This window comes from Salminus brasiliensis, chromosome 17 (assembly GCF_030463535.1).
Source record: "Salminus brasiliensis chromosome 17, fSalBra1.hap2, whole genome shotgun sequence".
Taxonomy (NCBI): Eukaryota; Metazoa; Chordata; class Actinopteri; order Characiformes; family Bryconidae; genus Salminus; species Salminus brasiliensis.
The window spans coordinates 9,912,499-9,984,587 of record NC_132894.1 but is presented as its reverse complement, the minus strand read 5'-3'; the positions used below and the strand labels follow the sequence as shown (position 1 = coordinate 9,984,587).

General features: G+C 37.6%; 1 protein-coding gene across 10 annotated transcripts; it reads right to left on the bottom strand.

The window, feature by feature from the left end:
- Positions 1-27,927: 27,927 nt before the first annotated feature.
- ptprc (protein tyrosine phosphatase receptor type C) lies at positions 27,928-66,496 on the bottom strand. 10 transcript variants are annotated; one of them, XM_072660499.1, is made up of 45 exons: positions 66,376-66,496; positions 66,185-66,281; positions 62,889-62,906; positions 62,691-62,756; positions 62,172-62,189; positions 57,935-58,000; positions 54,380-54,448; positions 52,593-52,736; positions 51,779-51,847; positions 49,992-50,135; positions 49,178-49,246; positions 47,466-47,609; positions 46,615-46,683; positions 44,829-44,972; positions 43,978-44,046; positions 42,191-42,334; positions 41,345-41,413; positions 40,509-40,586; positions 40,392-40,406; positions 40,054-40,308; positions 39,643-39,810; positions 39,199-39,300; positions 38,901-39,038; positions 38,221-38,346; positions 37,859-38,002; positions 36,576-36,793; positions 36,363-36,426; positions 36,100-36,208; positions 35,955-35,989; positions 35,732-35,832; positions 35,513-35,603; positions 35,336-35,403; positions 35,181-35,217; positions 34,990-35,087; positions 34,576-34,701; positions 33,638-33,795; positions 32,902-33,037; positions 32,652-32,798; positions 32,252-32,339; positions 31,859-31,992; positions 31,537-31,671; positions 31,309-31,431; positions 30,225-30,391; positions 29,769-29,904; positions 27,928-29,583 (listed from the first exon to the last, which is right to left on the bottom strand). In XM_072660499.1, the coding sequence occupies exons 2-45, from the start codon at positions 66,240-66,242 to the stop codon at positions 29,203-29,205; spliced, it is 4,938 nt and encodes a 1,645-aa protein (XP_072516600.1). In that variant the 5' UTR covers positions 66,243-66,281; positions 66,376-66,496; the 3' UTR covers positions 27,928-29,202. The 10 variants fall into 10 exon arrangements, with proteins under 10 accessions (XP_072516600.1, XP_072516604.1, XP_072516608.1 ...); XM_072660503.1 differs by lacking the exon at positions 40,509-40,586; XM_072660507.1 differs by lacking the exon at positions 42,191-42,334.
- Between the last annotated feature and the right edge of the window lie 5,593 nt (positions 66,497-72,089).

Here is a 72,089-nt window from a genome sequence, read left to right as displayed (position 1 = left end):
CACGGAGGACTCCAAGGCCGCCACCTGGCCAACACCTCCCTTTGTGCCGGCCTGACGATATTATCTGACCCTGGGAACGGGAGGCCCTCCAGAGTGACCTCTGCCACTGACCGAGCTCATGTCTACACACTGAGGTCACCGCTCAACACGATTATTTCAATCAAAGAGACAAAGAGTGCATGTGAATCTAGGAGGAAAAATGAAAAATAAAAATAAAAAGAATAAATAAATAAATAAAAGCAAAATGGACCAAATAAATAAAGAAATAATTTTGACTGCTGGAAGTTAGTATTTATTTATTTATTTATTTATTTATTTTTTTTTTTTTTTTACAGTGCTACAACCTATGGTCTTAATAAAATGCACAATTATGCATAAAGTGATATAAGCTGCTGTAGTTGTTTTGAATGTAAATAATACAACTTTATAATATAATTTTCCTGCTACTATAAAGACATTTAAAATAAATAACACTAAAATAAATAACAATAAATAACACAACAAGAACTTGACTATATGATAACAGTCCCAGCAAATGTCCAGTAGTTGTCCAAAACACTGAAAATATCATTCTCATATCAGCTGTTCTTACTAACTGACCACAGTAATATAACACTGAGGCCTGCTCAGAATATTAATAATTAAGCAGAACAGATATTTCTGCATGGTGTTTGGCACTGGTATACAAGCACACAGATGTGTATTGATGTGTACTTCTGTGTGTGTGTGTGTGTCTGTGTGTTTGCATACCTGCATGTGTGTGAGGGTGTGTGTAAGGACGTCTGCAGGGCAGCTGTGTCGGAGCTGTCCCCATTCTTACAGGATGTGACATGGCTGTCAGAGTGTGTCTTCATCACTCACACACTGCAGAGCCCACAGGATCTGGTATTGTATGTGGGCATGGAAATGTTTCATTGATTTCAGTGTAATGTTGCATTTGATTGCATGTATGTGTGTATAATTATAAGAATATTTTTACTTCTAATTTACCATCATAAATGTCATATCAAATAATACATATACACATGAATGTTTAAGTGTGTGTGTGTGTGTGTGTGTGTGTACGTACGTAACACGTAACAAGTAACACACATACCGATGGAAATGCTCCAAAATTACAATTGTTTCCCTACTTTTTCTTTAATGGCAGTGGCCACTTGAGCTGCATGGATTCCACCAGTTGGTGCAGAACCTTCTAATGAGCAAATCAGGTCCAATCATCTGAGAATCATCAGAAGAGATAAGAATAACAAAAACTGACCTTTTTGATGTTGAAAAAAAAACATAAATTTTCTTACATTTTAGAATTGCACTACAAATAATAATAATAATAATAATAATAATAATAATAATAATAATTTTGGCATTTAAATTTTTATTATGTTTATTATATATAGTTTTTTATATATTATATATAATATATACATAAAATATCTATTTTTAGTGTGAATATAGGCTTTTACACCTCCATGTACATTTAATCATTTTCATTCCTAAACTATGTAATCTTTCCAATCACTGCAATTTTGGTTAACATGTTTTTGCACATCAATCTAACAAAAGAAAGATGAAATTGGAAGATAAAATGGTTTGAAAATGTAAATGACCGTATTATATTTTACAGCTACAAACTTCATATACAAACACACACCCACACACACACACATTCACTCATTATTTAATATACGAGTATATATTGTACTTCATAACTGCACACAAATGTAAATATTTATAATAAAAGAATACAGACACACACTGCTCATCTTTGTGTCTGTGTATGATGCATATGTTTCATATATATGTTTTCTAGATTTATTTTAATAAATTCTTTCTTTTTGTAAGAATGTTTGAACACCTGCAATATAAGGAATGTCTTGCACAGGTTGTTCCTCTCATATAAAGGTTGCTATTTTCATTCTGAAATATTTTGTGTTTCAGACGTCTAGGTGCTCCCACGTGCTCGACTGCATGAAATATGAAGCCCCCTTCGCCATTTTCCTAACGCTACATGCTATCCGGAGTGTTGAATCCCCCCACTCTCACTAGGAGTGTGTGTTAGCTTAAAGAGTGGATGAGCTGGGAGAGGTCCTGGGCTCCGGAGTGTGTGTGTGTGTGTGTGTGTGTGTGTGTGTGTGTGTGTGTGCTCTGGGTTAAATATAACCAAGTAGGGTCTCTAAAGCAAATCCGTTGTGAAAGGCAGGCAAAGTCGAGAGCGCGCAGCTGTCGGCAGAAGCATGTATTTTTTAAAGGCTGCCCCTAATGACTGGAGACAGTTGGCCATTACGTAAGACGCACATTTTTAAGGCCACTCTGGCGTGGTGTGGCAGTCCCAGAAGCTCCCAGGCATGTAATGTGTGTTAGCGGAAGCTCGCCTTTAACCATCACAGGAAAGGCAAAACACACGACCATGGTGAGGGGGACAGAAAGAGAGGGAGAGACAGACATATGGACAGACTGATGAAGGTGAAGCACATAGAAACAAAAGGGGGGAAGGTGAGGGAAGGAAAGCAAACAGAGGGGTATGGCGTCTTGCCACGTGCAAACCACAGCTCTAGCAGCTCGGGGCACATTTACTCAGTCCGGTGATGCATCTCTGTGTGATATTTAAACATGTGAACACACACACACACACACACACACACTGAACACATCACTTTGTTTCATATCTATGCAAATCCACTGATCCGTGCTAATCATTCTAGCCTGTAACGTTCATAGTTTCTGTAAAATGTGTTTTATGTAGTTCTTCAAACGATGAAGTGTAAACCAGAGAGCTCAGGACCATTCAACTCTGATTCTTACATTTCAACACAATTTGATGCAATTTCATTATTTTGCTACAGATATTTCATAAATGGCTCTAAACAGTTGGATGACACCACTAGTGTCTAGTCCATGTAGACTCCCTGCCCAAGCACATCCATGTATTAGCCTGCTGTAAGTATTATCAGACTTTGGTCAAAACTTGTAATGCTTCACCCATCAACTCACGTCTAGAGTTTCTAGAGTTTCTGCCAAATGCTGTAAAATTCTGTAAAAACAGTGGTGGAGTACACTTGTGTTGTTGAACCCAACACAAGGTGTTTTCTTTTATACGACTATGTTTGAAGATATTATTCACCACCTTCAGATGGATGTTTTTTTCCCAGGTTTTGTGAACATATCTATGCTAACCTAAGACATCTATACCCAAATAGCAAAGTGGCGTTGAATCAACATAGATTTTTGTTGGGTTTTGTTCGATGAGCAAACATCATCTATAAATCAATGTTGTTATAGGTTAAAGTTTTAAATGTTGTTTAACTATAAATAGAAGACATGGAATCAACGTTGTGATTGGTTAGGATCAATACCGCAACCCATAAAGGACATTTACCTAAATACATACAGCTGGTATGTAAAACTGGTATAATTACTTTATGTATTTTTCACTTGATTGCATTGCATTTTATCTTCAAATGTCAAAAAATGACTTCAAATTCAAATTCAGGTTCACTTTATAAGTTCATTACTTTTAATGTTGGTGTTAATATTAATGTATTTAAAATTGTGAATCTGTCCATTCATCATGAGAGGTTCCCACCACATAAAATGCAGCTAGCATTTTTAAATGATGCAGAAGCATGAAAAGTTGTGAGGTTTTGACATGACAGTGTCCATTAGTTGACACACAAAGTACTGAGTAAAGGGTTGAGGCATCTACATAAATTGTCAGATGCAAAGCACCCAATGGACCTGGCTTGAAGCTCACATACTCACATTTAGCAGGCTGAAGGTTTTCCACAAGAGGCACTATTAGTACTCAAGTAGCTTTCAGTGCTTTGTATTAGTGACACTGCGTGTCCTTGTTTAAAACCATTTACCTGCCATGTCAGTCAGTGTATTCATAATATTAATAATATCCACAGACGGTATCATATTTCATTCTGAATTATACTAAACAGGGGTCTAAACATATTATAATTAATATCAATATTACTCTTTAGAAATACTCCACATTCACACATATGGCTCTAACCGTTTTTATAGAGTAGTAACTAACACAGCTGTCCTCTATGGGGGACATTTACCATGTGGTAAATGCTATAAATGTGAGTGACTGGAGGAACTGCTCTAATCTATAAACTCTAATCAGTTTGGCTTTGATGATCTTTTATATGGCTGGTCTAAAGCACCCCTGGCGAAAAAACACACCTGTACAGATGTTCTTTTCTTTTCTGTAAATATATTTTTCAGCTCTTTATTACCTTTATTACCTTTAGTACTTTCTACTTTTTTAAATTTATCCCCTACCCTATTTATTGTTTAGTGTCATTTTTCTTTAGTTTAAGACTGTGTTCTGTGTTTCTTTGTTACTTGTCATACGTGTTGCTCTCACCAAGACAAATTCCTTGTATGGGTAACATACTTGGTGAAATAAAGAGATTCTGATTCTGATTCTGAAAACATGATAGAGTGTATCCTAATAAAAAAAATTGTTATTCATAATTGCTCGTTTGATCTAATCTTTTTTTGGAGTATCTCTGTGGATTAAATCAATAACTCCTACACTCCTAAACATCACTGTTCTACATATGTATTCCATTTTACTAATAGTATAGCTTAGTTTGGGCCTTAATCACCCTGTCTTACCTATTCTACCTGTAGAGTTTACAGTGTTTGGTTGTGCTGTACAAGCCTGTATTAGTATTATGACCATAAAATTGAATTGAATAATCATATTCCTGCAATTAACCTTTACAGGTCCAGGTATTCTGTCACTGAGCCTTCCAGGGTAGGCATAGGCAGAACACACTACATACCACAGAGGCCACAGGATTTGATTTTGTAAGTCTACATAAAAAAAATATTTCATTGATTTTATTGGCACATTTTTCTACAGTGTAAGATAATTGAGGAAGTTTTCTATTTCATATATTTTACTGAAACCTTGCTTCAGTACAATCTTGATGAGGTCAGCACATTAATACTTAAGAAAGAGGAAGAGGAGGAGAAATGTGTTTACTGTGAGTTGAGTGAAAAAGAGTCTTTTTAATTAACCAGCGAGTTGACAGCAGAGCATGGCGTGTAACATTTGGGGTCATGTGAAGTAGCCTGGCACATTTAAGAGGTTTGTTGAGCAGCCAGAAAGATTGCGGGCGGTCAGCACCGCAGGCTAGATGGCACCACTCGGTCATCTCATCTGTTGCCTTTAAACCTAAAATATTCATAAATGTCACGCCATTGTTTGCGTTACTTAATCTGCACATTCTCCGGGACAGTCGAACTAATGAGCAGAATGATCAGACTGGACTGTGCCCTCGGCCCTGTGTTCCTGCCTAATTGGCAAAGTTGAAAAAGGATGAAAAGTACAGGGGGGAAATTACGCCAATTAACAATTCTGCTCAGGATTTTCCCCAGGATAAAGAGCAGAAACCTCTCTGGATCCGATGAGCTGGACGGGGTTAAAGTGACTAATTGGTTTGAGCATAGGTGCTGACATTTCAGCGTCTAAACAATTTAGTGCTTCATTTGCTTGACTTTTTGATTTGATTGCAAAAATGAGATTAATGCTGATTTTACTGCAGAATAACAGTAAATTGATCGTGCATTCGCTCGCTTAATACAGTACAGTAAAAGAACAGTCTTTACAGGCCATGCATGTGCATTTTTCCCCTGAATTATCCAAAACACAACATTATGTTTCGTCATTTTCATTTCCATACTGTTTTGTTGATATTTACCCGGCCATAAATAACAGTATCTGTGCTTTAAATGTTGATGAGCCTCAGGCAGAGCAGCCTTAGGCAATTCAGCCTCAACAATGGAAAAATATGGCAATCGTCTGCACAATGGCTCAAACGCTGCCCTCATTTGCATTTCAGTTCGCAAATTATCGGTAATATGGAAATATTTCCTTGGAAACACCCGGCACACAGCGTGTCTCTAGCCCTGCTCCGAATCATTTGTAAATTCCAAATGGATTACCTCCTTCTCCGTGGCATAAAAAGCCCTCAGATATCACGAGCAGTGAAAGGCTTGTCAAACCGGTTCCTAATCTACGAGGGGGATTTAAATAAGTCTTGAATCGCACCACCGTCCCCACCCCACCCCATCCACCCTCCCGGCTGCTTTTCATAAGGAGGGCTTCTTCAGGAGCCCGCCGCCTTTGCTAAGTGAGATTAATTCTCGCAATCATAAATAACCCTGAATGGGTCTCTAGAGAACCCTGAAGCACATACAGTGTTATTTTCTATTGTCAGACCACTTATTGTCTGAAAAAAAACCTGGCAGACGCAGAGGCTAATATTCAGATCTAACCTTTCTTTCTCTTTTTTTCTAAATCGTCAATTACTCATTCACCTAAATACAGTGAGGACAACGCAGGATCCATTCACAGCCAGCATCCAGAAAACCCAGGCACCTAACTGCCACCCTAAAAAGGTGTTAAAATGCAGTGAACAGTCTTTAAAATAAAGATACCATTGAAGGTTCTCTAGAAAAATGCCTTTTTTGAGATGTGAGAGTGTGAAGTAGTCTCTGTCTGGAGGCCAGCTGGTGGCCATTTTCCAGGCAGAATGAAAACACCCAGTTTTTTATTGATATAATTTAATAGATTTTCTCTAGCTCTCTGGTTTCTAGGCTTGATGTACTAAGCTATGTGCGACAGTTTCAGGCGCAGTTCAGTTTCATTCTGTCCACATTTTAAGTACAAAATTGATGCACAAGTGTAAAAGTACAGAAATTGTGGGTTTTTTTTGGGCTGGAGTGAAATTACATCCCTGCAGAATATTTTGGCAGAATATAATTCATTTATTATTATTATTTTATTATTATTAAATGAAATGATTAAGCTCTTTGTTGAGCTGCTAGTGAGCAATGTGGGCCATATTCGATGCGGAAGGTGATAATGGCCTACTATTAAAACAATCCACAATAAAAAAAAAATACAGAAAAAATAACAGAACAAAAACACCATGTTCTTTATTAGTTCAAATCATGAAATCTTTCTTTTATTTATTCTTTTTTGATGTATTGGTGCCATCACATCTCCAAATTCATAATTACTGGGATGTGAGAGGCTGCTGGAGCTCCTGTCTGACACTTTAACAAAAGCTGTGACCGAATGTAGGCTAAAAACCTAAATAGGATAAAGCTTAGTATTCATTTAAAAGGCATACTGTGTTGTACAGAGTGAAACAGCAGGTAGTTTGAGAGTAAATACACCTAGCTACACCTACAGTGTGCGTCTGTTTGTAGAAATTTCAATATTTATAATTAATATCAGTAGCTATTACACAGTTGTTAAATGCTTGCTAGCTAGATAACTTTAGGTTTACATTTTTGGAAGCATTGGTAGATATGCCATGAATATTTCCTTGAGCATAACACAGTTCCACTGCTTCACAGCTTAATATACCCCTCTAGCCCACACCTGGCATTAGGCTAACTTTTCCTAGAACCATGTGTCCTAGTCAAGAACAATGAAGGAGTACATTACAGATCCAAACCCAACCATCAACTTCTTCAGACAGCCTTAAATTCAGCAGATTCTGTTCTGGACCAGGCATGCTTAAGAGTTATGCATTCGAATGGTGAGTATTCATGGTGAGCTGGTCTATGGAGATCTGAGGTAATCAGCTTGTTCCTCTGGGGTTCCTTCTGGCCAGCAGTTATCAGAAGACTGAAGACTCTACTGGACTCTCCAGCCTTCTCATGTCCAAAAATGTTATCTGTTCTGCCAAGAGTCACGAAAAGAGATGCTGGTGTGAGAAATGAAGGACTTTTGCTGCCAGATATGATGAGAAAACTCATAGTGGAAGAAATGCTGCCAGCAATTAGGAAACACAGCTCAGGGATTTCAGGTTACAAAGGAGAGAAGCCAGTGAATAAAACCCTTCTATTACAAGCTGACAAGGGGGCGCATGTATGTACAGGATATTGGTAGGATTATCCTTGTATGCTCCATAAAAAAAATTTCTTGTGTTTGGGAACATATGATCATATAATTCTGTGTGAATTCTGCATAAGTCTCACTTTCGGTGTTAATTTGTTGGCTGTCGAAATTACACTAAATCCATGCTGCAGCAATGGTACATCCCCTGCCTGTTTGGCCACGATATGTCCTAAATAAAACAACCACAGCATCTGAGTTTTACGTTCGTACGTATTAACATGTGATTTAAATATATATTTATTGCATGTCTTTAGAAATGGGGCGAAGCTTAACTCATGTGACCTCAGCATCAGCTCGGCTTTGGATTGCTTTTCGGTAACAGGGCCTGCTGTGTCTTGTGTTTGCTCCCGAGAGAAGCAAAAAATATATTTCCTAAACAGCATCCCTTTATAAAGCTGTGTGTGCTTGTTAATACTTGTCTCACAAGCGTTCCAGACGGCAGCCAGTGGGCTTGCATTTGTTCCCAAGACGAAGGTCTGTGACGCTGCATGAGTTGTGAAAATATGTTTATTTGTTCACTCTGTTTGCTGTAGCTCAGTAAAGCTCAGGTAGATTTGCATCTGTTTAGCCACCAATTACACGAAACCTCCGACCTTCTCTTTAAAAAGACTTGGACACCTCGTCCAACTTCTGTAACAGCAGCGAAAGACTGACTGACTATTGGATCTGATGGGGTCAAGCAAACTACTGCATACAGTAACTTCAGCTACATTTGCTATTGTGCATCTGGATAAAAGGCCTTGTTCTCTTAAATTCAGTAAACGAGCGAATAAACAGAAGACTTTCTCTCTGGTTTAGCACTCTCACAACATTGTGAACTTATGTCCCTACACATTCAGCACTGGGGATTTAGGCTCATTCACACTAGCTCTCTGGTCACAAGCTACAATTACCTGTCAGTACATTATGGTGACCAATTCCTCATTTATTTTCCCTTTACAGGTTTAGAGATGCTGGATGCTGGATGCTGGCTGCCACTAATAGTGCAATAAACAGTGTAATACTATATAGTGGACATATAGTGTAAACAGTGTATGTAAACACTGTCCAAATGTCCAAATGTTTATGGCCACTGCTTCTAATGATTGCATTCAGCTACTTTATATCACACCCATTTCTGACACAGATGTGCAAATGCGTGGGGTAGAGGGGTATAAAACCCCTCAGCACTGAGCTGTGAAGCAGTGAAACTGTGCTCTCTGGAATGATGGCGCCAGATCCAATACAATTTTTTAGATGAGTTGGGAAGTTGGGGATAAGGTGGGGTGGTGATCATTCAACATCCCGACCTCACTAACACTCTTGTTGCTGAATGGATCAACTCTTTTTTAATACCCTTGATTATAGAAGAAATTGAATGAGCAGGTGAAGCCTAATGCATTCCCTAGAAAGGGTATCCACAAACATTTGGATATATATCGATACTTAGAAAAGATCATAAAAAAGATAAACCCTACTGACACTGGAATGTGGAATGTAACTACAGCTGCATGTCTATACCTTCGTGATTTCCTTTTTCTCATGTGGGTCACTGGCTTTGGTTCAGCTTCTATGAACACTGGGGCAGATTGTGGTCGAGCCCGAATTCTAGCACTCCTGAGGAAAAGGTAAACCCTTGGCCTCACACAAAGCTAAGATTTATTGTGAGTGCAGTTGCAGAGCGCGTTAAACAGCTGTGTTTACTCTGGCCGCTGCTGGGAGTATTGGGTAGCACAGTGCAGAGCAGCTGATATTATCAACCAGTCGCTAATTCTGCACCTACGGCCCCTGCCACGAAAAAAAGCTGTAATTCTGTCAAATGAGTCCATTAATCCTTTCCTTAACTGTGTTTTCCTTCTGGTCATAACTCATTTGAGTTCAGCTATTCTTTTCAGAGGTAATGCCTATGGGTGTCCAGTACCGATGGCTGGCCATGCTGATGTCTGGTGGACTGTATTACTGTGAATGACTCTGGGAGCATTTCCAAGAACTGTTAGGAATTATGACATGCAGGAAGTTTACAGTCAAGGAAGGTTTAGGCCGCAGCTCAGTCATCTAGTGTTGTCTGTTTTAAAGGTCTAATGATTTCAGTACAGTACGGAAAAATGTACGTTTTAAGTGGCGTTTGGGAATTTGTGTATGAAATGTCTGTTACTGTGAATAGTGAAGCGAGTAGAAGATGACCTGATCTCCAATCATTCTGTACAACATTTTAAACAGGATTAGTGTGTTATGTTTGTTTTGTTTAATACTTTCTAAGCAGCTGCCTAAAAAAAACTGAAAATTAAAATAATTGATGCCCACAAAGCAGGGGAAAGCTATGAGAAGAGCTTTAAGTAGTCATTTCCTCAGTTCCTACTGTAATTAAGAACTGGCAGTTAACAGGAACAGTGGAGGTCAGGTTAAGGTCTGGAAGAAAACTGGAAGAACTGCTCACATGGTTTCTAGAAATGCATCAGAATCTCTGTTTCTCTGCAAAATCCTGTCAGGCAGATTTAGCTGACAGATTTATACTCTGGACTAGGGGTGCACTGTTCTACTGTGCAGCATCACCTGCAAATATGACCTTCATTGAAGAGTCATCAGAGGGAAACCTTTTCTGCATTTTCGCTATAAAATTCGGTAGTTTTCAGTGGAACACGTTTTGCCATGATCCTCACCATCACTGTCACCCCAACTTAGAGTGTTTTCACACCTGTAGTGTGTTTTCTGTGTAAAAATGTACCTTTCCTTCCTGGCACCAAAGTGGTGGGATGAACTTCCCCTGAGTGTCTGAACAGCAGAGTTCGCTTGCTTTGTTCAAACGCAGACTGAAGATCCTCCTCTTCCAAGAGTATATAGTGTAGTGTAGAGTGTAGTGTAGTGAAGAGTATTGTGGTCTCCATACTGATCTCTGTATTTAGTAGTGTCTAAGCTTAGAGGTATCTTTTGGATCCTAATCTATACAAACTAGCTAAGGATATCTTCTAAACAGTGAAGTACTTTTGTAAGTCGCTCTGGAGAAGAGCACCTGCTAAACGCCTTCAATGTAAATGTAAACACAAAATCCAGGCCCACCAAAATGCGAGACAACAAACCATCTGTGAAGGCTTGTCTGGGACGAGAGCAAGAAAAAAAATACAGGAAGAAGGTCCTGAAATCTGGACTAGTGCAGATTTCGGTGCAGTTTAACACGGAGCAGCAGTAGAGATGGAATTCGGGTGTAATTACTGGATTCACACCTACCCAAACCAATCACATCAGGGGTGGGAACTTTTGTAAGAAAACGAACGAGGAATCCATTTCACCAGACTGGAAAGTGCAAGGTGTGACATTGTCCTTAAAATTCATCTGTTAATAGACCTCAAAAGGTTCTCTTATTTGCTGTCTTTAGTGAAAATCACTGACAGTGTTCAGATCTAGTCATGTGAGTGCATACTGTTATGATGAAGTGGAAGAGGAGTGGTAAGGACACCAAATGGGAATTATTGTTGATATTTGTTAGAGGGCTGGCACGGCAGGCCTTGAAAGAACTTCATTTGAGGACATGAGAATTTATCTAAGCCAAACCAATCTGCAAATTATTGGATAATCTAGAACTTTAAATATGGACGCACCATAATGGGAGCTGTGGGTTGATGCAGATATCTGATTATTTTCATGTAGATATCTGGTGATGCTGATATCATAACATTTGAAAATGTTGGTTCCAAAGCGCAGTGCATTTCTGATTGATTTGACAGAAGAAATATTAGTGCTTGTAATAATTCTGCATTATTCATTCTTGTTAAAGACAGCAAATTGTGGTTTTAAATTGTGTGTTTAATTGCTCTGTTTGTTTTTTACACACTACAATATATGTAACGTTATAATGTAATTTGAAATTAAACTTGTTAATTTAAAAAAAGTAAAAACTGGGACCAAATCTGGCTTTATTATGATTAGCATTATGTATAAATACAAAATTTAATTCTGTAGAGTTACAAATGTAGTGAAAATAATAAAACAGACATTTTACCTTAGTATGCAAAACATTACAATAAATACTTCATCAAATGTTGGTTTAAAATATCAGTCAGGTCTAAATATCTGTCTGTACCAATACATTTCCAATAATATAGTGCCCCAGTACTGTTAGCATAATTAACATTGAAAGTTAAATGAAATTTTGACCTCAGAATTGAATATATTACCAAATATGAAAATATTATACTCCTGCTATTTATACTTAATGGTGTATCAGCCTGCAGTCTAGTTTTGCACTTGCCTTCAAACTATTCAAATGTGATACTATGGAGAGACTTCCTCACAATTAACTGTGAATGAGTGAGCGGACAGTTCTTTCCTTTGTAAGAAATCCTCAATCACGCATCCCTGTCCAACACAGCGGCCTTTTCCTGGCCTATAAAACGTTTGACGGAGTTAATGTAACTGCCTTTTTCATTATGTTCAAAAAGGCACTTCATTTGGCTGAATTGCAGGCACCGAGCACTTGAGTTATTTCACATAATGTCTTGGATATGTCCCAACACACACATTACTGCCTTTTTATTCAAAATAGTCCATACACAAGCAGGTAAATGGAGCTAAACCCTCACCGGATTCCATCAATAGAGTGCGTAAATTTAAACCATTAGTCGGTTCTCGCTCACCCCTTCCAAGAGAAAATATTTATACAACAAGCATACATCTGCGGCACGTCCAATTTTGATCTCATCTAGCATATGGATCATCAGGAGCGTAATGGGTTAGAAATAGATACACGAATCTGGAGAACTGTGTATAACTGGCGACATGAACTTTGCGTGCATTTCGCCTCGTTTTCAGTTAGCATGTCAGAAATTACATGTGTTAAAGACCATCATGCCATGCCCTGGTGCGGTTCACGTGCTGGCGTTACAGGTCAGTGCTCATTAATTTATGGAAATCACATGCCAGTTGAAACGCACTGGCATTTTGCTCACATATGGATGCATTTTTGCATGTAAATTAGGTCACTTCCTATGGATGGTAAAGAAGCATGCGTTATTGCTCAGCAGTATAATGACTGACCAACTGTGGTAAGAAGACCTAGGCTACTGCAAATAATCTGAAATCCAAGTTAGCATGACATCAAATAGCCTACTGTGATATGCTAACACACAGTGTTGTCCCAAATACATCCGTATGTTAGAATTATGGGAAGGGTTAATTGTTAATCTTCACTTTGAGAAGATTTCTCATTTCTCAGGTATTCTGATCTTTTGCTGGATGGTTCAGTCCTCTAGAACGATTTCATAAAGCTTACAGAGGGCGTAGTGCGAAAGCTGCGGTGTGGCACTCTTTTCCATCCGCACTGTCGCTCCCCACCAGCGTATCTCTTCATCAGCCTCCTTCATGCCTGCGAATGAGCACGAGTGATTTTATGCGGCACAGTGAGAACAGGGAAATGTCTGCTCCAATATACTGCATGCGTCTCTCACCACAGCTCCTATCAGTGAACATCTCTTCACACTGAGACTCACTGCCATTGCACACGTGTGAGCCTCCAAGGCCATTAAAATCTAACCGCTGTGGCACGTCCTCAGAAAAAGAAGAAGAAAAAAAAGTGTTATCACATGTTCCCATCATAACCATTTCCAAATGTTGAGGAACCAACAGTGTGACCCAGTCTCTTATTGCTTAGATCAGTGCTCCATATAAAGTTTTCACAAAGACTTTAACCTCAACTTCGCAGATAAAGGGCTTTTTTTAGTCATTATCTGATCTGATAGACCTAGTTTGTCATAGCCTACTTGTTTTAGCTAGCGTCATTTTTTTAGACATAATCAGTGTTTTATTAGCATATAGTGCTTTCAAGTATTAGTTAATGCTACTGTAAATATAACATGAATATATTACATAATATATACACAACATATAAAATGCTAGCCAATACAAACACTTCAGCATCAAGGCTCCCTACATAAAGTTGTGTGTTGCTTTGTCATAGCAAGTGCTGAATGACATGCATTAGAGGTTGTAACTGTGAAAATGAAAACAAGCAAAACAGCAATAGCTGTTGGCCACACTGGAAGTGAAAGCATGATTGGCTGATTCCACTGTCAGTTCTTATTATGTTGAGGTTAATCTGGACACGTTAAACCAGTTCAGTTAAGCTCCTGAAGACCTGGTGGAAGAGCTAGTTTGGCTGTAAATAAACATTAAAGAGAGAAAAAAACTTTATTGGACCATTTCTATTTCCAGTCTTAAACTCTTAATTTCCAAATAAAAGCATAAGCATCAGTGTATCCACAAGAAGCATGAATATTCCTTTGATGAAATGACAGAATTAATAAATTACTTTACATTATTGTTAATGAAAACAACAATAATGATTCATTATAATTAATTTATCTTTTTTATATATAGATTTTCTTTATTTCTGTCTAATATTCCATGCATGGCAAGTATATTGTCAGTGTCATGTAAAAACCTTGTTTCTCCAAAATGGCAGCTTTACAGGAGAAGGAAAAACTAGAGCTACAAGCATGTATCTTGCATGACAGCAATGATATGTGAACAACACCAAACTGCCTGGATGTGTGTGCTTGTCGACCACTGGCATAGATCAACCGTGCTTGTTTATTGGTGCCTTCAGCAGAGGTTGGACAGGAGGCCGTTGTCAAAGCCCACTGAGAACTAAGCATGATGTAAAGAGGTCAAGCGTGGGGGGGTGGGGGGTTGCAACTGAACATGAATACATTATTCAGAAGGAACAGATAATGCCCGCTAAACAGATAGGAAAACAGATATGAATAGGCGGCCCTGTCACTTCCCTGCTCCATGTAGCTTACGCAGAACATTCCCTATGAGTAGGACACCACATTCCTGTCAGGGTCTTTTTGGAGCCTGAAATTGAAATCCTGAAGCTTTCCCAAGTTTGGCTTTCTTGTCCACATTAGAAAGTAGTTCTTGTTTGCATAAGAATATAAGACTTTATAAGAATATATCTAGAGCTTATACAAAACTTTCAGGATGCTCATTGTTTTCCTCATAGTTCTTTGGCAAGAAGACCTTTATGGGAATCTCAATTTAACATATACACAAACAAACAAACACACAAAAATGTGCTGATCTACAGGTAAACCACATTTACTGTGTCCTGATCCAGGTGCAAACTTACAGACACAGATACTCTGAGCCCTGATACACGGACAGATAGTGGCGTGTCGTTGGGCCTCAGAGTGGGACTGCAGAAGGCCCATCTGTGTGGGAGGGAGTTTTCAGATGGCGCGCCTCCATCTTGCCTCGCATGACCCCCTCTAAGTACAGGCCTTGAGGTTTCTCTGGGGTTTAAAAATACCCGCCGCCACATTCTTCACTCACGCTTGCTTCGAACGACGGGCGAATTTCCACAACGAGGTTTCCACATAAACATTGACAGTTTTTTTCTTCCTCTTCTTCTTCTCTTTTTTCCCTCCGCAAGCTGGAACAAGAGAGTTCCAAAAATATCAGGTGTGAACAAAGTGTCCCTGTGTGCTTACCTCCCCCTCCGACGGACGTCTCACCAGCAGACTTCTTTCCTGACACGTTAGCTGTAATTACACTCAGTAGGTCTGCACTATGCACTGTACATACTGTACAGAGAATGTACTGTACGACTGCTACCCACGCTACAGCTACAGCGTAAAGTATAGCACAAAACGCATACAAGATTTCTTCGCTGTGGGTAATAATTAGACCTGTTGGTTTTGCATAGTTTTTATTAATATAAAATTTTTGGGAAGAGGTGGAGTAGATTTGAATCTGGAACTCCTTGACAGCCACGCGGCTTCGCCATCAGCGGCCGGAGTCTGAGAGAGCAAAATTGGCTGTGCTTTCAGCTGAGCATCAGCGGCAGTTCGATTAAAAGGCGGTGGCTGGTTTTACATGTATCAGAGTTAAGTTCTTATTGGTCGGGAGCATTGCTAGTGCTAGGGAGAGTTATGAATGGTTAGGGTTAATTTGCAGCACCAAATTAACCAAATTAAAAGAAAAAGGGGAAATGTTTGACAAAATATGGATTGAAAAAAGGGCTGCATGAAAACATCTGATTTGGGCCACTTCGTCCACTACCGTCATTATTTATTATTCTCTGTCTGTACTGTGTTGTGTTGTCTGTCCGCACTTGTTTGTTTGTGTTGCACTTGTGTCTTGTATGCACTGTCTATGTTGCACCATGGTCCTGGAGGAACGTTGTTTCGTTTCACTGTGTACTCTGTATGTAGTTGAAATGACAATAAACCCACTTGACTTGACTTGACTTGACTTCACCTGTTGTGTGAACATAGCCATGATGTCTTTTCAAACTGTTGTTTAACAGCTAAACATACTTGGAGATGAGCACTAGCATTGCGCTAAGTGATGGGGAAAGGGAAGGGCTACCGTATCCATGTAAAGAGTATGGGGTCTCTGAGACTATTTGGGACCTCGGCATTGGATGACTGCAACATCCATCAAACAAGCAGTATCTAGATGTTAAGACCAATGCTTTGGCACAGCGCCACTTGGGAGCCCCCTTGTTTTAGATACTTGAGTGTTATTAAATGTTCACCTTGATTTTCAGTGAAGTGTATTTTTTACTCTATACTTTGTACTTTATACTAAATATAATTAATCGCATTGCTCATATTTTCCCTTAAGTACAGTTTTTACATTTTTCCACCTGTAGGTTTCAACACAACCCACTAAGAAATGTAAAATCAAGAAAGTATTTACCTCTTAAATGTCCTCCACGCCCACCGCTGCTCGGCTGGTAATACCTGCTGTTGTTAATTAGCATTTAAGATGATTAGGAGAGCTGATCTAGGATCTGTTTCTGTCAGTAAAATCATCAAACATAAGTGAGGAGTCTGATCCTAGATTACTCCTACTCTGAGAAGCCTAATGAATACAGGCTTACATGTGCTTGATTGCTTCATTAATATGTGCATAATTATGCCTGTCGCTGTTGGAACAAAACCTATGTCCATTTTTGTCATTTTTTGATGTGATTAAACAGCTTCAGTCACTCCTAATATTGTGTGAACATTTCATCATTCCCTCTCCTGATACCACCAATAGAAATAGTCCAAAATGAAAGTGTGTTAGCTTTTCGTGTTGCTGTTTTGGAGATAGAAAGTTTGTATTTATATGAAGTTCTTTTATTGTGATTATTTGGGTACAGTGCAACAAACATATCCCAGCTGCAGGATAAGGGCCTTGCTCAAAGGCCCAACAGTGGCAGCTTAGTGGACCTGAGTATTAAACTCACAACCCTGTGATCAACAACCCAGCACTCTTCACTACTGTATGATAAGTATTCATTACTATTTTCAATATACTGTTTTTTCTTTAGGATGCCCTTCTTTTTTGATTATTTATTTATTTAGAGTAACAGCTGGCCAAAGACATCAGAGGTATATAAACATCTGGACAAACTCCCCTACAGTTCTGATACTGTTAATTAATAAATTAATGTAAATTAATGTCTCTTACAAATAGACACAGCACCACAAGATTGAATTAAGGTTTATATATATATATATATATATATATATATATATATATATATATATATATATATATATACATTTTTATATTAAATTCCCATTCTGTTAAACACTCAGCTTTGGCTCAATGAGAAAAAATAAATGTGACGTCTAAATGTTTAACAGTCACAGAATGGCTTATTTTAATGTGCTTGCTTGGATGTGTCTTCTTGTATTGCAAAATGCCCTTCGTATGTGTGTTAGCTCGCTCTGTTGTAGGGTGCATTATGCAATCTGCAAGCATCTAAGCTTTTGACTCAGTTTAGAATTAGCTCCATTAAAACGACCAGAATGAGGCTCGTCTCACGGTGCAGGGGAAGGGAGGGGAGGGGGACTGCGTGGTACCCAGCAGAATTAATAAAAATGCTAAAATCAGCATGCAGTATCGAAGTGCAGCTGTACCGTCTAATGAGATTTTAAAGTGCTCCCATAATGCCTCATAAATGGACCCTACATGGGGAATTATATTCTGGCTAGGTGGAATCTGATTGGTGTGTTAGGGGGTGGAGGCGGCGGTTGTCCCGGTGCTGTGTTATCGCGCAACAATGAGGCGTGCAATAGAGCGTCACAGTTATTTAGGACAGTCAGCCTGCCAGGCACACCCATTCACCATACATACAATCATGAATTAGTCTAGTACCATGTACCATTCACTGCAGCTGAATCAGAAAGCCATTGTGTGGAAGAACTATGGTGCTTTTGATTAAGAAAATAAATCTTTTTTCTTTCCTCCATGTGGCGTTTCTGCGCTGCCGGATCATTTGTAACACTTTCATATCTGTGCTGATTCACTTTGGCCTAATTTTCAACATGAATAAGACACATAGTACTTTAATACTTACCATGTGGGCGTGCAGTGAGTGGTGTCAGAAGGTCACTCTGAATGCCTGTGGTGGAGCTCCGCATTATGCTTGTCTAATATGAACAGGGGTGGGTAGTAACTAGTTTAGTCAATCATTCACTACATGTCCAAACATTTGTGGACAACCCTTCTAATGAATGCATTCAGCTACTTTAAGCTGAGTCCAATAGAAAAGGACTTTCTGGAGGAGACTTTCTGGAGGAGATAAACATGAACCTATTGGCACCGTGCCTAATGCCAGGCATGGGCTCAAGGGCCCAATACCCCACCAGCACTGCGCTGTGGAGCAGTGGAACTGTGATGATGGTTGGTGCACAATCTAGTACTTTTGGGAGGAATTGTGGAGTTGGAAATGAAGTGGGGTGGTGATGACCTAACAGTCTGACCTCACTAACACTCTTGTCGCTAAATGCAACCAAATCCTTACAAAACTGCTCCAACATCCAGTAGAAAGCTGTCCCTGGACAGTAGAGACAGTTACTCCAACAAAAGCAGGATAAACTCTTTTTAACACCCTTGATTACCCTGATTTCAGAAGAAATGAATGAGATGCTAGATGGGCTAAGAGGTTTCACTTCAGCTTTAGAGGTTACTCAGTAAGTTACTTAAAGCAACACTATGCAACATTTTTACCTTAAAAATAACAGTTTTGTGATGTTGAAGCTTCTTGGCCCTTTTAATAGAGACAAAAGCCTAGCTGCTGTAACTACTACAGGCTTGGCACGCTGCTCACACACTGCACTATGTAACTTTGGAGAAGCAGGCAAAGTAACGCTCACAGGACAGCAAGCATCGCCATTCAAACACCCAGTGGACCCAGTGCCAGGACAGGAAAAAGTCTGGATGCTTGTCTTCCGTAGATCTTAAAGGATGGCAGGTCAAGCCGAGCCGTACTTGAAGCTTCAAGGGCTCTTGGTACCGATCAGGTTTTGATCATTGCCATGAAGTATGGAGGGCCTAGTTCACTGTGCACCCCAGTCATTTTTGTGCAACATTCGGTAATATTATTCGACTATGTCAGTCCACATACTTCTTTCACTTTCAGTGACATTTCTATATCTCTAAGCTCATCCAGAAAAGTGTGTCCTTTAGTGGGATCTCAAAGTGAGAAGTACACTTCCCAACTCTGTTTTTTCTGGCTTAGGAGCAAGAAATGCCAATTTTCCATAGTGTTGCTTTAATATGGTGCTTGGATATTTTTGAGCTGCTATATTTAGCACTTTTCTCAAGTCTTACTCAGCTTCAGTTATTATTTCACTGTATTTTGAAATGCTAACACTTCTGTTTCTACTCAAGGACGTTTGTGAGTAAAGTGTTATGCATTACTCAGTTTTAAGCTGCTATTTTTCCACTTTTCTGCAAGTTTTACCTCCACTTCAGTCATTATTTCACTGAAGTTACAGTACTTTCACTAAAGTATGGTCTAGGCCGCCTCTGGTGACTTCACTACATTTGTGAGGAAATTGTTGTATTTGTTAGTCACGTAACCATGGACTTGATTACAGCCCTCAGTCTAAGTTCACAATCACTCCACAGCTCTGCCTGTCGATTAAAACCAGCATTCTTATAGCTCAATCGGACCTATATGTAGCATACATGCAAGTAATGTATATGGGTGCTGTTGAATAGTATTAGTAGCATATAATAGCTGTTAGAAAGCATGTGCATTTGGTATATGTAATATCATTCTGTAGCTGGTGGTGTACAACTATGTAGAATTGTTCAGTTTTGGTAAAAAACAAAAAACAAAAGCAAAAGCATTTAATAAGCAGCCTGTGCTTCTGTATTGCATATCTAATGATGAGGATGCATTTAAGTCTTACATGTGTGAACATTCAAGTTTAGCAAGGAGGCTACCTTGCTCAGCTGTGTGAAGAGAAAAGAGGTACTATGGAAGCTATACCACTGTTTTAACCTCAAAGTCCTTTGTTTAAATTTCCTTTATAAATGAATTGTAGCTTGGTGAATTAAAGTGTATTGCATTGCATTCTGTGCTGTTAGGCTGGTGACTGTGCTGGTTCAGCTTCACAGTTCATCACACCTCTGACATTTGAGGTTTAGGTTTTATTTTAGACCAAGAGTGCATCAAAAAGGGAAGAGAAGAGTCTGCTGAACTTCAGCTCCTGTGCTGATAGATGCTGGATGTGCTAAGAGGTTTCACTGCAGTATCTGAAGTTACTCAGTAAGTTACTTATAGTTTTTTGAGATGCACTTTTGCACTTTTGCTCAATTTTTACTTGGTCATTAATTCACTGAAGTATGTTTACTGGATTATGGGCCAGGCCACATAAACATACCTAAAAATTGTCAGTGCTAACACTTCTGCTTGTACCTGAGTACATTTGCGAGCATACTGAAGGACTGGATACTCGTCGCCAACATTTAGTTGCTAATTTCCTTTTGATGTTTGGTTTCATGCTGTTACCCTGCTGTTGTGCAGTTCATCACACCTTTGACATTTGAGGTTTAGCATTTTATTTTAGACCAAGGGGTGCATCAAACTGAGCATTCAGTTTTTGTGCTGATAGATGCTGGATACAGTTCCACTGCAGTGCTGTGGGCAACTTCAGTAGTTTTAGGACCTGCTCTGCGTCAGTATTCCACAGATGTAACAACCCCTACACTAAAGTATTCCCACCTCAGACTATTGGAAGAGACTACATGATGTGCAGCGTAGACGAACGGAGAGGCAGTAGTTCTTTTTATCCAGCGCTAATGAATAGAGGTTAACACAAGCAACACAAGCAGTTAATGTATGTACAATCAATACAGCCGCTAATTCTCTTGAAAGCTATAGGCTTCAGGCCATGCTTGTACTTCACCAAGCCAGATTCCAAATAATCTACCGCTTTATAACTGACCAGAATGCAGGATGTGTGTGTGTGTGTGTTTATAAAAGAGAAACTGAGAGTGGGTCAGAGGGAGAGGAAGGGAAAGAGAGAGTGAGAGAAGCTAGAGAGATGCAGATTGGCCAGCTGTGTGAAGCAATACAGACAAAACATGACTGTATGAGGGCACGGAGCCTGAGCCCTGCACTGTGTGGGTTTTTGTCCCAGCTGAAGACATCTTTTGTATAAGATATGTAATCTCTTTGTGTGGGGGGGCAGAAAAAAGCCCCCTCTTAGCATGATAATGCTCCGTCTGGGCCGCCACAGTGAGTCACGTGAGACGTTACTCATTTTGCGAGAGACGCGAAATGACAGCAGGCCGGCTCGTACTTTCTCTGTGAGTGAAAACAGGGCGTCGTGGCCTTTTGGAGGAAATTTCTATTAAGGCCATTTAAAGCCTGCACGGTGAAAAGAGGCAACTGGCTATAGTATGCCACTGCAGTCCTCAGGCCCTCAGTGCAGGACCCACAGGAATGTGTCATTTTGATATATATATATATATATATATATATATATGTGTGTGTGTGTGTGTGTGTGTTTGTGTGTGTGTGTGTGTGTGTATGTGTGTGTAAATCCAAGCTAGCCTGTCTGCTCTGCCATCAGTTGCCATGCGTTGCTAACTGTAGTGTATAAATCTCTATCATACTTCACCTGAGACTGCCCTGCCCTGCTCTCTCTCTCCCTTTCTCTCTCTCTCTCTCTCTAGTCTCTGACCACACAGCGTCTCTGTGGAGGCAGGGGGTTTCGGATCTGTGTGGTTTCATGTTAACACATGAAAAAGGTGGTGACTTCTAGTCGAAACTGATAAATGGATATATCACAATACTTTCCTATTATAGCTCACATCAAGATATCAGATGGCACTTTAGCTTGACACTTTAACTCTTTCCATCCTAGCATTCCTGTTCAGTAAATCCAGTTATTCAACTGAAGAAGCCAAATCTGGACCTGCCAGCAGAGTTCATAAAGTCAAAGGGACATTCCAGCCACACTAAGAAGGTCTGATGATATAGTCTAAAGGTAGTGGGAGGAGCTTTTAAAAAACGATGCAGACTTTGGGGAAGGGTTTTGAGGACATGCTGTTTAAAATGTGTTTTCAGGCTTTCTATACCGTTAACCAAAATGGTTCTAGACAGAACTGAGAAACCCTTTCAAATTACATATAGTCTTTAAACAACAATGACATAAAATAACCATTTAACCAGCATTCACATGGTTCTTTGAGTTGTGATGGTTTTTTAAAATGCCTTTTCTAAAGAACCCTTGAAAAAGGTGTATTATTATTATTATTATTATTAATAATAATAATAAGAAGAAGAAGAAGAAGAAGAACAATTAAAAATAGCATTATTACTAGTAGTAGTAGTAGCATTGTCATTTGTATTATTATTTACTTCATAATATATGTATTAAATCACAATTTATGAAGACAATTTACAATATTACAATGATACAGTTTACAGTGATATAATATTTAGTGATGGATTCTGAAAAACTGCTATTCAGATATTCTCCCGTACTGAGTACAGTGATTTTATTCAGAATTTATTTTGTTCTGAAGATTTACTGTGGTATCAGGAAGTGTACCACAGCTCAGCACACATGACACACAACATATTAATTAGTCATATAATCAGTTTAGCAGATCCTGTTCTGTGTATTCACCAGTTTATTCTCCAGAAGTTTAATTGATTGATATGTGGAAATGATCTCTGTTTAGTGTTTAAAAACGGTTCAGGCTGAAACACACCTTACAATTTCCTGAAGACATAGGTGGGACCAACCTGCTGTAGCTTTGGCAGATATACAGTCTTACCAAAAGGGTTCTGTGTAGCAGTAGAAGTCCTTTTTAGTGCTATTAATTTTTAACTTTTCAATTAAAGAACCTTTCACAGAGAACAATCCTACAGATCTCATCTTGTCATGGATGCTTAAGTGGTCCTTTGAGTTGTCCCTCTGTATATAAAGGCATTGTATTTGCTCATGAACCCTTGAGGAAACACTTTTGTGAATATCCTTGTTTTTTATGACATCACAGCTTTCTGTGATATGAGCTCTCTAAAAAGACAAAACCATTACACATCAAAAGGTGTGTCCATCAGCCTCTTTGATACTGTAAGAGACCAGCAGCCTTATTACAATTCACATTACTAAAATCAATGATTTTATTGGGTAATCAAGTATAATTAACTTTAATCAATAAATCATTACAATCCTAATTGGAACAGACCCCACTGACCACCAGAATCTGAACACACAAGCCCCCTGGGTGGCCAAGACAGTACTATTCCTTAGCACATTGGATATATGCAGCTGTAAGTACACAACTGCTTATACAGAACTTTTCCTGTAAAAGTAAAGGCCTGAGAGTTAATATAGATATACAGAGCTACATTTAGCGCAATCCAAGAGCTGACTTGCACCAAAAAAATGATACAAGCCCAGATTCTCAGTTGCTAAAGTTAGCTCTGAGCTGGAGGTGCTCAGTAATGGCTAAGCAAACCCCTCCCAAAGCACTAACCCTAATTACATAGAGGCACTGTGGAGAAGCCATGCCACATATGTATTATGTATTATATAGGGTAAGGCATACATGGACCTCTGCTGCGTGTAGCTGTGTAATAGTGCTTATTTATGTGCTTGTGGAGCTATAAACGTGTAAAAATGTGCCACACCCACTGCGGCTTCATAGGAAAGCCTTTATTTGACACAAAAGGTTGCAGAGAAAGATGATATGATAATTGTATGCTGGGGTGGAGTTACGTGTGGCAGCTGAATGCAAATGCACTTCTACACTATCCACAGTAACGATTTATTAAAGGGGAAATTCCCTCAGTTTCAGCATGTGATGTACAGTACTGCAGTGAAGTACAATGAAATACCAGCCTGAGAAAAAAGGCTATATGATATATATATATATATATATATATATATATATATATATATACACATATATATACACATATATAAATATTTATTTATCTCTAGATTTGTTTTAAATAGGAGTTCCACCAATTTCTCAAAAATGTAGAAGAAATTCTCTTAATAACATGTAAGGAAATCATTCATGGTGATTTGCTGTAAAATAAATCTGTGTGGAACTACACCCTCCTCCCTCAAATTTCTTCACATTGTGGTAAAAAGAACCTGGGGTCACAATCATGGACTACTGGGATTGTTTATTGCTATAAGCAGTATCTGAATGTGTGTGTGTTGGATTAGATCTGGGGGTCCCTGAGGTCTGCTTTGAGAAGCACTGGCTTTTGGACCTCGAGCATATACTACCTACCATCTGTGTCTAATCTATTCGTACCAGCGTAACACATAGTAACCACCACCACCACCACCGCCATGTCACTGTCTTCACTGTAGTGCTAGGAATGATGCTCACCCAAATAATAGCTGCTCTATGGTGGTCAGTCCTGTGGATTCCTGACCATTAAAGAACAGGGTTAAGGAGGCTAACAAAGTATGCAGAGGAACAGATGGCCTACAGTCTATAAATATAGAACTATAAAAGCTGATATTGTGGACAGTCAGTGTAGAAACAATTAGGTGGTTTTAATGAAGTGGCCGGTCAGTGTGTATAACAATATCTTTTTTTTTTTAAATATTGAAAGAACCTGTCGCAGAGAAGAACAATCATACTAATCTCCATTCTTAATAGATGTTCAAGTGGTCCTTTGAGTTGTCAATCATTGTATATAAAGCCACTGCCTTTGCTCAAGAACCCTTGAGGAACCGCTTTTGTAAATGCTCTAGTTTTCATTTCAAAATAAGCTTTACAGTCTGAAATTATAGAACTACAAAGCACTGCTATATGTTCAGTGGAGCTGATGTATTGGACAATGAGTGTAGAAACAAGGAGGGGGTTTTAATAAAGTGGCCGGTCAGCATATAGAGTTATTTTTTTAATAAGAAAACTCACAGCGAGTCTAGAGATTTGAATGAATTTCTAAACAACTAAAGATGAATGTCACTGAGGGCCTGCAAATGTTATCAACAGTGTAAAAATATCCATTTAGTATGATATCCAAATTAGCCAGTGAACGTCGGCCAAAAGTTTTTATTTGTAATGTTGATAATAATAGAATTGTGGCAAACCTCAGAAAATAAGTAAACATGGTTGACTTTAGGGACTATTTAGCCTTACAACATCCAGCGTGTACTACTCCACCATATGGAACATTTTAAGGGAGGTTTACTGTCTCATCAGTTTCTATAAGGGAGCCAATATCAGATAGGTGCTTTCTCCAGTTTGGATCCCATCACCACCACTGTCTGTGCACGATTCGTAATCTGTTTCTCCAGGATGGAGTGTTTCACACCAAGCCACTCTGAATGACTGGCATCTTAAGGGTTTCATAATACAGGAATTTTGGAAAAATAGTGTAAGTCCCCTTTAAATGTGTAAAATGTAAAAAATATAGTAAATGTAATCTGCTGTTGATGTAATATTATGTGTGTAATAGGTATGTCATTATTATTATTATTATTATTATTATTATTATTATTACAGCACTGGAGCAGACATGGGAGTCATCACTACATACTTACAAAATTGTAAACTCTTCTTTTTAAAATAAATCAAAGTTAAATGACCATTTTAATACGCAGCTTTATTAAGATGATCGATGGTGAGACTGTATTACAAGTTATTAACTTTGACATTTTACTTCATGCTTATGGAACATAAGTGAGGCCTAAGCTTAGTCCAGAAGACGTGGTAGTGAGATATTTCCTTCAGGGTCAGAAAGCAATGCTATAAAGATGGCTTTAAAAAATCCTTTAGATAACAAACAAAATTGTGTTTTCTAAAAGCAGCTTTTGAGAAGCCCTTCAGAGTCTGGAGACCACATGTGCTGATGGGACTGAGGCATGAGGTACAGGAGTACATGGGTGATTGTGGTGGATGGCTCTAATAAGAAAAACAAAACTCATTTTTTCCCAGAATTACTTCTATTTGGACTTAAATCATTTATTTACACACCAGTCTCACACTTAATGAGCTTATCATCATCATCAGGAAGTGCAGAGTTTAGATATTGATTGTTTTGGGGAAGTTGTTTGGGTGCTCTCTCTTGGCCTTGGATGCCATCTAATGGATGTTAAGTGTATTGCACTTGCATTGGGTCACTCCAATGTTTTGTGCTATAATTTCCCCCTTGTTTTCCTTTTATTTTAGTTTTCAGGGATGAACATATGATTGATACAATAAACTAAATATGTACTTAGAGAATAAATAGAAAATAGAATACAACCTCTCTTCAATCTCTTCAGTGATTATGTATTTTCAGTCTTTTTTAAAAGTTATCAGATGTACACAATTCGATTACAATTAAGGAAGCTATTCAGAAGGCTCATTTGAGGCAGTAAGAGGATACACAGCGCCCTCTACTGAGCACCAGAACAAAGAACACACATGATTTTGTTGTTAAGTTAGGTTAACAGGTTAACACCTGATTGGACTCATCAGCCCATTATTAAGCCGTTCATGAGGTTAAAATGTGTGTGTGTGTGTGTGTGTGTGTGTGTGTGTTTGTGTTATTGCAGGATTGGGAAACACCCTACACAAATAGTCTGATTAGTAAATCTAATTGGTCAGATTAGTAGAAGAACAAAGGCACTGAAATGGCAATATTGGACTTTCAATGATTTCCTTGAGCTGTTTTTCTAGTGCAGAAAAGGTGAGGATTATATATAAAGGTTCACAAATACAATCATCCACTTAAATGATTAAACTTTAGGGGTCCTAGAAGTGTGAACAGGTCTTTTAACCTGCCATAGTCAAGCCTCTTAACTTCCTGTTAGTGACCGTGATTGACTACAGCTGGTAGCTCCTCTGTGCTCACATAAAAAGGGTTTGTTTGACAGCACTGATTGGACTGACCAACACACAGTACAGTAGGAATGTTCAAGGGGCTCAGAGCAGATGTGAAAAGGGTGATTGTAGATTTAGTCAGGAATGTCTCTAGGAGCCATTTTTAGCACTCACAGATTCCCAAAAGTTATTGCGAGGGGTAGCCAGCCCCTTTGCCAATGACTAAAAAAAGGCCCAAACTGTCACCATCAGCTAAGAGGAAACTGGTTTGGGTGGTAAGGATCAACCCAAGGTTCACTAAAGGCACAGGCTTGCCATGAACTGGAAGCTGCAGGAACACGGTCTACAGTCATGCAGATTTTATTGACAAATGAAAAATATGGATAGAAAGGCTGCCCCCGAGAAATAAGTGCCTTCTCCAAAATCAACACCGTCAAGCTCAACTAAAGTTTGCAGCTGACCAAGTGGACAAAAGGAAAATTAAGGAAAATGTTTTGGTCAGATTAAACAAAGGTGCTTGGAAGAGTAAAGGTGAGGCATCCAACCCCAATAACATTGTGCCAACTGTTAAGCATGGTGGTGGTAAGATGTTCAGGGGCTTGTCTTGCTACCAGTAGACCTGGTACATTGCACAAAGTGGGTGGAATAATGAAGGAGGAACCATCAGGTATACAGCTGAAACATCTGACAGGACAACGACCTCAAGCACACATCTAACAAAATATAAAATGAGCAATCTTTGACTTGAGGTAGGAATGTCAGGGTGAAATAAGGCTCTGCACCTGGAATTACTGGCTGTTATGGTAGATAAGAGGAGTTGACCTGCTTTGGCACACCTGCTACACAGATAGGAAACCTGGATGCCCCAAAAACCCATTTACATTTAAGGAACTACCCCACCTGACTCGTACGCTCACACCACCACGCTGACCTGGTTTGAAATCCAGTTTTTTATTTTGACAGGCTCTTGACTTTCACACAGCTAAATAAATCCATATAAAGCAATACAACTAAACACTGCATTCAGTTCTTAATAAGAACTGTAGCTTAACCTGAATAGCCATAACTATACTGAGAGATAGCCCCAGAAATGAGAAGCGCACCCATAAAAAATAGTTTGACAGTTTGAAGGCAACAATGTAGTGCAAAAATCGTTGCCCTCTGTAATCGAACTCTTCTCTAAAATACATTCCATCATTTTGCACTATATAACTTAAATTTGGTTACAAAAATCAATAGAAATATTACAGTGAATATAAGCCAACGTTAAATTTACATTACATTCACACAATATTAAAAGAGTACAAAAAAAGGACAGAATCAAAACCCAGCGTTAATCTTTACACACATCAGCACAGATTCATACTGAGAGCATATGCCAAGTTTGCACTTGGAATATGAAGCCTGATGGAACCAGATGCACATAAATGGTCTAAAGTCTTAGCCCACAATGCTAAAACAATGCAAAGATACTATAAACACAACAGCCACCCAATTCCTTAGGTTTCTGCTAAAAGCTGAAAGTGTTGCAGACAATGTTGCTTTCTAAAATTCAGGGACTGTGCTCCAGGTTTAAGACTCTGTAAACAGTAACAGATAGAAATGTGTTTTGCTGTTTATTTACTTTGTTTATACTGTAAATAGCTGAATAAGCCCCCTTTTGTGTACTGGCTCTCGACAACTAAATGTACAATAAAAAATATAAACACAATTTTAAAAGGCTAAAGTAGAATATGTGAAATGCAATGCAAACCATATTACATAACTTTTCTCTTAGACTAAGAAAACCTTGTATCTCCAAAAAACAATTATCACTTTTTTTGATTGGTCCATTCATCAGCATAAATGACAACAAAAATAAAAGGGAATAAATGAGTTATGAGATTTTCCTATGACCAGGATGCTTTAAATACAGTGTAAAATTATTAAAAGGTACATTTTAACAGTATTTTTAAAACTGTGGTATTAAAATGGTTGAGATGTAAAAAAAAAAGTAATTCAGATGTTTAGAGAAGTGAAGTTTGGACATCTTGTTCTTATCAACACCTCCCTGACACCCAAACAATTTAATTTCTAAACAATTCAAATCTCTGGAACTCCTTTTTACCTTATTACTCCTTATTACCTACACAATTTTACAGCCCTTGTTTTGAAACCATCCACTGTCAATAGATGTGCATGATGAGGATTGATGTAATGTGCACAATCTAGACTTCTACAGTAACAGTAGGACCATTGGTGGCACTTTCACTGGGGGGTTTCTCTGGTTGCTCGCTGGACTCACTAGCTCCGTGGGCTCCAGTATCCCCACTGGCTCCAATATCCCCGCCGGTTCCAGTATCCCCGCTGATTCCAGTGATCCCATTGGCCCCAATATCCCCGCTGGCCCCACTAGCCCCAGCGTCTGCCTGCTGTTCGACTGGCTGGCTGCTTGCTGCCTCCTCTTGGTCTTCAGCAGTAGCACTGATTAGCGCTGTCTCTTCGTTGATGACCTGCACGGTGTCAGGTGAGACTGCAGCCTTCTTCACCTCACCGTTCTGCACAGGGAAAGCCACTTCCAGAGCTGCGTAAAGGAACTGGTACTGCTCCTGTTTAAATGAAGGACAAGGTATTAAATAACCTGTAACGTTAGTCTACAACTGCATATCTGTACATGCTCGCCTGTTTTATTAATAGCCCTTTATTTTAAATATTAGTGAAGACTGAGTTGCGGGTTTCTAGATGAGGTGCACTGAATAATGAATAGATTCTAAAATAACTGAGAAAAACTTACAAGGCTTGTGATCATCCCGTGCCTCTCCTTGCGCAGGCTTTTGGTCACCTGGAAGACGTCCACGAGTTTCTCCGTGTCTGCACTATCCAGAATGTTCCACAGAGCGCAGGCAATTCCAGAACGTGAGGACCCGTCACTAATGAAGAAGACATCATATTAAAATAACCTGAGAATTTGATTCTGGCCAATAATAACTTATACTTTATTAAATATTATTATATATTATAAGTATAATTCATTCTAATGTTCCACAACTGATGCAGTTACCTGTCATATGTACAGTGACAAATCAAAATGCCTTTTTACTTTAATTATATAAAATAAAAATTATTTTCGAAATGAAACACTGGTATGCAGTTTCCCCACACCTTGTTGTACAAAATGAGGTCATCATAGCTGTACATCCCACACAGTGCAGTGTGTCCTTTCTACAGCCTCAGCAGCAGCTATACTCACTTGCAGTGCACAACAATGGGCGTGCCTCTGTTCTCCATGCTGTTTTTATAGCCGCCATTCTGTCTGATGGTCTTCATCATGTCAATCAAGTCGTGAGGGTTTGCAGGAAGCTCATTCCCCGCCCATTTCAGGAAGTGGTACTGCTGTGTTGTGTGGCTCTCTTTCCTCTGCAGGAGTCAGAAGTAGTTACGAGTGTTTAAGTCTTACATACACAGATAATTCTTTATAGGTTCCTGGGTTTCCTATCAGCAATTGCACTGTGTTATAGTTTGCTCATGGTCAATTCTAGAGTGAATTGAACTCCTGCACATGTTGGTAGAATTACCCCGCATGATTCACTCAAAATACTAGTCAGCTAAGCTTGCTTTTTTTATCATCTTTTTGAGGAGGAGAGAAGAAGTAGCAGGGGCTCGTAACCAATCCTACAAGTTCTGTTATCAGAATAAAACCCTCCCAACGAAAACACAACGCAGAGTCCTTCGTCTGTTGGTGGCAGCTCTGTCAACATCCACCAGTAACACATCATTACAACTGTATTGGTAGAAGAGTTTTAAAACCAGTTAACTTAACAATGAAAACATATGTATAATGCCATTATTTTACGTGCCATTATTTTAAGTAAAACTGATTTGGATGCAGATAAATATATACATTTATCTATTACTTATTTAGTCAAGTAATAAGTATAAATATGGAAAAAACTGAATTGTTGATGCTCTGAATGCTAAATTGAGCTGTGGTTGAAACTAATTGTGGAAAAAACTAACATCAAAAATGATATTTCAATAATGCCTTATTTTAAACCTAGTGATCAAATTGTGAGGTAAATAAATTGACAAAAAATAAATTCTTAAAAATTAAGAATGTTAAAACGTAATGCTGACAACACACACACACACACACACACACACACACACACACATATATATATATATATATATATATATATACACACACACACACACACACACACACACACACACAAAGAAGTGTTTGAGTTTTATCCCTTTCCTTTTCTTGCATTATAAATGTATTTACAGAAACAAAACCTCCAGAACTGAATACTCAATAATGAAATGGTTACCTTTGTATGCTGTATTTCTAGGCTTCGTCGAATGTATGTAGGGAAGGTTTCGGTCTCTTTGACCTCCACCACCATCTCGCCAAAGTCTTTCTTTTCATCATTCCAGTACTGAGAGCAGAACTCCTGAAAAAAAGACCGTTAAAAACAAGTCGTAAGTACAAAGCTGGGTTGCCATCCCTAAAAACTGGAGTTGTTAGCTACAGCATGTTAGATCTAGAGAAGACTCGCCTGCCCGTTCTCTGTGCAATCGGAGAGCATGACCACAGTTTTTACTCGATGCTGGTACAGCATCTGCAGGAAATCTGCAACTGTGTCTGGGAGAGGTCCCTGTGCAGTAATGACATTTCTTGGACACCAGTATCCCTAAGAAGGAGGACATTCATAGTAAATTGAAAAGCATTAAAATGGAATGTTTTAGTTTTAAATTTAAAGTGGCAGCACAAGCACTTGACAACTAGGTTAATTAACTTTAGATTTTGAGTTTCATTTGAGTTAATTACCCACAGCTTCTTACTGCTTAAAAGTAAATAAATATATAAAACTTATTTACATCCACATAGGAGGCATTGATATATTTGGTGGGTGTTTCATCCTCTTCATCTGAAGAATAATCCTCCTCATCTTCGGCGTCACTTCCATTACTGTTGTCTTCCTCCAGTTTAATCAGGACTCTATTGAAATCATCTGGGATAAAAGAAAACACACTCCTTAAGACTTCTTATTACTTCTTACAAATACTAGGGACAATCTAAGTGCAGTGTTTTTTAACAAGTTATCCTACCATCTCCTGTTCTAAACTAAAGAAGCAAATTTCTAATACCAAACATGTTATTGCCGATTAACTATATACGGTGATAAATCATGATTATTGGATTTTCGCTAAACTATTCTTTTCTTATCTTATCACTCTCAGACATCTTTGCAGACTGTGCTTAACACTCACATGGTACAACAGAGGACCGGTTTTTCTTCTTATTCTCCTCAGTGGACGCTGTGTTGGATGTCCTCCAGTTTTTAAACTTAGGTATTTTCTGTGGGGAAAAAAAACATATTTTGTGTTGAGAAGGGGACTCTACTAGAAATTCCACAATCATTCTTTCATGGTGTTCACTGTGATTTCTATAAGCCTTGCAATGTACTAGAAAGTATCGTGTTTAATAGCAGCATTGTTTTTTTACCAAATCTATTTTTTGTTGGATTTTGTTGGATTATATGATATTTACACATCCTTCTGTGATGATCACTTGATTTTTCTTTGTAGTTAGTGAGTTAGTAGTTAGTTTGGGCTGTATATTCATCTATTTGGGATTAAAGGCATATGCAGGGAAACAGGAAGTACCCACCTGAAATTCCATCTCCAGCAAACTGGGCTCACTGCCTTCCTTCTGTCTAAGTGTGTTGACCACTGAGTGGAAGTCAGAAAGTGAAATTTCTGTTTCACCAAACTGGTTATATTCGATCAGTGCAGTGTGGATCAGAACATACTGGGCCTGGAAGATTAGATAGTAAATTAAATCCAAGACAGACAAACTAAAAACACATACACACATATTGAACTGGAAAAATAAAGGGAAACAACAGCTGTTGTCTTACCTCTACTTGAACCATGAGGCACCTTTGACGCCGAAGTTTGACCACGTACCCGTAAATGTCTACACGGCCCTCTGCCTCCAAGCTCTCTATCATTGCATCAATGCCGATGTAGGTGCCTGTGCGACCAACTCCAGCACTACAGACAGTTAAGATACATTCAGGTTAAACTGTTCTGATGCAGAATTATAGGTGTTAGGATTGTAAAGAGGCACTGACTATTCAGGATTAGGTTTGTAACAGCTGTTAGGGTCTTAGTTTTATTTCTTGTGATGATTATTGTATGGTTCTCCCCAATTATTTTTCCAAAATACACATTAAAATGCATTTCCATCAGTTTCCATCTACAGGTTATACCTTCTTAAACCAGTGGTCCACAGAATAAAAAAATATATATATACGTAATATAATTTTGTAATACAATATAATTTTGTTCCAACTGCACTCTTTTTGCATATAAACATATATTATTAGCAGGATTTATAAAGGTATTTTGTTCTTAAAGGCAACAACCCACTAAATCAAACAAATGTGGCATGATGTGTGTATTTATGGTGGCAATGCAAATGGTAAATTTAAGGCATGTGTGAGTGGTCATGTGTATATTTAATCAGAATTTAACCCATTTCTTATTCTTTTTGATTGGGTTATCATTCCATGAAAATAATAACACCCCTATATACATATATATAAGTCTATAATGTCTTCTCGAGGAGAATGTGACTGCAGCTCCTCCTACCTGCAGTGGATAACGATTGGTCCGCTGAAGAAGTTTTTAAAGGAGTTGACTCTACGGCGCAACTTGAGGAGCAGGCCTGGCTCGCCAGGTACACCATGGTCAGGCCAGCTTGTAAACTGGATATGAGTGACATCTCTTTCTGCGGTCTTCTCTTTCTTCTACAAAAACACAGGCCATACTGATACTGTAAGATATGAAAGCTTAGAATTCTTAAATCGTCTGGCCCAGATTATTAATATTAAAATAACTCAGTGGCACACTGTGGTAATTAAGTCCAATTCATAAAGTCGCCTTAGCACTGGTAAAAGCACCAGTCATTTCTTTCTGTTGTGGTATTTTTGGTAATCAAATTCCACAGGTTAATGAGCTAATGCATATGAATAGCCAGTGCTTAGCATCTGTTACAAGGGTATTCAAGGTGAAGAGGAAAAAAAGAAAATTTACATTTACAGGGAATATCACATTAACTCTTCAAAGGATCTTTTATTCTTCTTTATCATGAGTATCATGAGTAGAAACATCTCTCTAAATCTTATAAATCTGATTCGCTGAGTCACGTTTAAAGCCACTATAAGGCACATGATACTGAATTCTGTAGTAATGTGCTCTGAAATCCTTACTCAAAAGGATGATTTATACAGCATGGGACACATTTAAAAAACATCATAGAAAAATAATAAAATCATATTGGTCTGTTGCCAATGTACCAACATGGTGTTTTATGTGGAATTGTTAAAAAAAAAACTGCAGTAGCAACAGTAAACAGGTGTTAGCATGACATTTGCTATATTCTATCTGGCAGTGCCTTCTATGAATCAGTGTCTTTCTTTTCCAAATTTAAGTGAAATGTTTAATTCTGAACAGGTAATGAGTTAATGATTTTACAGAATTATTTCAGATATACATTAAAACATGAACAGAAACAGTAATAAACTTACATTCATTAAGCTCAGTCGGCGAATGATGTAATCCGGGCAGTTCTCCTCTCCCTTGATCTTCACAACAAAATCATCAAAAAGCTCGGTATCTCTCTCCACTGATGGCCAGTACTGAGCACATTTGTTCTGAGGAGCAAATGGCTTAATAAGATAAGGGTTTTCAAGTCAATATAACAATATCTGTCTGAACATTTCTTTCCACAGAGATTGGTTACAAAATAAAACTATAAAATAAAACTCTAAAAAATAAAATATTTTTTTGAACAGTACTTCTAGCACACTGTCTGTTTAACTTGTCTGATTTATTTAATTTATTTTATTTGTACATTTTAAGAAATGTAGTTATCACTGTATTAACAAAGTATGACTCAATTGCCATTTTTGAGCATAAGCTGATAGTATCACTCTGCCTACTTTGTTTCCTTCCTCACAGCGAGTAACCATGACAATGATGGAGGTCTGCTGCTCCCAGATCATTCTCCAGAAATCTCCAATAGTCTCTTCTTTGGGTCCTAATCAAAATGAGGATTATAGCCAACATTAGTAATCTCACGAAAGATTACTATAAACAGTTTTTTTCGGTCACAACAAGCAATGAAATTTACCTTGGGCTGCAATATATTTGTTGGACTCCTTGTAACCCTGCATGAAAATATGGGACCAATATGTAGTTTTTTATTATAAAGACAATGATGTAACACATTTCTCTCAAACTTCAGGTATGTTTGTAAGATTTTAAATTTACTACTCAAAAAAGTACCTCAATAAAACTGGCATTAATGTAGTCATGTTTTCCTCCATTAGAGAGTGGAACACGATTATAGTCATCTGAAAACATATTCAGGAGTGCAAGTGTAAACTGTAAGCAAATCATAAAAACTGAACAAAAACAATATAAAAATGCAGTTCATACTGTTTTTCTCACTGCTTAACTTACAGGGAAGAATGTCGACATATCGGTTCTTAGACTGGTTTTCTGCTTTCTTGGCCTCTTTGACAGTGTAATTAGAGAAAATCCGTGGAATACTCTGGAAAAACAAACAAAAACAAACATTTAATTGGACTTAATGATTACATATCTTAGCATACTTTCATACTGATTTTGCAGTGTAGTTATTAAGGCAGAAAAAAAGGTACGATTGTGAAAAAATGTCACCTGAAATTCTTCCATGAACAGACGCCCTTCATCAGCTATTTTTTTCTTATAGGCCTCAACCAGCGCATCAGCAGCAATGGGATCCACTGGCAGCAGGGTACCTAGAACATAAAAAGCAACCAGATGAAGGGGCAGAAGAAAATAATAGGCTGAAGAAAAAAAAGAGAGCGAGAGAGAGAGAGAGAGAGAGAGAGAGAGGAGAGAGAAGAAAATAATATCTTACTTGCAGGAAGAAGGTCATCCATTTCACGTTCATCACTATAGTAACATAAAACAATGTATGTTATTCATTCAACATGATTCATTTATTGCAAAAAAGATAAAACAGATCATCTGTAACATTATCAGTAGTAAGCAATGACACACACCTTGAATTTTTTCTCTTCAGAAGGTAAATTTTGTACAGGACAAATAGGAGTGCGATTGATGTGATAATAATGAGGAACCCCAGAAATCCAAGAACAGCTTTGTCATTGTCTGAAACACACCCAATATTGTGTTGGGTTAGTTAATGGCAGTCCTGTATTATAATGGGTGAATAGTAAAACATAAAAGATACATAGATTGGTGAAACATTATGTAGAGTGTTCAGAAACTTTGCATTAATGCAAATAACATTTTAAAAACTTACATTTAGTGTGAACATCTGAAGAATGCATTATTTCGCAGGCATCATGTTCACTTATGGCATAGATCTAAATTAACAAATTAATTATCAAAATTATGCATTGTACACAAAATAAGATCTGGGAAATTACTTTATTAATTGTACTGAAGTGATTACTTAATTAATACTAATTAATGAATTAAGTAACTGATACAGATTCATGTTACACATGTATACCTTCAATGTGTAGTTAGTTGAGTAGTAGAGGTTATCAAAAGTGTGGGTGAAATCTAGGTTTGTGTTGTTTTGTATTTTTTCATTCTCTATTTTTTCTCTTATAAGGAGCTCTGCCTTAAATACATGTGAAGGCCCAATCCATTTGGAAACTGTCACAGTCACAGTAAAAGCATTATGGGATATCCAATGTACTTTTGGTTTGTGAGAAAAAACGGGTTCTGTTAAAACAAGAGAAATAAAAAACTGAGTCATAGATAGAAAAATGAGTCATAGATTTGGCAATTTTCCTGTTTGAAAAACATTTGACATACAGACCAGCAAATAGCTTTTTGGCATGTGGCAACCAACAACCAAGAACAAGAACATACAAAGCAAGAAAGTACACTGGTTGCATCTGCTTTTGAATAAGTAATCTCATGTGATCTTATCAAGACAAAAACATAGTATAAGCCTGATCCCAACATTTTTTAACTGAAAGAAATTTTGTATGCTAGTTAGTGTAGCTTTTTGTGGGAAACATGAATTTCTTGGAGTTAAAACAAACTTACTGATAAAATTTCGAGAATTTTAGAACTGTATATACAGTATATAAATACACATTATTATGATTATTATTCTTAAATCATACAGATATTAATTAAGCTTCATAATAAAGAATACAACATATATTAAAGTCTACTCTTTCAGCAGATAACGTTCATATTTGTTTTGCATGCTGTGTAGTGAACAGCATTTCTAACTGTTCTGAACTGCTTTTCTAATTATGATTGACTTATACAACTATTTTATGGAGATCTCTACAACATAGTAGTTTTGTTCTACATGACTTGATGTTCATGCATCTATAATTTATGAGTAGATTTTATAGTACAACAACATTTAAAAATACAGACTACAAAATTTGGGACGTGTTCTTAAATAAATCAATCCACAAAAAAGAAGGAGGATGAAAAACAAGAAATTATATGAAATTATGTGAAATTAGTTAAATGATGTAACAAACAGACTGAAGAATGAAAGACGTCAGAAGTATAGTGAAAAAAGTACACTTAAAAAAACATTTTAACTCAGACACCTGGATAAGGCAGTAAAGAATTGTTTTAGCATTACTGGTTAATGATGACTAAAAGAATGGTTTGTGAAACAATAAGAAAAGTAGGTTAACAGTGCTGGCATCAAAATATCTGATAAACACATCATGTTTCAAAATACATTCCTCAAAATGTCTGAAAGATACATCACCACTGCTTTTTTTTAATTATACAAAAAGAAGTTATACTCACCTCCACACGTTGTTGTTACATTGTGGGTTTCATTGTAAATAAAAGCTTTGTGATATTTTGCCATAAATGTGCAACTGTATGGTGTGTTGTGATGCAAATTAGACACATTACACTGCATCTGAGCTCCAACTCCAGTACAGCTGCCTGAAATGTTCAGTTTCATTCATCACTGATCACAGAAGGTTACAAAGGTCTAACCACTTAGCAATACATAGCATCAGAATACATAGATGAAATATGTAAATTGAGTTCAATGACAAATGTAGTAAATTAATCAAATGCAACAGATGACAAAGAATTCATATAAAAAAATTATAAAAGTGTTCATAGCAGAATTATAATAGGATCATTTGATTTATTACCTTTGTCACTATTGCATGTGACTTCAGCATCAAATTTTGACGTGGGGCAATTTGGGCTTTTTAAATTCCATTTAGCACTTATGCTAAAATGATTTTTTTGTACATCACTGACGTTTCCTTCCATAACTAAAAGGGGGAAATAGTAGTTTAGCACATAAACATTAATTAAACGCAAATGTCAGATGTCAATTTAGCATAGATAAATTGCAACTCAAAGTAGAACAGTCAAAGACATGTCATCCAGCACACATAAGTGAATTCAGTCATTATGACTGATATCAATGATTACGAAGAGTCTTACTAAAGCAATTGAATCATTTGAAACCTATTTTGTAAAGACCACCAAGAGCATCTGTGGATAAATGTAACTTATTTTAAGGAGGTGTAAAAATAAAGCACCTAGACATGCAGTAATGCAGAATGAATCATTTTCAGAGCTAACTGAATTACAGTGTGGTACTTTACTTTTCTCTTAGATATTCCACCATAAACTGTGAGTGGTATTATTGAAAGGTGTCTGTTAGTGTCATGATTTAGAATGTCATAAAAGCTCCTGTGTAAGACTTCATTTTCTATAAATCAACTGAGCCTCTTTAATAAATGTGCCTTGTCGCCAGGACCTAGCTCAGGATTTTGTGTGCTAGCTATAAGACCTTGTTTTGAGACTGAGACCAACTTACCACATTTAATGAAAACTGAGAAGTTTTTAGTTTGGATTTGAGTACCATTAGAATCAAATGTCCCACTGCAGCTATAGTTCTGGAATGGTTTAATTGTATCCACTGACATTTTATTGAGGAGCAAATTCTCTTGTCCTTCTGTAAAAGAAAAACATATTTTAATTCTTAATAGCTACATCAACAATATCTAACAATATCTACATTATTCTGCATTAAATCCTTATAATAAAGCAACAGGCAATAAAAAACAAAACAAAAAACAATCAGGATCCTACACACTGGAGACTTCACTGCTTACCACTGCAATTGATGTTAATCGTTACATTAGTGCATTGTTCTGGTTTATTTGTCCATTCTAATGTGGTAGGGATCATATTTGTAAAATTGATCATAGGTATTTCTGCAACACAGACAGTCAGGAAAATCAATGCTTTTAAAGAAGAAAAAAACAAAAACAAATATTAAATGTGCACAAATATGTGCATAACATTTTGAACTGAATAGAAATCAGTAAAAGAAAATTACAAAGAAACATCATGCATTTAATCCATCTTTACTGTTTGACCAATGGGGAAAAATAGAATTATACAAACGTAATTACAGATATTCTTGGAAAGCTGTGTAAACTGGGCTAAACAAATAAAATGAACATGCCAAAAAGTATGCATTTATGCGGCCAATATATTTAAAAGAAGAAAACACTTTTATAAATATAATACACAACTTTGACAGATTTACTTACTTGGGGGGATATAGATCTCAATGGGACTTGCGCAGTTATCATCAAAGTTCAGGCTCTTTAAAGTGCAGGATTCATTTGTCATTATATCAAAATATTTTGACAAATTCCATTTAGTCTCAAGGTAAAATCCACTCTCATTGACTTCTGTTTTCTTTATGTCATTTTTATCTTTGGGGAAAAAATCAAATTACATGAAGATGAATTACTTTTCAACATAAATTATGATCATATCATAATGGCTTCTGTTTTTAAATAATCTGTATAAATTCTTAAATTACTGTGTCATTCTAGCTACAATAAAATAATGCTTATTAAAATTGGTCTGCTATCAAAGAAAGAAAAAACATAAATAGTATTTAATCATTTTTCATTAGAATATAAAAATAAAAATAATCTTTTATGAACACTTACTCAATTCTTTTGTTGCAAACATATGGTTTCCAGAGGGTTTACAGTCAGGAGTAACCCTGACAGTGTAATTGCGGCAAGGCCTTAATGCTTTAAATGGAATCTGGATCATTTTCTCTTTCCATAAATCATTTTTGGCAGTGGTGTTCTCCAAGGTATCGATGTACTCAACACTAAATTTCATCTGGATGGTGGTATTAATCGTTACTTTAAATGCATAAGTTTTGTCTCCAACAAATTCAGTCAGACTGTATAGACCTGTAAAAATAATTTTCATTAACTTGTTAAAATCATATCATATCTCTATTATGTATGTTTATCTGAACACCCTCAATACTTACATGATTGGTTTTTATCTGTTGAGAAAAATAACAAACATGAAACATGATTTTTTGCAACAAAAATATGTGTTGGTTGTGTAATCTAAGTAACTATTTAAAACATTTTGCTATTGTTACCTGTTGTGCTGGAGATGAGTGTGGGTAAGGTTGTGTTCATGTTAGACACAGTGCTTGCAGAGTGAGAGGTGATTGTGTCTGTCAACAGGACATGAAGTGCAAGACAGAGTTACCAGTATGGCACTACTCTTAACACAATCCATAGCATCATTACACAAGAGCAGAACAAATAATAAACAACACTGCATCTATAATCTTAGGCCAGATACTATTGTTTAAGAGATCTGTGCTCCCTTTGTGTGGTGTCAAACTATTAACATTGATGCAAACAATTTAGATTTACAAACGTTTGCTGATTATTTACAAACCTTTTGTCCTTAGCAAAGCAGTGCTGAAACAGACCTACTGTACACTCTACTGCAGTGTTCAGACAATACTGCACATTTGCTATCCGCTATCATAATGTATAGACAACACCTTACAGCAAAAGCTTGACTTTTAAATCTGAAGTATTTCAGTAAATAATGAATCAACCCTTTTCCTTCAAAATCCCTGACTGGAAACAAACATGTTATGTGAAAGAACCATTGCCCATGATTTTAGTTGTGGGTAGGTCTGTAACATTTGTACTGGTTAGAGGAGATGATACAGTCTGCTGTACTGCAGTCGTTGGTGTATTTGAGTGTTGAAGCAAGGTGGTGAGTGGAGGACTGGTGGTTGTGTTTATGTCTGTGACTAGAAGAATCAGAATGAATGAATATACAACAAAAACAAAATAGAAATTAGAATTGGCCAAGAAAACCGCAATCTGTCCATCTCTAGAGTATTTTACCTAACTAGGCTCTATGTGCGTGCCATGAGCATTGCTGTTACAGTGTTGTGTATAATGTTGTTACCTGATGGACTGGATGAGCTGACTGGGGGTGAGACTGATGTCACTTTGGACACAGTGCTTGCAGGAATGCCTACAAAATTTAAACAGAAAAATAATCTACCAGTTTCTTAACATTTGCGACACACACATACAAAATATGTCATTTTTTTCAGAACACCTTCATTCAAATTTAGGCAGTTCAAGCCCAGTAAATAAATCTTATGATACATGTCCAGTGAATGTAAGTGTATAAAGGTAAGCAGTAAACTGCAAGTGGGGGATAACTAAAATCTGGTAAGTAAATTGTCAAAAAAAAAAGCATTCCCTGATTTTACAGGAAACCAGTCACTGGTTAATAACTTACATCTGTTCAGAAGTGATGGACGTAATTTAAGCTTGGAAAATTGATGCAACAATTTCGATCTACAAACTTTTGCTGATTATTTACAAACCTTTCATCTTTAGAACAGCAGTGCTGGAACAGACCATGCTACTGCACACTCTACTGCAGTATTCAGACAACACTGCATGTCTGAACTCCTATCATAATGTATAGACAAAATCCAAATAACTAAGAAACACAGATCATTATAACTGTTATTGCGAATATAGTTTCCTACACCATCAAAAGACTCCTGGAAACTGAGGACAAACTGACAGGAAGAGGTCTGGCTGATCCAAATCCACAACAGCATCAGAAGATCAGTTTGTGAGAGTGAACAGCTTGTGTGATAGGCAGCTTACCAGACAACACCTTGCAGCAAAGCTTGACTCATAAATCTAAAGTATTTCTGTGAATAATGAAACAACCCTTTTCCCTTCAAAATCCCTGACTGGAAACAAACATGTTATGTGAAGAAACCATTACCTGTGGTTTTAGTTGTTGGTAGTTCTGGAGGATTAGTAATGCTTAAAGGAGATGATGCAGTCTGATGTACTGCATTCGTTGGTGTAAATGAGTGTTGATGCGAGGTGGTGAGTGGAGGAGTGGTGTTTATGTCTGTGTCTGTGACTAGAAGAATCGGAATGAATGAATATACAGTTATAACAACCATACAATCTTCCTACATATGCCTCAGCACAGAAATAAGTCACTGAATGTAAAATGGATGTTTTTCAATGGAAAAGCTCTTGTAACAACCTGCAGCATCTCTGATCAAATAACATCTCTGCTGGATTTGGACACTTTTACACATTCTAATGCATTAGGGCTGTTTACATACTGCTCTTATCTCCTAATGCCTGACTTATGAAGTCTACAGTTAGCACAGTTAGCTAAATGCACTATCACTGGACTTTACTGAAACAAACATTATTGAAACTAATTAGCTCTCTAACACACTTCAGCATGTATTCATCTGTAGTGTAAATGTAATGGAATGTGTTCGTTCAGAGATGCACGGTGACCGGAATCGGACAGTTTTCAGCATGATCAGTCATAACCGATGACAGATCGATCAACCTCATTAAACTGATTGTGCTCGGGTCACATTTACACTTCAGAATCACACAAGGATGCCAACAGCACAAGCACAGCTGCACACACACACGTCACTGCTGTGACCAAAACAGCTTCTTTAAGACTTTTCTCACTGTCACTGTGCCGTCACGTTCAGCTCTGAATAGTAGTATTATCAAACGTTCGTCTGCACCGTTTAACAGAGCGCTCACTGGTCTTCAATCTCTCTCAAATACCTTCATTGGAATTCAAGAACAACTTACAGGAAGACAGTTAACAAGTCTGAAAGTCCCTCCTAAATGGACCAAAGGCTAGTTCGTCTTGGCCAAAGCGCATCTGAACTTTGTGTGACCCTGCAGTCTGCTGCAATGTGCGGTTTTCTTGTACGGGGCTCAGTGGCAGAGCATATCGGCCTGATCCATCAGGAATAAGGTGATGAGTTTTGGAAAGCAGATGTTTATGTTCAACACCACAATCACTTCTCTAAATGGACAGACTAAAGAAATGAGCACTCATTGCTCTTCATTCTGGAGTCAGTGTAAAAATTACCAACATTAGCAAGTTTAGCATTTTCTAAATCACAAATATGGCCAAATTTGTCCCAGAGTTCAGCCTTGCGTTGACTCGCGTTTTATTGGTCGCCTTGTTGAATTTGACACATGATGAACGGAGCTTTTCAGCTGGAGCTGAACATTTTTAATCGTGATGGAGTGAAAACTCTGGTAAGTCTGTAGCGTTAAATCATTGGTGTATTTAGGAACGTGCAGGAGACTCAGCCATTGTTTACAACAAGCCCAGATGCCATTCAACACTACTATTTACACTTCGGTATTAATGTTTGTTACACGCTTTTGATAAACAAGTATTTTTTAAGCTACAATTTTTTGTGCTTAATATAGAATAGCTAAAAAATGTGCTTAGGATACTTTTTATATGTATACATGTACAAAACCATATATTTTAATAGTATTAATGAAAAGTTGAAGAAAAGATATTGTCATTTATTTCAGTTTTTAGAAAAAAGAAAATTGCAATCGCCAAATTTGGAATCAGCCACCCGTACGTTAAAAATAAATCTAAAATTAGAATTGGTCAAGAAAACTGAAATCAGTCCATCTCTAGAGTATTTTACCTAACTAGGCTCTATGTGGGTGCCGTGAGCATTGCTGTTACAGTGTTGTGTATAATGTTTTTACCTGATGGACTGGATGAGCTGACTGGGGGTGAGACTGTTGTCACTTTGGACACAGTGCTTGCAGGAATGCCTACAAAATTTAAACAGAAGAATAATCAACCAGTTTCTTAACATTTGCGACACACATACAAAATATGTCATTTTTTTTCAGAACACCTTCATTCAAATTTAGGCAGTTCAAGCCCAGTAAATAAATCTTATGATACATGTCCAGTGAGTGTAAGTGTATAAAGGTAAGCAGTAAACTGCAAGTGGGGGATAACTAAAATCTGGAAAAGCAAGTAAATTGTAAAAAAAAAAAGCATTCCCTGATTTTACAGGAAACCAGTCACTGGTTAATAACTTACATCTGTTCAGAAGTGATGGATGTAATTTAAGCTTGAAAAAATTGATGCAACAATTTAGATCTACAAACTTTTGCTGATTATTTACAAACCTTTCATCTTTAGAACAGCAGTGCTGGAACAGACCATGCTACTGCACACTCTACTGCAGTATTCAGACAACACTGCATGTCTGAACTCCTATCATAATGTATAGAAAAAATCCAAATAACTAAGAAACACAGATCATTATAACTGTTATTGCGAATACAGTTTCCTACACCATCAAAAGACTCCTGGAAACTGAGGGCAAACTGACAGGAAGAGGTCTGGCTGATCCAAATCCACAACAGCATCAGAAGACCACTTTCTGAGAGTTAACAGCTTGTGTGATAGGCAGCTTACCAGACAACACCTTGCAGCAAAACTTGACTCATAAATCTGAAGTATTTCTGTGAATAATGAAACAACCCTTTTCCCTTCAAAATCCCTGACTGGAAACAAACATGTTATGTGAAGAAACCATTACCTGTGGTTTTAGTTGTTGGTAGTTCTGGAGGATTAGTAATGCTTAAAGGAGATGATGCAGTCTGATGTACTGCATTCGTTGGTGTAAATGAGTGTTGATGCGAGGTGGTGAGTGGAGGAGTGGTGTTTATGTCTGTGTCTGTGACTAGAAGAATCGGAATGAATGAATATACAGTTATAACAACCATACAATCTTCCTACATATGCCTCAGCACAGAAATAAGTCACTGAATGTAAAATGGATGTTTTTCACTGGAAAAGCTCTTGTAACAACCTGCAGCATCTCTGATCAAATAACATCTCTGTTGGATTTGGACACTTCTACACATTCCAATGCATTAGGGCTGTTTACATACTGCTCTTATCTCCTAATGCCTGACTTATGAAGTCTACAGTTAGCACAGTTAGCTAAATGCACTATCACTGGACTTTACTGAAACAAACATTATTGAAACTAATTAGCTCTCTAACACACTTCAGCATGTATTCATCTGTAGTGTAAATGTAATGGAATGTGTTCGTTCAGACATGCACGGTGACCGGAATCGGACAGTTTTCAGCATGATCAGTCATAACCGATGACAGATCGATCAACCTCATTAAACTGATTGTGCTCGGGTCACATTTACACTTCAGAACCGCACAAGGATGCCAACAGCACAAGCACAGCTGCACACACACACGTCACTGCTGTGACCAAAACAGCTTCTTTAAGACCTTTCTCACTGTCACTGTGCCGTCACGTTCAGCTCTGAATAGTAGTATTATCAAACGTTCGTCTGCACCGTTTAACAGAGCGCTCACTGGTCTTCAATCTCTCTCAAATACCTTCATTGGAATTCAAGAACAACTTACAGGAAGACAGTTAACAAGTCTGAAAGTCCCTCCTTAATGGACCAAAGGCTAGTTCGTCTTGGCCAAAGCGCATCTGAACTTTGTGTGACCCTGCAGTCTGCTGCAATGTGCGGTTTTCTTGTACGGGGCTCAGTGGCAGAGCATATCGGCTTGATCCATCAGGAATAAGGTGATGAGTTTTGGAAAGCAGATGTTTATGTTCAACACCACAATCACTTCTCTAAATGGACAGACTAAAGAAATGAGCACTCATTGCTCTTCATTCTGGAGTCAGTGTAAACATTACCAACATTAGCAAGTTTAGCATTTTCTAAATCACAAATATGGCCAAATCTGTCCCAGAGTTCAGCCTTGCGTTGACTCACGTTTTATTGGTCGCCTTGTTGAATTTGACACATGATGAACGGAGCTTTTCAGCTGGAGCTGAACATTTTTAATCGTGATGGAGTGAAAACTCTGGAAAGTCTGTAGCGTTAAATCATTGGTGTATTTAGGAACGTGCAGGAGACTCAGCCATTGTTTACAACAAGCCCAGATGCCATTCAACACTACTATTTACACTTCGGTATTAATGTTTGTTACACGCTTTTGATAAACAAGTCTTTTTCAAGCTTCAAATTTCTGTGCTTAATATAGAATAGCTAAAAATGTGCTTAGGATACTTTTTATATGTATACATGTACAAAACCATATATTTTAATAGCATTAATGAAAAGTTGAAGAAAAGATTTTGTCATTTATTTCAGTTTTTAGAAAAAAGAAAATTGCAATCGCCAAATTTGGAATCAGCCACCCGTACGTTAAAAATAAATCTAAAATTAGAATTGGTCAAGAAAACTGAAATCAGTCCATCTCTAGAGTATTTTACCTAACTAGGCTCTATGTGGGTGCCGTGAGCATTGCTGTTACAGTGTTGTGTATAATGTTATTACCTGATGGACTGGATGAGCTGACTGGGGGTGAGACTGATGCCACTTTGGACACAGTGCTTGCAGGAATGCCTACAAAATTTAAACAGAAAAATAATCTACCAGTTTCTTAACATTTGCGACACACACATACAAAATATGTCATTTTTTTCAGAACACCTTCATTCAAATTTAGGCAGTTCAAGCCCAGTAAATAAATCTTATGATACATGTCCAGTGAGTGTAAGTGTATAAAGGTAAGCAGTAAACTGCAAGTGGGGGATAACTAAAATCTGGAAAAGCAAGTAAATTGTAAAAAAAAAAAGCATTCCCTGATTTTACAGGAAACCAGTCACTGGTTAATAACTTACATCTGTTCAGAAGTGATGGACATAATTTAAGCTTGGAAAATTAATGCAACAATTTAGATCTACAAACTTTTGCTGATTATTTACAAACCTTTCATCTTTAGAACAGCAGTGCTGAAACCGACCATGCTACTGCACACTCTACTGCAGTATTCAGACAACACTGCATGTCTGAACTCCTATCATAATGTATAGAAAAAATCCAAATAACTAAGAAACACAGATCATTATAACTGTTATTGCGAATACAGTTTCCTACACCATCAAAAGACTCCTGGAAACTGAGGGCAAACTGAAAGGAAGAGGTCTGGCTGATCCAAATCCACAACAGCATCAGAAGATCAGTTTCTGAGAGTTAACAGCTTGTGTGATAGGCAGCTTACCAGACAACACCTTGCAGCAAAGCTTGACTCATAAATCTGAAGTATTTCTGTGAATAATGAAACAACCTTTTTCCCTTCAAAATCCCTGACTGGAAACAAACATGTTATGTGAAGAAACCATTACCTGTGGTTTTAGTTGTTGGTAGTTCTGGAGGATTAGTAATGATTAAAGGAGATGATGCAGTCTGATGTACTGCATTCGTTGGTGTAAATGAGTGTTGATGCGAGGTGGTGAGTGGAGGAGTGGTGTTTATGTCTGTGTCTGTGACTAGAAGAATCGGAATGAATGAATATACAGTTATAACAACCATACGATCTTCCTAAATATGCCTCAGCACAGAAATAAGTCACTGAATGTAAAATGGATGTTTTTCAATGGAAAAGCTCTTGTAACAACCTGCAGCATCTCTGATCAAATAACATCTCTGCTGGATTTGGACACTTCTACACATTCTAATGCATTAGGGCTGTTTACATACTGCTCTCATCTCCTAATGCCTGACTTGTGAAGTCTACAGTTAGCACAGTTAGCTAAATGCACTTTCACTGGACTTAATGGAATGTGTTCGTTCAGAGATGCACGGTGACCGGAATCGGACAGTTTTCAGCATGATCAGTCATAACCAATGACAGATCGATCAACCTCATTAAACTGATTGTGCTCGGGTCACATTTACACTTCAGAACCGCACAAGGATGCCAACAGCACAAGCACAGCTGCACACACACACGTCACTGCTGTGACCAAAACAGCTTCTTTAAGACCTTTCTCACTGTCACTGTGCCGTCACGTTCAGCTCTGAATAGTAGTATTATCAAACGTTCGTCTGCACCGTTTAACAGAGCGCTCACTGGTCTTCAATCTCTCTCAAATACCTTCATTGGAATTCAAGAACAACTTACAGGAAGACAGTTAACAAGTCTGAAAGTCCCTCCTAAATGGACCAAAGGCTAGTTCGTCTTGGCCAAAGCGCATCTGAACTTTGTGTGACCCTGCAGTCTGCTGCAATGTGCGGTTTTCTTGTACGGGGCTCAGTGGCAGAGCATATCGGCCTGATCCATCAGGAATAAGGTGATGAGTTTTGGAAAGCAGATGATTATGTTCAACACCACAATCACTTCTCTAAATGGACAGACTAAAGAAATGAGCACTCGTTGCTCTTCATTCTGGAGTCAGTGTAAAAATTACCAACATTAGCAAGTTTAGCATTTTCTAAATTACAAATATGGCCAAATCTGTCCCAGAGTTCAGCCTTGCGTTGACTCACGTTTTATTGGTCGCCTTGTTGAATTTGACACATGATGAACGGAGCTTTTCAGCTGGAGCTGAACATTTTTAATCGTGATGGAGTGAAAACTCTGGTAAGTCTGTAGCGTTAAATCATTGGTGTATTTAGGAACGTGCAGGAGACTCAGCCATTGTTTACAACAAGCCCAGATGCCATTCAACACTACTATTTACACTTCGGTATTAATGTTTGTTACACGCTTTTGATAAACAAGTCTTTTTCAAGCTTCAAATTTCTGTGCTTAATATAGAATAGCTAAAAAATGTGCTTAGGATATTTTTTATATGTATACATGTACAAAACCATATATTTTAATATTAGTGATAAAAAGTTGAAGAAAAGATTTTGTCATTTATTTCAGTTTTTAGAAAAAAGAAAATTGCAATCGCCAAATTTGGAATCAGCCACCCGTACGTTAAAAATAAATCTAAAATTAGAATTGGTCAAGAAAACTGAAATCAGTCCATCTCTAGAGTATTTTACCTAACTAGGCTCTATGTGGGTGCCGTGAGCATTGCTGTTACAGTGTTGTGTATAATGTTGTTACCTGATGGACTGGATGAGCTGACTGGGGGTGAGACTGATGTCACTTTGGACACAGTGCTTGCAGGAATGCCTACAAAATTTAAACAGAAAAATAATCTACCAGTTTCTTAACATTTGCGACACACACATACAAAATATATCATTTTTTTCAGTAAATAAATCTTATGATACATGTCCAGTGAGTGTAAGTGTATAAAGGTAAGCAGTAAACTGCAAGTGGGGGATAACTAAAATCTGGAAAAGCAAGTAAATTGTCAAAAAAAAAAGCATTCCCTGATTTTACAGGAAACCAGTCACTGGTTAATAACTTACATCTGTTCAGAAGTGATGGACGTAATTTAAGCTTGGAAAATTGATGCAACAATTTAGATCTACAAACTTTTGCTGATTATTTACAAACCTTTCATCTTTAGAACAGCAGTGCTGAAACAGACCATGCTACTGCACACTCTACTGCAGTATTCAGACAACACTGCATGTCTGAACTCCTATCATAATGTATAGAAAAGGCCAACTAACTAAGAAACACAGATCATTATAACTGTTATTGCGAATACAGTTTCCTACACCATCAAAAGACTCCTGGAAACTGAGGGCAAACTGACAGGAAGAGGTCTGGCTGATCCAAATCCACAACACCATCAGAAGATCAGTTTCTGAGAGTTAACAGCTTGTGTGATAGGCAGCTTACCAGACAACACCTTGCAGCAAAGCTTGACTCATAAATCTGAAGTATTTCTGTGAATAATGAAACAACCCTTTTCCCTTCAAAATCCCTGACTGGAAACAAACATGTTATGTGAAGAAACCATTACCTGTGGTTTTAGTTGTTGGTAGTTCTGGAGGATTAGTAATGATTAAAGGAGATGATGCAGTCTGATGTACTGCATTCGTTGGTGTAAATGAGTGTTGATGCGAGGTGGTGAGTGGAGGAGTGGTGTTTATGTCTGTGTCTGTGACTAGAAGAATCGGAATGAATGAATATACAGTTATAACAACCATACGGTCTTCCTAAATATGCCTCAGCACAGAAATAAGTCACTGAATGTAAAATGGATGTTTTTCAATGGAAAAGCTCTTGTAACAACCTGCAGCATCTCTGATCAAATAACATCTCTGTTGGATTTGGACACTTCTACACATTCTAATGCATTAGGGCTGTTTACATACTGCTCTCATCTCCTAATGCCTGACTTGTGAAGTCTACAGTTAGCACAGTTAGCTAAATGCACTATCACTGGACTTTACTGAAACAAACGTCATTGAAACTAATTAGCTCTCTAACACACTTCAGCATGTATTCATCTGTAGTGTAAATGTAATGGAATGTGTTCGTTCAGAGATGCACGGTGACCGGAATCGGACAGTTTTCAGCATGATCAGTCATAACCGATGACAGATCGATCAACCTCATTAAACTGATTGTGCTCGGGTCACATTTACACTTCAGAACCGCACAAGGATGCCAACAGCACAAGCACAGCTGCACACACACACGTCACTGCTGTGACCAAAACAGCTTCTTTAAGACCTTTCTCACTGTCATTGTGCCGTCATGTTCAGCTCTGAATAGTAGTATTATGAAACGTTCGTCTGCACCGTTTAACAGAGCGCTCACTGGTCTTCAATCTCTCTCAAATACCTTCATTGGAATTCAAGAACAACTTACAGGAAGACAGTTAACAAGTCTGAAAGTCCCTCCTTAATGGACCAAAGGCTAGTTCGTCTTGGCCAAAGCGCATCTGAACTTTGTGTGACCCTGCAGTCTGCTGCAATGTGCGGTTTTCTTGTACGGGGCTCAGTGGCAGAGCATATCGGCCTGATCCATCAGGAATAAGGTGATGAGTTTTGGAAAGCAGATGATTATGTTCAACACCACAATCACTTCTCTAAATGGACAGACTAAAGAAATGAGCACTCATTGCTCTTCATTCTGGAGTCAGTGTAAACATTACCAACATTAGCAAGTTTAGCATTTTCTAAATCACAAATATGGCCAAATCTGTCCCAGAGTTCAGCCTTGCGTTGACTCACGTTTTATTGGTCGCCTTGTTGAATTTGACACATGATGAACGGAGCTTTTCAGCTGGAGCTGAACATTTTTAATCGTGATGGAGTGAAAACTCTGGTAAGTCTGTAGCGTTAAATCATTGGTGTATTTAGGAACGTGCAGGAGACTCAGCCATTGTTTACAACAAGCCCAGATGCCATTCAACACTACTATTTACACTTCGGTATTAATGTTTGTTACACGCTTTTGATAAACAAGTCTTTTTCAAGCTTCAAATTTCTGTGCTTAATATAGAATAGCTAAAAAATGTGCTTAGGATATTTTTTATATGTATACATGTACAAAACCATATATTTTAATATTAGTGATAAAAAGTTGAAGAAAAGATTTTGTCATTTATTTCAGTTTTTAGAAAAAAGAAAATTGCAATCGCCAAATTTGGAATCAGCCACCCGTACGTTAAAAATAAATCTAAAATTAGAATTGGTCAAGAAAACTGAAATCAGTCCATCTCTAGAGTATTTTACCTAACTAGGCTCTATGTGGGTGCCGTGAGCATTGCTGTTACAGTGTTGTGTATAATGTTGTTACCTGATGGACTGGATGAGCTGACTGGGGGTGAGACTGATGTCACTTTGGACACAGTGCTTGCAGGAATGCCTACAAAATTTAAACAGAAAAATAATCTACCAGTTTCTTAACATTTGCGACACACACATACAAAATATATCATTTTTTTCAGTAAATAAATCTTATGATACATGTCCAGTGAGTGTAAGTGTATAAAGGTAAGCAGTAAACTGCAAGTGGGGGATAACTAAAATCTGGAAAAGCAAGTAAATTGTCAAAAAAAAAAGCATTCCCTGATTTTACAGGAAACCAGTCACTGGTTAATAACTTACATCTGTTCAGAAGTGATGGACGTAATTTAAGCTTGGAAAATTGATGCAACAATTTAGATCTACAAACTTTTGCTGATTATTTACAAACCTTTCATCTTTAGAACAGCAGTGCTGAAACAGACCATGCTACTGCACACTCTACTGCAGTATTCAGACAACACTGCATGTCTGAACTCCTATCATAATGTATAGAAAAGGCCAACTAACTAAGAAACACAGATCATTATAACTGTTATTGCGAATACAGTTTCCTACACCATCAAAAGACTCCTGGAAACTGAGGGCAAACTGACAGGAAGAGGTCTGGCTGATCCAAATCCACAACACCATCAGAAGATCAGTTTCTGAGAGTTAACAGCTTGTGTGATAGGCAGCTTACCAGACAACACCTTGCAGCAAAGCTTGACTCATAAATCTAAAGTATTTCTGTGAATAATGAAACAACCCTTTTCCCTTCAAAATCCCTGACTGGAAACAAACATGTTATGTGAAGAAACCATTACCTGTGGTTTTAGTTGTTGGTAGTTCTGGAGGATTAGTAATGATTAAAGGAGATGATGCAGTCTGATGTACTGCATTCGTTGGTGTAAATGAGTGTTGATGCGAGGTGGTGAGTGGAGGAGTGGTGTTTATGTCTGTGTCTGTGACTAGAAGAATCGGAATGAATGAATATACAGTTATAACAACCATACGGTCTTCCTACATATGCCTCAGCACAGAAATAAGTCACTGAATGTAAAATGGATGTTTTTCAATGGAAAAGCTCTTGTAACAACCTGCAGCATCTCTGATCAAATAACATCTCTGTTGGATTTGGACACTTCTACACATTCTAATGCATTAGGGCTGTTTACATACTGCTCTCATCTCCTAATGCCTGACTTGTGAAGTCTACAGTTAGCACAGTTAGCTAAATGCACTATCACTGGACTTTACTGAAACAAACGTCATTGAAACTAATTAGCTCTCTAACACACTTCAGCATGTATTCATCTGTAGTGTAAATGTAATGGAATGTGTTCGTTCAGAGATGCACGGTGACCGGAATCGGACAGTTTTCAGCATGATCAGTCATAACCGATGACAGATCGATCAACCTCATTAAACTGATTGTGCTCGGGTCACATTTACACTTCAGAACCGCACAAGGATGCCAACAGCACAAGCACAGCTGCACACACACACGTCACTGCTGTGACCAAAACAGCTTCTTTAAGACCTTTCTCACTGTCATTGTGCCGTCATGTTCAGCTCTGAATAGTAGTATTATGAAACGTTCGTCTGCACCGTTTAACAGAGCGCTCACTGGTCTTCAATCTCTCTCAAATACCTTCATTGGAATTCAAGAACAACTTACAGGAAGACAGTTAACAAGTCTGAAAGTCCCTCCTTAATGGACCAAAGGCTAGTTCGTCTTGGCCAAAGCGCATCTGAACTTTGTGTGACCCTGCAGTCTGCTGCAATGTGCGGTTTTCTTGTACGGGGCTCAGTGGCAGAGCATATCGGCCTGATCCATCAGGAATAAGGTGATGAGTTTTGGAAAGCAGATGATTATGTTCAACACCACAATCACTTCTCTAAATGGACAGACTAAAGAAATGAGCACTCGTTGCTCTTCATTCTGGAGTCAGTGTAAACATTACCAACATTAGCAAGTTTAGCATTTTCTAAATTACAAATATGGCCAAATTTGTCCCAGAGTTCAGCCTTGCGTTGACTCACGTTTTATTGGTCGCCTTGTTGAATTTGACACATGATGAACGGAGCTTTTCAGCTGGAGCTGAACATTTTTAATCGTGATGGAGTGAAAACTCTGGTAAGTCTGTAGCGTTAAATCATTGGTGTATTTAGGAACGTGCAGGAGACTCAGCCATTGTTTACAACAAGCCCAGATGCCGTTCAACACTACTATTTACACTTCGGTATTGATGTTTGTTACACGCTTTTGATAAACAAGTCTTTTTCACGCTTCAAATTTCTGTGCTTAATATAGAATAGCTAAAAAATGTGCTTAGGATATTTTTTATATGTATACATGTACAAAACCATATATTTTAATATTAGTGATAAAAAGTTGAAGAAAAGATTTTGTCATTTATTTCAGTTTTTAGAAAAAAGAAAATTGCAATCGCCAAATTTGGAATCAGCCACCCGTACGTTAAAAATAAATCTAAAATTAGAATTGGTCAAGAAAACTGAAATCAGTCCATCTCTAGAGTATTTTACCTAACTAGGCTCTATGTGGGTGCCGTGAGCATTGCTGTTACAGTGTTGTGTATAATGTTATTACCTGATGGACTGGATGAGCTGACTGGGGGTGAGACTGATGTCACTTTGGACACAGTGCTTGCAGGAATGCCTACAAAATTTAAACAGAAAAATAATCTACCAGTTTCTTAACATTTGCGACACACACATACAAAATATGTCATTTTTTTCAGAACACTTTCATTCAAATTTAGGCAGTTCAAGCCCAGTAAATAAATCTTATGATACATGTCCAGTGAGTGTAAGTGTATAAAGGTAAGCAGTAAACTGCAAGTGGGGGATAACTAAAATCTGGAAAAGCAAGTAAATTGTCAAAAAAAAAGCATTCCCTGATTTTACAGGAAACCAGTCACTGGTTAATAACTTACATCTGTTCAGAAGTGATGGACGTAATTTAAGCTTGGAAAATTAATGCAACAATTTAGATCTACAAACTTTTGCTGATTATTTACAAACCTTTCATATTTAGAACAGCAGTGCTGAAACAGACCATGCTACTGCACACTCTACTGCAGTATTCAGACAACACTGCATGTCTGAACTCCTATCATAATGTATAGAAAAAATCCAAATAACTAAGAAACACAGATCATTATAACTGTTATTGCGAATACAGTTTCCTACACCATCAAAAGACTCCTGGAAACTGAGGGCAAACTGACAGGAAGAGGTCTGGCTGATCCAAATCCACAACAGCATCAGAAGATCAGTTTGTGAGAGTGAACAGCTTGTGTGATAGGCAGCTTACCAGACAACACCTTGCAGCAAAGCTTGACTCATAAATCTGAAGTATTTCTGTGAATAATGAAACAACCCTTTTCCCTTCAAAATCCCTGACTGGAAACAAACATGTTATGTGAAGAAACCATTACCTGTGGTTTTAGTTGTTGGTAGTTCTGGAGGATTAGTAATGCTTAAAGGAGATGATGCAGTCTGATGTACTGCATTCGTTGGTGTAAATGAGTGTTGATGCGAGGTGGTGAGTGGAGGAGTGGTGTTTATGTCTGTGTCTGTGACTAGAAGAATCGGAATGAATGAATATACAGTTATAACAACCATACAATCTTCCTACATATGCCTCAGCACAGAAATAAGTCACTGAATGTAAAATGGATGTTTTTCAATGGAAAAGCTCTTGTAACAACCTGCAGCATCTCTGATCAAATAACATCTCTGCTGGATTTGGACACTTTTACACATTCTAATGCATTAGGGCTGTTTACATACTGCTCTTATCTCCTAATGCCTGACTTATGAAGTCTACAGTTAGCACAGTTAGCTAAATGCACTATCACTGGACTTTACTGAAACAAACATTATTGAAACTAATTAGCTCTCTAACACACTTCAGCATGTATTCATCTGTAGTGTAAATGTAATGGAATGTGTTCGTTCAGAGATGCACGGTGACCGGAATCGGACAGTTTTCAGCATGATCAGTCATAACCGATGACAGATCGATCAACCTCATTAAACTGATTGTGCTCGGGTCACATTTACACTTCAGAATCACACAAGGATGCCAACAGCACAAGCACAGCTGCACACACACACGTCACTGCTGTGACCAAAACAGCTTCTTTAAGACTTTTCTCACTGTCACTGTGCCGTCACGTTCAGCTCTGAATAGTAGTATTATCAAACGTTCGTCTGCACCGTTTAACAGAGCGCTCACTGGTCTTCAATCTCTCTCAAATACCTTCATTGGAATTCAAGAACAACTTACAGGAAGACAGTTAACAAGTCTGAAAGTCCCTCCTAAATGGACCAAAGGCTAGTTCGTCTTGGCCAAAGCGCATCTGAACTTTGTGTGACCCTGCAGTCTGCTGCAATGTGCGGTTTTCTTGTACGGGGCTCAGTGGCAGAGCATATCGGCCTGATCCATCAGGAATAAGGTGATGAGTTTTGGAAAGCAGATGATTATGTTCAACACCACAATCACTTCTCTAAATGGACAGACTAAAGAAATGAGCACTCATTGCTCTTCATTCTGGAGTCAGTGTAAACATTACCAACATTAGCAAGTTTAGCATTTTCTAAATTACAAATATGGCCAAATCTGTCCCAGAGTTCAGCCTTGCGTTGACTCGCGTTTTATTGGTCGCCTTGTTGAATTTGACACATGATGAACGGAGCTTTTCAGCTGGAGCTGAACATTTTTAATCGTGATGGAGTGAAAACTCTGGAAAGTCTGTAGCGGTAAATCATTGGTGTATTTAGGAACGTGCAGGAGACTCAGCCATTGTTTACAACAAGACTTGATGCCATTCAACACTACTATTTACACTTCAGTATTGATGTTTGTTACACGCTTTAGATAAAATATATAGGAAGCCTTTTACAAGTTTCAAATGCCTGTGATTAATCTAGAACAGCTAAAAAAAAGTTTACTTTTGATGATACTTTAAATGATACTTGTGTACATGTATATGTGTACATGTACAAAACTATATATTTTAATGGTATTGATAAAAAGTTGAAGAAAGATGTCCTTTCTTTCAGTTTAGATCTAGATAATTAATATTATCTGACTCAAATCCACAACAGCATCAGAAGACCACTTTCTGAGAGTGAACAGCTTGTGTGATAGGCAGCTTACCAGACAACACCTTGCAGCAAAGCTTGACTCATAAATCTGAAGTATTTCTGTGAATAATGAATCAACCCTTTTCCCTTCAAAATCCCTGACTGGAAACAAACATGTTATGTGAAGAAACCATTACCTGTGGTTTTAGTTGTTGGTAGTTCTGGAGGATTAGTAATGATTAAAGGAGATGATGCAGTCTGATGTACTGCATTCGTTGGTGTAAATGAGTGTTGATGCGAGGTGGTGAGTGGAGGAGTGGTGTTTATGTCTGTGTCTGTGACTAGAAGAATCAGAATGAATGAATATACAGTTATAACAACCATTCAATCCTCCTGAATATGCCTCAGCACAGAAATAAGTCATAACACTTCATAACATAACAGGTGTAGAAAGTTAAAAACATTGTAATGGAGTATAACACACTATAAGGCAGAACAGTGTTTTCACACCAGATCCATTTGGACATCCGAGTGAACATGTGTTGGGTATGATCACTTTTGCCACAAACAGCTACGACACAACTGGACGTTGACTGTACTTAAGCATTTAAATAATAAGGTTAAGGTCATCCAAACAAAAGAAAATGAACAAAATAAACAGACATGGTCTAGAAATATTGTTCTCATCCTGTAATAAATGAGTTGTGGAAAGCTACATATAGCGCAGTAAGGTAAAAAAGCTGATTTAAAACAACAGCAGTCCGTCTCATTTAGGAATACTGCTTATTTTCAGGAAAAGCACTCTGTAATAGTTCACTACAAGGAGTAGACAAGCTGTATGTGTGTCAGCAATGGGTCTAACTTAAAGTACCTGAATGCATTCATTACAATCCAACCACATAGTTGACAACTACCTGGTTTAGGAATTTAGCTAGCATTAGCAATGGCTTTAAGATAGCTTTGCTAATTTAAGCATTTAGCAACAAGAGCAACTAATTGCTGCATGAAGAAATGAACTCTGTGACATTGCTGTTGTGAATAATGTTGTTACCTGATGCACTGGCTGAAGTGTGTGTGGGTGAGGCTACTCCTGTGGTCACAGTGGATGAGGGTGAGCCTGTTAGAGATTCCAAAAGAAAATAAAATCTATTTTTTTTTTCATTTGCCATATATACATATTTACACACACACTACTGGGCAACATTTTACACCCCATTTTGTCCAGTTTTAACCTGTAATGGTAAAAAGACCAGTGACCTTAAATGGTACAAAGGAAAGCAGTAAACTGATGGGGGGGTAGTGGGTGGTAACTAAAAGTATAAAAGTGTAAGTATAAAAATGGTAGTTAACCAGTCATCGGTTAACAACTTAAAGCTGATCTTTAGCCATGAAGTAAATTTAGCTTTAAAAATTGATGCAAGCAATTCAGATCTACCAGATTACACTTACAATTACAATTGGAACTATGACATATCATTGTATCCCTGCAAATGAAACGGACAAACTAAATATAAATATTTATAGTTAATTATTTATTTGTAAATATTTATAAGACAATAAGGTAATTCTCAAGTGACAGGTATTGGAGAGTCAATAACTTGTGTAATAAGTGGTTCACATGAAAACACCTAGTCGCAAAGCTTAATAATTGTTCAAGTCTCAGTTTCAAAAGGTTCAGAAAGAAATACCATTTATCCTCAATCGACAAAGAAATGAACTATGTGGCACTGAACTCCCTGATGCATTGGATGAAGTGAGGGAGAGGCTATTGTCACTCTGTGGATGTTAAAAACTATAATGGGAAGACAAATCTACCAGTTTCTTGACATTTGCCACACAGATCGCCCTACACACATATATACAGTGGGGAAAAAAGTATTTAGTCACCAATTGTGCAAATTCTCCCACTTAAAAAAATGAGAGAGGCCTGTAATTGACATCATAGGTAGACCTCAACTATGAGAAAAATTCTGAAAATCACATTGTCTGATTTTTAAAGAATTTATTTGCAAATAATGGAGGAAAATAAGTATTTGGTCACCTACAAACAAGCAAGATTTCTGGCTGTCACTCATTACCTGTATTAATGGCTCCTGTTTGAACTCGTTAACAGTATAAAAGACACCTGCCCACAACCTCAAACAGTCACACTCCTGTAGACCTGCACCAGGCTGGGAAGACTGAATCTGCAATAGGCAAGCAGCTTGGTGTGAAGAAACTACTGTGGGAGCAATAATCAGAAAATGGGAGACCTACAAGACCACTGCTAATCTCCCTCGATCAGGGGCTCCACGCAAGATCTCAGCCCGTGGGGTCAAAATGATCACAAGAACGGTAAGCAAAAATCCCAGAACCACACGGGGGGACCTAGTGAATGACCTGCAGAAAGCTGGGACCAACGTTACAAGGGCTACCGTCAGTAACACACTACGCCGCCAGGGACTCAGATCTTGCAGTGCCAGACGTGGTCCCCTGCTTAAGCCAGTAAATATCCGGGCACGTTTGAAGTTTGCTAGAGAGCATTTGGATGTTCCGGAAGAGTATTGGGAGAATGTCTTATGGTCAGATGAAACCAAAGTAGAACTGTTTGGTACAAACACAACTCGTTGTGTTTGGAGGAGAGTGAATGCTGAGTTGCATCCAAAGAACACCATACCGACTGTGAAGCATGGGGGTGGCAACATCATGCTTTGGGGCCAAAGGGTGCAAAGGGACTAGGACCACTGGTCCATGTACATGAAAGTATGAATGGGGCATTGAAGATGAAACGTGGCTGGGTCTTTCAGCATGACAGTGATCCCAAGCACACTGCCAGGGCAACAAAGGAGTGGCTTCGTAAAAAGCATTTCAAGGTTCTGGAGTGGCCTAGCCAGTCTCCAGATCTCAACCCTATAGAAAACCTTTGGAGAGAGTTGAAATTCTGTGTTGCCCGCCGACAGCCCCAAAACATCACTGCTCTAGAGGAGATCTGAATGGAGGAATGGGCTAAAATACCAGCAACAGTGTGTGCCAACCTTGTGAAGACTTACAGAAAATGTTTGACCTCTTTCATTGCCTCTTCTATCTGTCTGTCTGTTTGTCTATCTATCTATCTATCTATCTATCTATCCATCTGTAATTAAAAATGCAACAGGTAGATAGATAATGAGTTATATGCAGCTGCTTAGATTAGACCATGGCTACTGATTGTTGATACATGGCAAGAGTCATTGTTTGGTGAGTATTTACAAAAGCCTATTCTTAACAATTATTGTGAACAAGCCAAAGCCCTGGCAAGGTAATTAAAGGCCTATGAAGGGCTATCTTGGGGTGCCCAAACTGTTGCATGGTGCTCATTTCCTTTTTATCACTCTACAAATGCATAAAACAAATAATGTTGAAAATGTTGAAAATAATGTTTTATGTTTAACTTCATGCCATTTGGAGATATCTTCTACTCAGTTAACTATTTAAGCCTTGGATTCAGTGTCCAATCATTATTTCATAATGACATGCTTTATAAGTTATTTCAGCATCTGATTGTTTTTGATGCACTATGGAGGAATAGTTTATAGTTTGCTTTCCTGAAGTTGGTCCTTGATTGGGTGTTGAAGTAATGAAATGGATGTGTGTTGAAGCATGGAAGACTATATTTTGCACTGCAACCAGGTTAGTATGCTAACTTAAAATATAATTTCTGTGTCCTTCCAATTACTTTTTCTTCTGAAATATTAACCTGAATATTAATTCAACATGTTCCACATCAAAATACTTGAGGACACCTGTGGTTGTTTGTTAAGAAATGTTAAGAATTTAAAAAAAAGACATACCAGCAGCACTGATCTGATCCACTTGAACCAGCTCAACACACAAAACAATTGGCTTCTTTATTACTGTTTGTTTTTTCTGATACACATTTTTGTTTGTATTGTGTCTGTCTGTCCTTTATTTTTTTTATATATATTTTTTGCTGATCGAGGCTTCTACATCTAGAATGTCTCATTGGTTCTGATTTTTTTGGGTACATTTTTACAGGTGGTGGATCTGTTGTCCTTTTCGATGGAATTGTGTGTATCACTGGTGAAATTTAAAGGTTGGTCTTCAAGGCAAAAAGAAAATAATCCACAAAACAAACCATAATATGTATCAAAAAACTGAAAGCATAATACAACTACCAAGCATCTATATATATATATATATATATATATATATATATATATATATATATATATATACATACGTATATATATTACATTTGCAATATATGTCTCACTTTGATTCTTAACATGATAAATGTTTAAAAAAATGTTACTGTATGTTCAGGTAAGGTTCTAGACAAACAAACAGTGTTTTCTAATGTGCTAAGAAGTGGCTGCATTAGGAACCATGTTAGTAGTTAAGCATGTTTAATAAAATTGTAGTAGCTTATTTCAGTGGGTGAATCGGGGCCTGTTAGCCTAACATACATGCATCCCAGAATCCAATGCCAAATGTCTAATCAGATGTTCACTTTTCTAGCTATGTTACCCAAGAGATCGACAACGCAAATCATAAGTCAAAAGGACACTATATATATATTAATGCACTTCCTGATGTTTCTTGCCACTCACTGTTTATTTACAATCATGAAAAAGTGTTACTGTAAGCTCAAACCTAAGCATGTGCAGCAGAATCTCAGAATCAAATGCTATCTGATCAGATCTTTCCTTTTCTAGCTATTGTGACCCAAGAGAGTAACAAAGCTGTAAAACGAACATGAGAATGTAACTTACTAAATCTTCACCTATAGAAAGAAAATGAGTTTAAGTTCATATCTGAACCCATTTACAAAGACTCACTTATTTATGAACTGACAAACACAAATGCTGTCCTTAAAGAAGATCCTTTAAAATGTTCTGAAAAGAGATCCAAAAAAGGTCTACACAAACAATCTATTCTAATAAGCACTCTAATGTAATACAGATTACATAAACAAACTGTGATATTATTCCTGACTGGAGTGGTGGCATTAAGAACCATCTAAAGTATGTTTGCCTTTGTACATTTGTACTTGCTGGAAAAAATACAGAATTACTCTACATAGTATAAACATTTGATAATGTGATAATATTGTGAATGCTTGAACCATCGTCTGTGACAGAACTGTAAGGTTTTACCACATGCAACTAGCATTTTAGATTCCAATGCTATCTATCTGATTAGATTTTTTTTTTTAGATATAGAGTATCTATATATATATCATTCTTGGGTCTTTTTTTAGACCCAAGAATGCAACAAAGCTGTGAAATGAACATAAGAAAGTAACTTACTTCCTGATGAATTTCCACCTATAGAAAGAGAAATATCACGTCAGTGATATTATTAGTTCATATCACGTCAAACTTTTTTTTACATTGACTCCTATTTAAATTAAAGAACAGTTTTGCCCTCTCCTGCAAAGTCATCATCTTGAAAATATAATTTTTTTACTGAACAGCAATGACATCTGAACCTGTTTACAAAGACTCAATTATTAGTGAAGTGACAAACACTGATCTTGCAAAAGTCCTTTTAACAATGTTCCAAAAAAATCCAAAAAGGGTTCTAGACAAAATATATAACTCTCTAACTTTATATAACATAACATAAACAACCATATGCTAGAATGTCTACCTTTACACAACGTTTCAAAAATGTATATACTGTATCGTATAAACAACTTTGGATGTAATGTCATTGTAACTGTTTACAACTGAATGAGCGCATTGTGGTGGGGTTTTGGTTGAAGGTGGGAGTCTAGAGAGATTGAGTGTGAGTGTGTGAGGTATGATGTGTGGAGCCAGAGTTACCTGTTTGAGCAAGTAAGGTGACTGAAGTGTTGGGGTTTTGCGTGGTTGAAGTGAGTGAAGCGTTATCTGTGACAGAACCGTAAGCTTTTAGTATGAAAAACATGCTTTCCTATCTATATGATCAGATCTTTCCTTTTCTAGCTACTGTTACCCAAGACAGCAACAAAGCTATAAAAAGGAACAAAGGCACTCACTTACCTGCTGATGACTCTATACCTATGAAAAGAGAATGTGTTTCTTTTAGTTCATATTTATAAAGACAGTGATTTTTTTAACAAACACACATCTTGACAAGCACAAATATATGACGTTATTAACATGTTACATGACCATGACATGATTAATTCTCATCCTAAATGTGCTAATATGCTGAGCATTTCGCAGAAAATGGAAGGGCGTTATTAACAACTTATGTGTGGCACAGTCTGGCTGTCATAGCAACACAGAGCGCACATAAAAACTATTTCAGTTTTTTAACCACAACTTCCTGTGTGCTGACTAAAACCTACCCCCATCCCCAGTCAAATGCACTTTGGTTTCTTTTCTTTTGTTCTGCCTCATGCAAAGTTAATTTATGTGTTCCCAGAAACTTTTAAATGCAAACTAGCCTGCAAACAGTGGTGTAGAGCAGCTTTCACAGATTTTATGTTTCTGTACTGTGTGACATTATTTTAAAAGGTCAACTTTAGAAATAAATCAACTAGACCTGATACACAATTCACTAGAATATAATACCAAATATTACTGCCACAGAAAAACACAATGTTTAAAAAAACATGTTTTCAAGTATACAATTAATAAAAACAGCAAGTGGCCCACTGTGTCTAACAATGTCCATGCAGACTGAGAAAATTGCTTCAGTATATCACCCTACTCTACAGGTTTGAAGAGACAAAACTAGACTTTCAGTCTTTCTCTTTTTTACGGATGTGGTTTTACTCAACTTCTCAGCTCAAACTGCACACATTCTGCCAACACATTTTTAGAAGGTGCACCCACTGAATGGAACACAATAACCTGTGAGTAATCACTAGCACCTTCCAAATGGTTTAACTTCCTTTGGCCATTAGGTGTATTTACTTGTAATGGTATGATACCCAACTAAACAGCTGTCTGATTTTGAAACATCTGTAAAAGTTCAGTCATAAGTAACTTTAAAATAGAGCTGATTTCCAGCCACTGACTTTACAGAAATCTGCAACTGCAACAACAAATGTAGCCCAAATAGTTAGATAGAAAACATAAAGTGAAAGTACTGTCTTTCAAAGATGACAGTAAGGATGGGTTGCAGCCAAGGTTAAAATGAATATCGCTAATAAGGCTAATGACTTTCAAAAACTAATTTATAATGTCCAAAAATTAAATCCAAATAATGAAAATGTATTGTTTTCAATACTGCTACATATGCTTTAATATGCTTAATGCTTAAACATTTGGACACCAATGATATGCACAATACAGCCCTGAAATAGGGATTAGGGATCAGAGGTGCAGGTCAGTAATTTCAGATGATGTCATTTCAATACTTTATTTAAATAAGATAAATGTGATGGTAACTGTGATATAAATAAAGCAAAAAAGATAAGTTACTTAAATTGCATATTTGTTTGTGTTCAATCCAGTAAACATCTGGACCCAGACCCACTTTAAGGCTAAGCCTTGACTTAACATCTTCCTAAGGTGTTTCTCTATTACCACCACAATTAGTCCATGACTAGCCTGAATGAGTGTCCACGAAACTGGCCCTTTGTGTTTAGAAACTGATGTTGTGTTTAGAAACTGATGAAACTGAAGTGATTTTAAGTGACATTCTTATGTCATCTTAATTAAACTGTAACAACTAACTCTTTAAAATTAGCATACTTTAATCTGAACCACTCACTAGGCTAAATAATGAGTATTTTCAATGTTATATCAGAAACTGAAAGCTTAAAATTAGTTTATAAAATATTTTAAGCCCTGATTAAAATAATCAAAGATAACTTTGAACTTTTGCTTTAAGGGCTACAAGTGTTACAATGTATTATTCCAAGTTGGTTCTTTAACAGAAATACCTAAAATATGTATTTTTGACAATGGAAATTATGGATAAAAATAAATTAATAATTTATCATGATCATTTTGACTTTTATCATTTTGGTTATTTGTTAATAAACATGTTTGTGTTCCTAACTGATCAGAGAGAAGCAGCTAGATGAATTAACTACTATGTATTTCTATGCTTTCTATTCCACTTTTGTAATAAAAGGAAAACCGCTAATGAACTGGGTTCGATTATGTCCAGTAGGCATAAGGGAGGGAGCAACCAGTCATGAATTAAGGCCAAAAGGTCCAAAATGGTAATACATTAATAAAGGCCATGGAAGTAAAAAAAATATCTTTTATGCACATATGCTGTGCAATCTCTAGCTATTCTATACTGTATCTCAACATCACAATATATAGTCTTTCCGCCCTGCTTATTCTACCCTAAGTAAATATATAAGGATCAAAAAGCAGTTTTCTCTACCACTATTTTAACTAGTACTCTTACACTTGTGAGGAAGAGACACCAGCTCAAACTGGAACAAGGAAGTGGTCAATGGCCGGTGTGGAGAGGCCACATTTCAGAATGCAACTGCATTGTGAAAAAGACACAAAATTCTTAAGAAGCCATATAACCCTGATAATTAGCATGTCTGCCTCCGCATCACATGTCCTAGATACTGGACTAAAAATAGGACATCCATCCAGTATAAGTAAAAAAATTAAGTATAAAAATTTGAAAGATTTTAAAGTGACAAATGGGGGTTTAATAGGCATTTGTCAGTGTGGCAGTTAAGAGGTTAATATGGCAAAAAAAAAAAAAACTATTTAAGAGTACCAGATAGCTAAGCCATTCATGCAGCCATTACACATCAGTCAACAGCACAGGCACAGGAGACACACCCAAAACCTTCTGGGTTACGATATTTTCAAAGGTCCCAACAAACATCAAGCAAATCATACCCCTGGAAATCTAGATGTGCACACCCATTGTCTCTGAGGGTCTTTACTACAGGTAGATCACAAAGCAAGGAATACTTGACAGGAAAGATTTTAGAAGGCCGAATCCACATCACGTCACCGATTCTATAGTCTCATTTTCCAAAGCACACAATCATGAAAAGTACAAGCTACAGCTTTAGGTGAACTGTTTTCCTTCAAAACTGTTGCACATTTAACACTTTTACATTGTAATACCAGTTAAGCTATCAACGATAATCTCAGAATTCATAAAAAACAATTAATTACCATTTATCACTTGCTAGGCCACAGGCACAGTTTCTTTCCAAGCAGTGTCACGCTTTGACAGTCATTGTCTTGTTTAAACAAATCATTTCTAAGATTTGGGTTAATTCAATATGATCATGTGGTACAACTGTACCATTTAATTCTAGAGCATCCCGTCACAGTTTAGTCTGATGAAATCTTGGATTCATTCAAAGATGCCGGTAAAAACATTTTGTACTTACATACTGCTAATCCTGTCAGGACCAAGAGTAAGAACCTTAGTCCAGGAAACGTCGCCATAACCGGGGTACAAGTGTCTCCTCTAAGACACCATAAGTCCTATTAGAAAGATAATGAGTTTAACAGTATTTAGATGATATTTAATTATGACCTGGAATTTTTGTAGATTTTCATTTGAGCTCATCCAACTTACGTTTTCTCGATTATCCAAACGGTACAGTGGGTACTGTTTTCTAGTCGTTTTATCCCTCCAGTGTCCTCAAGCTTGCTTTAAGATCGAAAGCCCAAGCAACGACAAGAGCGCTCACACCTTCAGCAAAGCGCTGAGGGCCTCTTAACAGGAAGTTGTATTTTCAGCTACGCCACAATCTCTCGCCTTGCACTTCTGTGTCATCCTTTCAAACAAAGTAACAATGCAGCAAGCAGTTCAAGATAATTTCTTTAAGAAATGGCCTTACATCTACTGGTTGTCAGGAGTGCCACTGCCCTTGTACAGTACAACTGTGCAAATATGTATTTGATTTTAACTGCAGAGTTACCAAACCAAATTGTACCTAAATGTCAGTATGAAACTACTGTGTGTAAAACGAAGTTCAACGTAAATGTCCATGTCTTCTTACTTTCTGTGATCTTAAATCAGAAGACATTGTGTATATAGATCAATGCATTTGATGCTGAAATGAGATGAGCATTTTTGCTGGTTACAGGTTACTGCACAAACTACTTAATTAAGACATTACCACAAGATTCCATGATGCCTTCACTTATATTCATTACACACTGGTGAACAATATGCAAACACTACTCAACATCATTGTACATCACTGTACTTTATCAGGAAGACCTGTAAATGTAGCCAATCATGTGGCAGCACTGCAACACATACCATCATGTAGAAAGGGGCCTACAGCTTCATGTAATTTTCACATCAACCATCAGAATGAGGACAAATGTGATCTTAGTTATTTTGAGAGAAGCATGATTGACTGTGCTAGACAGGCTGATTTGAGTATTTTGAGTAGTATTATGGTATGTGGAATGTTTTCATGGTAAACTTTGGTTAATCGTTAACACCAATCAATCCTTGCTTGAACACCACATACCACAACCTACTGGAGTATTGTGTCATGGCCACAATGTATCCATCTTCTAATCTTTTAATGTCTACTCGATAATGCACCATGTCACATCTCAAAAAGTCATGCAAACATGACATGCAATGAACATGACACTGAGTTCAGTGTTCTTCAGTGGCCTTTCCAGTCATGGATCTGAATTGAATGATGGGATGTGGTAGAACAGGAGATTAACAGCATGCATATGGTCATAAAAATCTAATCTACAGGAAGCGAGTGATGCCATCACGTCAACATGGACCATAATCTCAGAGTAACAAATCCATGCCACACAGAACTGAGGCCGTTCTGGGAGCAAAAAGAGAAACTACTCAGAGTACTTGGTAAAAAAAAAAAAAATTAAGCAACTTGTAAAATGTTTAACTTATACTTAACCTACACTTAAACTAACACATTCCAAAAAAAAGCAAAAGAATGAGTAGAGTGTAGCGTGAGGAAGGGGCATGGGCACACTCTATACATATCAATGAACATTAAAATTGAACCTAAACAACTAAACGGAACCTGTAAAATAAACACTGCTGTAACTTCAAATGTGTTATAATCAATACAACAGCATTTCTCCCAAGCAAGTGAAATTGAATAAGTTTGCAATCTAGGTGTAATAAAATAAAGACTTTGAACACTTTAGGTACTTCACAAAAGACTTTTGAACATATCTTACATTTTAGGCCGCTTTGAGCGTAGGGTGTGCTGCAAGTTACCACTTCCTTGCCCATTCTTTTTTTTCACCTCTCTTTTTGGTTTCCCGCCCGTTTGAGGAAGTAGCAGAGAGGCGTATTCATATAAGAACTCACAACAACAGCTTCTTGACTTTATAGTCAGAAGTCAGAACGAAACCCTATAGAATTTTCATATGCTGCATCAAAGTAAACATGGCAAAAAATGTTTGGTGTTTTTTAACATAAAAATGTATCAAGAAACCTGACTATACTATGCTATGTAAATACACTATATGGACAAAAGTACTGCAACATCTTCAAACGTTAGTAAGGTCAGGATGTTGAATGATCACCACCCCACCTCATCCCCAACTAACTCCCCAAAAGTATTAGATTGAGCGCCATCATTCTACAGAACACTGTTCCACTGCTTTATGTCCCTCAAGCCTGCACCTTGGTGCCAAGGCATGGTGCCAAGAGGTTCATGTTTATCTGCTCCTGTCCTATTCTATTAGCAGTACTTCTCTACAGAGAATAGACAAGCCGTGTGTGTATGTGTGTGTATATGTGTGCATTTGCACATCTGTGTCAGCAATAAGTGCAATACGAAATAGCTGAATGCATTCATTAGAAGGGACATCCACAAACAGTTGGACATAGAGTGTATTTTTGTATGTAATAAATTTCGCTTTTTATGTCTTTGTTTTTTTCACATTGATCAGAAATGGCTCCAAGAGTCATTCCTGACTTGTGTAATTCTACAGTCATCCTTTCCAGATCTGCACTGAGCACCTTGGACTTCCATGGGACTCCTATTGTCCCATTGTACAAACTCTTTTTATGTGAGCACAGAAAAGCCTTGGTCTTGGCTTGTTAAAAGACCTTTTAGAAGTTTCAGTACAACTGACTTAATAATCTAAGAGGGGGTGTGTATATATTTTTTGATGCTGTATGTATATTTTTATCTTGTGTTGATTAAATTTGTTTTATTTTTTGTTGATTTAAAATTGTTTTGTGCACTAATTATGCCGCAGAGGAAAAACTGTTCAAAATGTAAAAAAGCCCAATATTGCCATGACATTTCTCTATGATTAGTGTATGCAAAGTTCAAACTACAAGTATAAGCCTATGTTAAGATATTATCGCAATACTGAATTTGATTAACATAACCCAGCCCCAACTTATATAACTATAAGTATTAAAAATACTATTGATTCACATGTTGAATATCTGAAACTCATTTTTACCATAAAAAATTGCCAAATCTTCTCTGTCATTGCCAAACAGCTTATTTTGCTGTTGCTATTGACACTTGTTTTGAACTTCTGGTACCCCCAGATACTGCCAATCAGGTGCCATAGGCCCTGCTACAGTAGTCATTAGGTTTCTGCTCCAAGAATCGGCATGCCTTGTTTGACTGAACTGGATAGGGCACATACGATAGGGCAACTTCATGCTGGTGTTCCGCAAAACCAAGTTGCTGCATTATTTGGTACCATATAATATATAATTTAATGGAGATGGTACTATAAACCTTAGTACCATCTCCAAATTGAAGGTCAAGTTTCATATAATCATGAATGTCAGAGATATTGCCGATGGCTCTCTGCACAGCCAATCTCCGGTCTCATCGGGCTGCCAGAAGGCCTGCCATGACTGCCCTCCACTGTCAGACCTGTTTGCGCTGGTGACGGCAACATGTGCACTGAGACCCGAACTTGTGGAGGAGTCTAGATTCTGACTACAGAAGTTGTATCGTAGGGTCAAAGTGTGGAGAAGACGCAAAGAACGCTATGCTGTTGCTGCACCGATAGAGTAACATTTTTGGTGTGTGTGCAGTGTGGCAGTGTGATGGTATGGGGTGGTATTTTCCTCACTGGAAAAACGAGACTCATCATCATTGGAGGCTATCTCAATGCAGAGAGATATCGAGATTAAATTTTGCAACCAGCGGCAATCTCCACTGTCTGGGACCGAACTCTATCCTCCGAGATGACAATGCTTACCCCCACAGAGTTTTATCAGATACTACCTCCAAAATTTCAAATTGCAGAGGATGGAATGGCCTGCCAGCAGTCCTGACCTCAACCCTATTGAACACCTGTGGGATCAGCTTGGCCGTACTGTTCATGCCAACACAACTACGTTGGCAATGGGATGCCATCCTACAGCAGTGTGTGACCAGGCTGGTGACCAGCATGAGGAGGAGGTGCCAGGCTGTTGAGGCTGTGTATGGTTCTACCACACGCTACTGAGGCTCCTGTTTGTAAAATGAATAAATTGTTAAATTGCCAATATGTCTTGTTTCTACTTTAATCATCCAGTCCACCAAACACCAAACGTAACAAACAAATGTTTCATAACAAATGTAGCACCATTTGAAAGGGAAATGAACAGGCTTTCCAACGGTAAAAGATGTATTGTCTGTAAAATTAAGAAGAATTGTTACAAAAAAGAAATAATCTACCAAAAACAAATTTCCTTACTTTTTGTGCTAAGTTTATATGACCATGGTGGAAATGTTTACACTGCCGCACAACTCAGAAACACCTGACATTATTAAGATGTCTGTACTGTGGTCCTCACAGTTGTTCTTACAATGCATTCTGTTATGTAAACTTATTATCTAACGTTCCATGAACTTAAAAGTCAGTCAGATGAACTTTGCTACCCAATATATTTTTTAGAACACATAAATGTTTTCCAGAGTAGAACAATAGTCAAATAGTCAACTTACTTCAGTAGTAGTAGATTAGATTAGTAATCAATTAAATACATATTTGTAATGAATATTTCGGTTTTGATTAACTTAACAGCTCAACTCTGCTTTACACCACTACTGCGTAATAGAGTATCTCAAACAGGCCTGTGAGACTGTAAGTGTGGGAGAATCTGCAAAACCTCAAATAACATCAGATAGAAGGAAATAGCTTGCTGTCTCAATCTTGAGGGTAAGTGACTACTTCCGCCTTTACTTCTCTCATCCATAAATATGTCCACGCACACACGCACACATTTTTTACAAACTGTTTGAACAGTCAGCCAAGTCAAATGATAAACAAAATGCTGTATAAGTTATGTTAATAAATCAGCCAGCCCACAAGTACAGGAGTAATAGTGACTACCAGTCAAAAAGCAAACGTTTACCTCAGAAGAAATTATTTTTAAAATAATGATTCGACAGTGGGTAGCATTTTGGTGTTATAGTCCCTAAGTTTTTTTGCTACTCAAATTGACTTCCCTTTAATGCATTTTACTGGCTTTCTACATGGCATGAATGATACAGCAAAAATACACAATCACAATACTTAAGGATGTTTTGAAGGTCAAACATTGTGAGTAGAAAGATTACACACATTTTACACAGTGTCATTGTCTTTGACATATTGTAAAACTTGGTACTGTATACCAAAAGATGCAATACTGATGCATGCAAATTGTATTTAGTGCAACCTTGTTTTCCTTTTTGATCATTTATAATTTTGATCATTTTGATCATACACGTCACTAGCCTATCTGATCGGGATTGGTTGCAGGTATGTAGTAATGTGTTACAAGGGGAAACAATGTATGCTGTATGTAATGCAATGAAGCTGACTCTAGAGGTTGGCCTGACCAATAGAACACATCGTCATGATGATGAACGTAATCATCAAACAGCATGCACACTGTAACTGAGTTCATGATGACATAACAGACTGGAAATTATTAGGTCACGTCAGGAGCATTACATCAGGCTCAGGTTTAGTGTGTTCATAAACTTTTGCCTAATTCTTCATTGATTCATTTTAAGACCTAGTATTCAGTATATACAATCAATTTGATAAATAATAACTTATATGCAAGATATGCGGTTATGAGAGGACTTCCAAAGAATGGAAGTGCAGAACACACTAGGGGGTTAATAACTGATAGTAAAAATGTTAGTGAAATAGTAATATACACATTAGACTCTTTTCCACTGCGGGGCAGAACGGTTCAGAGCACGGAAAGTAAATGGCTTTTCCACAAGGACACAGTTCAGCATGGATCACTTACAAACCGGGATGAGCCTGGTTAGCTAACCGTCCTTGGGTCCACAGAATTGTTTAATGAATGGGATTAATGAT

Coding starts and splice junctions, on each gene's coding strand:
- ptprc (XM_072660499.1), bottom strand. CDS start 66,242: ATGGCGACGTTTCCTGGACTAAGGTTCTTACTCTTGGTCCTGACAGGA. Junction 35,833..35,954: donor GGATGACCTTCTTCCTGCAA/GTAAGATATTAT, acceptor TTTATGTTCTAG/GTACCCTGCTGCCAGTGGAT. Junction 35,404..35,512: donor ATATGTCGACATTCTTCCCT/GTAAGTTAAGCA, acceptor ATATGTTTTCAG/ATGACTATAATCGTGTTCCA.